The 71423-nt window shown below is 45.2% G+C and overlaps 4 protein-coding genes across 4 annotated transcripts in view; all 4 read right to left on the minus strand.

The window, feature by feature from the left end:
* Positions 1-776: 776 nt before the first annotated feature.
* LOC311203700 (uncharacterized protein) lies at positions 777-24312 on the minus strand (the record flags this gene model as incomplete). Its single annotated transcript, XM_084278456.1, is given in 17 exon segments — positions 777-1010; positions 3077-3283; positions 5855-6008; positions 7307-7434; positions 8434-8498; positions 8500-8665; positions 9392-9520; positions 9620-9748; positions 10176-10304; positions 12364-12492; positions 12860-12994; positions 15385-15487; positions 18408-18571; positions 20194-20314; positions 21126-21300; positions 23071-23283; positions 24302-24312. Coding segments are annotated over 17 exon segments (2319 nt in total). The 3' UTR covers positions 777-849.
* A 2921-nt stretch (positions 24313-27233) lies between these two features.
* Positions 27234-33993, minus strand: LOC311203701 (protein PRRC1-like; the record flags this gene model as incomplete). The annotated part of the gene is made up of 4 exons (XM_084278457.1): positions 27234-27350; positions 29544-29701; positions 30640-31017; positions 33888-33993. 4 exons carry the CDS (start codon positions 33991-33993, stop codon positions 27234-27236), a joined length of 759 nt encoding a protein of 252 aa, XP_084134583.1.
* Positions 33994-46668: 12675 nt separating this feature from the next.
* The window catches only part of LOC311203702 (uncharacterized protein), a gene marked incomplete at its 5' end in the record, with an annotated part of 71391 nt that continues 46636 nt past the window's right edge, over positions 46669-71423 (minus strand). Inside the window, 1 exon segment of the mRNA XM_084278458.1 lies at positions 46669-46902. Within this exon segment, the coding sequence (XP_084134584.1) occupies positions 46742-46902 (161 nt within the window). The 3' untranslated portion in view covers positions 46669-46741.
* LOC311203244 (protein PRRC1-like) overlaps positions 48790-71423 on the minus strand; it is a gene marked incomplete at both ends in the record, with an annotated part of 26275 nt that continues 3641 nt past the window's right edge. Inside the window, 10 exons of the mRNA XM_084277899.1 lie at positions 48790-48800; positions 48963-49169; positions 51768-51891; positions 53164-53291; positions 58907-59027; positions 65242-65344; positions 65694-65797; positions 66705-66868; positions 67991-67997; positions 70934-71085. Of these exons, the coding sequence (XP_084134025.1) occupies positions 48790-48800; positions 48963-49169; positions 51768-51891; positions 53164-53291; positions 58907-59027; positions 65242-65344; positions 65694-65797; positions 66705-66868; positions 67991-67997; positions 70934-71085 (1121 nt within the window). The remainder of the gene's footprint in view (positions 48801-48962; positions 49170-51767; positions 51892-53163; positions 53292-58906; positions 59028-65241; positions 65345-65693; positions 65798-66704; positions 66869-67990; positions 67998-70933; positions 71086-71423) is intronic.

The raw sequence follows: 71423 nt of genomic DNA on the forward strand, positions 1-71423 counted from the left end.
TATTACTACCTGTTTATAAAATGTAAACCTTTCCTCGCAGTTAAGATTTACAGCAGTCATCACCTTTGTCCACTCCTTACATAATCAGTCCCTGGTGACAAAAATAAACTGATGTAGCACACACCTTTTCTGAAGTAATTACTGATATGTGATGGAGCATTAGTTGTGTAGTGGCAGAAGTAGTGGTCAGAACTGCAACGTATGGAGCTGAATGGCAGCAAAAGACTTGTTGAAGGCTGGTGCTGGGTCTGGAATATAAGGAGTTTCTCGAGGCATCCACCGTAGCATACTGAGGTACGCAATGCTTTTAACTCCCAAACTATGCAAGCAAGGTATGCCCACCACCAGTAATGGACAAGAAAAACCTGGTCATGGATTCCCCAAGCTTCCTTATCACCATTAGATCATGTCTTGAGATCAGAATGGAAGGTAAAATTTGGCCAAGCACCTTTTATTCTACAGAACTAGTGAATCAAATCACCTGTATAAAGTGGTATTTGGTAAATGGCACTGTCCTGGGAGGACACGAAGTCTATATTTAAAGTGGCTGAAATGGGATGTTATAAAAACTGATCTGCAAGCTAGTATTTTTAAGCCAGTATATTACAGTATAAATGTGCTGCATACCTGCAAAAGAACAACCAGGATCCCTAGAGTGTGGTGGCATTTGTCCATCTGTCACTTGTAGACACAATACAAACCTCACATTGAGATTCTGTTTCAGGTACAGCAGCTGTCTGCTGGACAGATTTGGAACCAAATCTGATGGGAAGGAAACTAGAGGAAGGAGCACAGTCCTGCCACTTTGCCCCGGGAGAGTCCCACTGTGCTACACATCAGCTTTTGGGGTCATTCACTGCCGACCTCTTTCGGTGAGGATGTGGGGCTGTCTCGAACTGGTAGCAAGTCATAATGACATGGAATGTGGCTGTTTTTTGGCAGATCATACGGATCCTGGCTGAAACGTCCGGTGCTGCTGAGTGCTCCCTGGACAACACTCAACGTAGGTTCTGTGATAAAAGAGAGAAGATGCATTCAACACTAGAAGCAGCAAACAGAAACAAACGCGGGGTTACACTTCAGTTTGCATTACAAAAGATCCTCTCTTCTCTGCTTCAGTATTCCTTGTCACAAGGCAGGTGTGGGAACAAAGAGGGGTATTATGGTGCTTTGGCTTTACACTAAGTTACACCTGTGGGTTTGCAGCAGGGCCCTGCCACAAGTACATTTCCTGACAGAAGCAAGTGTGCTTTGTCTGTGCATAAACAAAACCAACCAAACAAACCCCCCCAACAATAAACACAAAATTAAAAAACCCACCCACCAAACTAATTTGGGGATTTTAATTAGTTTCATAACGAATTTTTAATTAGTTTTTATAAAAATCCTTAGAAATGTGGGGAGGAATGGTGGGTTTTGGAGGAATGTCTAACTGGGGACAGAAAAGGCAAATGGTATCCTATGACAGAAGACATAGACTTTATTCCAGCCTAGAGAGCATTGGGATAAGGAGGATTCTACCAGACCCCCAACTTTTCTGGAACTACACCAGCCACAGTAACGCAGGAACTTGATAGGGCCCCTGTCAGTCAAATACAGCCCCGTTGTGGGGGGGGTGGAAAGATGCTGGTTTTCATGTCAAGAAGAGGAAACAGATTCTTTCTATCCCTCCCATAAATTTACTCCAGCTGTGTTCAGTACTTAACTGCTGCTGTGGGTCTGCATGGCCAAACCAGCTCAAGGACCGATCCGCCGCTGACCAAGGCCAAGCCCGTCAGCACCAGTCACAGCCCCTCTGTGGTCACATATTTAAGAGGAAAAAAACCCACCAGTGGACGCTTTTTGCCACCAGAGGAGGGAGTGAGAAGATGGAAGAAACTTTGCAGACACCAAGGTCAGTGAAGAAGGGGAGGAGGAGGCGCTCCAGGTGCCACAGGAGAGATTCCCCTGCAGCCCGTGGAGAAGAGCATGGGGAACAGGTTGTCCCCTTGCCACCCACTGAAGATGATGGGGAGCAGAGATGCTTCCTGCAGCCCGTGGAGAGGCCCCAGGCTGAAGCGGGGAGACACATGTAGAAGATGTAGTGACCTGTGTTGGAGCAAGCTCCTGGCAGGACCTGCAGCCTATGCAGAGACAGGCCCCAGGCCACAGCATGTTTTCTGGGGGCACTGGGGGGCACCAGGATGGAGCAGTGTGGGCCTGAGAGACTCATAGATGTTCTATGATTTTATGACTGTACTCCATAGCAGTGACCCACGCTGGGACAGCTGGTGAAGAGATGGAGCCCCGTGGGAAAAGACTGACGTTGAAGAAGTTTGTGGAGGACCCCATGCTGGAGGAGGGGAAGAGTGTAAGGAATGCCCACCCCCCCCTTTCCCGCTAAGAAGGAAGATTACTTATGAGGAACTGATGGAAACCCCCATTCCGCCACCCCCCTGTGACACCTCAGCGAGGAGGAAGGGAGAGAAATAATGAATAAAGTTGAGTCTTTGAAGAAGGGAGAGGCAGGGACAGGCTTTTTAAGATTTGGTTGCACTTCTCATTATTCAACCCTGGTTTCTGTGCATGTGAGTGTGGTAAGATGGGTTTTTTCAATTCCCTGTTGAGTCTGTTCTGCCTGTGACGCTGATTGCGGAATGATCTCTCCCTGTCCTTATCTCCACTCCTAAGCCTCTCAAGAGGTATTTTCTCCCCCAGCTGAAAAGGGGAGTGAGAAGAGTGTCTTTGCTGGGAACCCGGCCTCCAGTCAAGGTGCAACCACCACAACAGCCTAAAATAGAGTGCGATCAAATGCTTAGCTTACGCTGTTGTTTAAAGACAGGCCTTCAAACCAGGGAAATTGAGCGCTCTCTCTAGGTTAGAGATCAGAGCTGAAGGTATTTAAAGCTCTGTCCTTGTGATCTCTACCACTTCCCTGGAAAAGACGTTGTTAGATGGGTGGAGCAGAAACCAGAACCCGAACGTATCGCTTTTTTAACTTATTTTTTAATGTGTTTTGATTAACCTGGCTCAAAGGAAAAAGTCCTGTGCTCTTTGTTCTTAACCTTCAACATCGAGAAGTACATTTTGCACTTACCAACTTCATAAACGTTCCTATTGGCTGAAGCAGAGCCAGCGATCTCAGCATACGGGGAGTCCCCGCGTGCCGGGGACTTCATTTCCACATAGCCGCATTCTGAACTTCTGGGGACAAGAGCTGGTGGGTCTTTTATAGTAGCGTAGGGGTTCTCAGAACTACTTAACGAGCAATTACTTAAATTATATTCGGAGTTCTTCACTAGATCTGCAACAAGAAAAACACGTGTTTCTCTCAAGCATGCTAGTAGTATGGACATCAATGCTACACAGGGTGTTGAGTTCTAACAACTCGCTCCCCATCAAATATTTAAATAGAAACCAGTCATAGCACTTCCAAATGGTTAGACAGTCCTTAATGAATCCACTTCTACTGCTATTCTTGTTTATGGCCCTTGGTCTTGTCATCAGCAAATTCCTGTTGCAGTCTGAGAACTGTCAATTCTGGTTAGAATAGTAGCTGGCATTCAATACAGATAATCCCAGAGTGGTTGGGGTTGGAAGGGACCTCAAAGCACATCTAGTTCCAACGCCCTGCCGTGGGCAGAGACACCCTCCACTAGACCAGGTTGCCCAAAGCCCCATCCAGCCTGGCCCTGAACAATGCCAGGGAGGTGGCAGCCACCGCTTCTCTGGGCAGCCTGTGACGGGACCTCACCACCCCAACAGAGAAGAATTCCATCCTAACACCTGATCTAAATCTACCCTCTTTCAGGTTAAGGCCATGACCTTTTGTCCTTTCACTATATGCCCTTGTAAACAGCCCCTCTCCAGATTTCTGGTAGCCCCCTCCCGGTTAGGTAGTGAAAGGCTGCTACAGAATCTCCCCAGAGCCTTCTCTTCCCCAGGTGGAACAAGCACAACTCTCTCAGCCCGTCTTTGTAGGAGAGGTGCTCCAGCCCTGTGGTGACCTTTGTAGCCCTCCCCTGGCCTCACTTCAGCAGCTCAGTGTCTTTTACTGGGGAGCTCAGAGCTGGACACTGTACTTCATGTGCTTTCACTTTCTGTGCCTTGGGCACTGTGGCTTGAGCACTTGCCAGAAAAGACTGAGGCAAAAAGTCATGAAGTACCTCAGCCTTCTCCAGATCCTGGGTAACTGCATCTCCTGTTTCCTTCTGGAGACAAGCCCAATTTTTCTCTCACTCTCATATTGTCACTGATGGAGCTATAGAAGCTTTTGATGTTGCCCTTGATGTCTCAGGCCAGATTTAATTCTGTCAGCACTTTAGCTTTCTTAACCTGGTCCCTGGCTGTTGGAACAGTTTCTCGTTATTCCCCCTAGACTACCTGCCCATGCTTCTACCCTCTGTAGGCTTCCTTTCTCTGTCTGAGTTTGCCCAGGAGCTCCTTGTTAATCCAGGCAGGTCTCCTGGTGCATTTGTTGGGCTGCATCTCTCCAGAGCTTGAAGGAGGCAGTCCTTGAATACTAACCAGCTGTCTTGGGCCCCTGGTCCTTCCAGGGCTTCGTTCCATGGTACTCTACTGAGCAGGTCCCTGAAGAGGCCGAAGTATGTTCTCCTGCAGTCCAGGGTAGTGAGCTTGCTGTGCACCCTCCTTACTTCCCTGAGGATCTAGAACTCCAACATTTCATGGTCACTGCAACCAAGATTGCATCATGGTACTCTGTTACAAGCATTACAGCAGTCTAAAGGAACTTTCTCTAGACAGTCTCTCTCTAAACAAAATACACAGTTTCCAAGAACAAAATTAAGTTATTTGAGAAGACCTAAACCAACTAAATTTATTCCTACTCCATCTTTATTTACTAGGTCTCATGTCAGCTGTCCTGCTGTTTTTGCCAAGCCTGACACTCAGGTCACAAGCCTAGAGCTACCCAAGCAATCCCACTGCACCTTCTAGAAACCAGGCATAACATCAGCATTCCTCCAGTCTTCCAGAATCTCCCCATGCAGTGGGGTAGCCACAGCCGGGATCTCTCAGAAGTCCCAAGTGCTGGTACATCTGCTCTAAGAAAATGTAAAGCTGAACTCTGAGCGTTAAACTGTTTTCTTAAAAACCCCGGGTCTCGGGCGGAGCTGTTGTTAGACCAAGGCTGGGGATGGGCAGGGAAAAATCCTGCTGCAGACTGCTTCTGATGCTGCACCTGATCCCCAGAACCTGACAGTGAGAAGGACTAGAAATGAAGGTAATTAAATCATCTAAAGATTAATGGCACTCAAAGTCCCTTCTAAGGCTTTCACTGGGCAGAGACATGAGGAGTGTGATCCAGCCTTTTTGGGATGCTTGAGATTGGGAAAGGATGAAGCGACAACAGGATACAGAAATTCTCACCCCTTCTCAGGAATTTTCTTTTGACAGACAATGTGCTGTGTTTTAGCAGACAGGAGGCTTAGCTGGGAAGATGCTGCTACAATTTACATCTGCAGCAGCCCAGATGATGAGAAACTACTTCAAAAAGCCTTGATTCTGTGTGGTGGGGATTAGAGAAAAGGATTCACCCAACCCCACACCTATTTAATCAAAGTAATTTTGCCAAAGCAGATCCTTATTTACAACACCCATTGATTTATGAAAGTAATTAGTATGAAAATATTTGTATGACAATATGATGAGAGTTTTGCATATCATGTCTGCACTGGGCATCAGGCGGATTCACCGCTCCTCACAAGGAGTCACTTTTTTGTCTCCTTGAAGAAAGGTCGAACCCATAACCCTGAACCTCACGCACAGCCAGACCACCTTGGCATTACCCTGAGCGGAGAACCAGGAAAAATTCCCTGCTTCCCTCTCTATCCCAAACACAGTAAATACCATTCACCCTCTCCTCCTCCTCCTTCTTCCTTCTTACCAAGCTCGTTGAGGTAGCCACCATGTTTCCAGTCTGCAGGCAATGTTCCCGCGTAGTCCATGACAGTTCCTCGTTTTCCAGGTTCCACGTTTTTAAGGTTCACAAACAGCTGATTGGTTTTGGCCTAATTCAAAGGAAGACAGATAACAGAAACTGAAACTGATGGGAAGTTATAGGATTTCCAGGTGCTAATCAGGGAAAGTAGTTTGGGTTTGCGTGGCCAGGTTTTGGTAGTGGTGGGAGGCCAGGAGTGGCTTCTGCAAGAAGCTCCTAGAAGCTTCCCCTACATCCAACAGAGTAAATACCCGACGGCTCAAGGATGGACCCACCGCTGGCCAGCGATGAGCCCATCAGCGATGGTGGCAGCACCTCTGTGATAGGATGTTTCAGAAGGTAAAAAAACCCACAGGCAGACACTTCTTGCTGCCAGAGAAGGGAGTGAGAAGATGAAGAAACTCTGCAGACACCAAGGCCAGGGAAGAAGGAGGGGGAGGAAGCGCTCCAGGCACCAGAGGGGAGATTCCCGAGCAGCCCATGGAGATGACCAGGGTGAAGCAGGCAGTCCTCCTGCAGCCCAGGAGGAAGATGATGCCGAGTAGAGATCCCAGCTGCAGCTCCATGCTGGAGCGGGTGGACACACCTGAAGGAGGCAGTGACCCCATGGGAAACCTGCATTAGAGCAAGCTCCTGGCAGGACCTGCAGCCCGTGGACAGAGGAGGCCATGCCACAGCAGGTTTCCCTGGGGCAGCCAGTGGCTCTGTGGGGAAGCAGGCTGGAGCAGTCTGTCCCTGGAGGTCTGAGCCCCACGGAAGCCACGCCGGGGCAGTTGGTGAAGAGCTGTAGCCCCCATGGTAAGGATTCATGTTGGAGAAGTTCATGGAGGATTGTCTGATATGGGAAAGACCCCACACTGGAGCAGGGGAAGCATGTGAGGAGTCCTCTGCCCGAACAGGAAGGAGCAGCAAAGACAACGTGTGATTAACTGGCCACAATCCCCATTCTGCCCCCTCCTGTGCCGCTCGGTGGCAGGTGGCAGAGAATTTGTGAATGAAGTTGAGGCCAGGAAGAAGGGAGAGGTGAGGGGAGGTGTTTGAACATTTGGTTTTATATCTCATTATCCCAGTCTCTTTTGATTAGGTAGGAAATTAGATGCATTTTATTCCGCGTTGCGGCTGTTTTGCCCATGATGTTATCTGCGGAATGATCTCTCCCTGCTCTTATCTCAACTCATAAGCTTTTGGTTATATCTTCTCTCCCCTCTCCAGCTGTGGAGGGGAGTTATAGAGCGGCTTTGCTGGGCACCTGGCCTCCAGCCAGGGTCAACCCACCACAAAAAGAAACCAAACGTGAAACATGATGGAACCAAATGAAATAAACTAGAAGCTAATTGACACAGGAGCACTGAGATTTTGATGCTCTACCTTTGCCAGGGGCAGTCTGTCCATGTTGTTGACATGAGGTGGGGTAGCGCACTGAGTCAGAGTATGATAACTGGGGTTAGAGAAATAGTGACTGTTGGAATTTCCACCGGTACTGTGAGGGATGGCTTCTGAAAAGAAAAGAAAATCAACAACTATCAATAACATGGCATTTCTTTCTGAGGAGATGCAACACTCTCTAGTGCCTCAAGAGCACTCTCACCTTTGCTGACAGCTCTTTCTTGGCTCTGAAAACTCTTTCTGCCACCTTCTTCACCTGCTGCCTGCCTTAACAGCTGTGTGCAGAAGACGGCAGTGCCTGAAGTTTCACGTACCCGTTGCGTCACTCCCGGGTTTGCTCTTTGCCTTCACTTGTTTCAGACTTGAGCCTCTCTGCTCCCTGCCTCTCCAGGAAATCTTGCCACAGCTCCTGTGAAATCCTGACTGGCCACAGCTACAGCAGCCGCCTTTGTGCAGTCCAGCTGTTGGCACGGAACTAAAGTCTCAGTAGAAACTGTATTTTGCCCATTTCCAATCCTGTTTTTAAGTAGACACACAGGAATAGAAAAGGCCATGCCTCCAGTGTATAACGCAGAAAACCCTTTGAGAGTGCAAAATATCACACCACAGAGTGAGGTACATGGTCGCTTGTTCGTTACAAGCAGGGGAAGCCACCCGCAGAGGATCAAACGCAGAGACTAACAGAGAACAGGCTGAGCGGCTGGAGGTGCTGGGGCAGCACCCTCTGAACTGGGCTGAACTGTCTCTGACAGCTGAAAGGTAAGCACGTACATCTGCCATCACACCCCACTGGTCCCCTGTGCCAGTTCACCGGCACGGCTGCCAGGGTGGTCTCTCTGCCCCGTGAAAGGCAACTGACAGCAGTGTCTCAGGCTTCCTCTTCCCACAGGTGGAAGCCCTCCCCTGCCTCTCCTTCCAGGAAGCCTCCCATGGCAGTACTGTAGACATCCTCTTCAAAACCACATATGCGCCTGCTCACAGCAACCCTTGCTCATCCCAAATGGTGAAATGGGCACTGTTAGGGGCACGTGAGAACCCTTCAGAGCTCAGCTAAAAAAGTGCAATGTAAAGAGATGGAGAAAAACCCCCACCTTCAAAATGTCACTTACCTGGAATGGTGTAATCTGCATTGATGGCCCTCAGAGCAGGGGTGTAGGTCACTGCAGGCATATTCTTTTCCTTTTTGCTTACGTCTGTAAAGGATGAACAGCACCAGCAGGGAAAGCAGAACCATGACAAGAATGATGATGCCTGCGATAGCCCCTATCTGATAAGAATCAGCAGGGATGGCCGTACTGGTGCGACTTAAACTCTTCATGTTTCCAAGTATTATTACTGCAGCTGAAATTTAAAAAAAAGAAATTAAAAATGTGGCATGAATTCAGAGGCTTCTGTGTCAGGAACTGAAGGCAATTTTTAACTTCTAAACCTTTCTGCTAATTTAACTGTGTTTAATCAGGCAAAACAATTGAATGATGTTTGATACCAATGTGAAGACATTCCTGGCCTTAAGGAGAATCATTCATGTTCTGCCTAGAAAGAGGTGTTTTCATGGACTTGAGAAAGTAACAACATTTTCTAGGCAAAAGCTCAAAGCAGGTCAAGCACTCGCTCCATCAGCAATTCTGCCTTTTTGGAGAGGACAGCGCTGTAAAGGCTGTCCTGTCCTGTTCCAGACTCCCCAGGGAAGTGGTCACAGCACCCAGCTTGACTGAGTTCAAGAAGCGGCTGGACGATGCGCTCGGTCCCATGCTCTGACTTGGCTGGTCCTGTGTGGAGCCAGGAGTTGGACCCTATGATCCTTCTGGGTCCCTGCCAACTCAGAACATTCTAGGAAGGACTCTGTATTTCACACAACTACACTGATTGCTTTGCTCCAGTGAACTATTACTGAGGCATGGAATACGTACAAAATCCACAGAATATACATCACTTAACAGGATGGACTATTTAAACCTACGAGCTTTATCAGACTAATTTAGTGAGCGATACAGAGATGGAATGTAATAGGCTAATCCAAATTTCCTATCAAACAACTAGGAGAATTTACTTGGATGGAGGCTTTACCTTGATCACATCTGGCCCCCTTCCAGCCTGGGCTGCAGTAACATGTTCCCGTGATGTGGTCACACGTTGAGTTGTTCAGACAGTCACAAATCTGCCGAAATCCATACCCGTATGTACCCTGAGGGCATTCTGCACCAAGAGGATGTATCAAAACACTGGCCAAAACTGAGGCTCCCCTGAGGGTTGAGTAATTGCTCTTAGGCACCAACACTTGCCATTCCTACTCACTTTGCTCACAGTGCTTCCCCATGAAGCCCATGCGGCAGGTGCACTGCCCACTGATGTGGTCGCAGTCAGCTCCGTTCTGACACTGGCATAGCAATGCACAGTCCTTCCCATAAAAACCCAGGGGACATCCTGCAATAGAAGGAGCGGGAAGAGAACTGGAGTGAAGCAACTGCTCCAGAACTAAAATGCAAACATCCTGGGTAAGTATATTAATGGACTACAGCCAGTACTGCACATCCGCAGGGGGAGCATCTGAATGTCAGAGTCATTCATTCTGTGTGTGCACATGACAGACTCTTCCACAGGGATGCCCAGCCGCAGCCAAAAGTTGTCTTCCTCTAAAGCAAGGCTAAAGAGGAGTTCAAATGTAGTTGCCAGCACTCTGCCAGTGCTTGTGCAGCTGCCTCCCCTGCTACCGCGGAGGTAACGTGTTACATCTTCTGGGCCAAAAATGCTTAGCAGCGTGGGAAGACATCAACGACTGAAATGTGAAAACACCAAAGGAAAGTTCTGTCACTCGTTTATAGACCAAGAATGGATGACAAAAGTCACTTACTCTGTGTACAGTAAAGGCCAGTCCATCCTGGGGTACATTTGCACTCCCCATCGCAGGCACTGCAGTAAGCTCCATTATGGCAATTGCACGTGTGGATGCAGTTCGGTCCCCAGTGGGAAGGTGGGCAAGCTAAAACAACCCACAGCAATTCATTAATTGATCTCAAATGACAAAGATCAGTGATATCCACAAACAGAGCTGCTTACATTCACATAGAAGCACTGCTTCACTTGGTGTTTGTTGTTTTGCTTTTAAAGCCATTTCTTGGGCTACTCCATTCTGAGCAAATCGCCACAGGTTGGGTTTTCTCTAACTAAGGACTTCTTTTACTCTACATAAAAAGTGTTGAAAAAAATTGGAAGTGTCGAAAAAGCCAGCAATTCAAACTTGATCCTCAGTAACTAGGACACTCATACCAGCTTTCTCCACACAGAAAGCCAAGTAACTTTCCTCTTTTCATTATTTTTTAATCTGCAAGCAGTTATGTTGAACACAGCCAAAGGTATAAGTCTTCTAAGCCTCAAAACTGAAGGAGTACAAATAGAGAAGGTTGAAACACATCTCACAGCCTATAGATTTAGGCTAAATATGAAGCTTAATTCTTTAATTTCTAATGTTAGAGTCTAGGTAATTACCTAAATAGAGTGCAAATGATCAGGACTGTACCTTTATCAAGTGGACTCTTGCTGCTGTGGTTGCATTGATGAATATAGTATTTCTAAAAAATAGAAATTCCTGAATCCTTTAAATGCAAAAGGACTCATCTATGTGTGGGCTGCATTTTTGCAAAGTGGTGGTTTTGCCCAAATTTCACTTCATTAAGAAATATACTACATTGTAGTGACAATAAAAAAAAGCACTAAGTTTGGTTTTTCTTGTTTTTGCTTCAGTTGTGCCTTATGATTCTTTTTGTTATTGTTTTTGTTTGAAAATAGTGGTCAGCTATGAGGGAATGTAAATCCCATACAGATGAAAGGTTAAAAGTTTTAAGAAGGTTACTGGTTCCAGAAGAATTTAATGGAATCGTTATTTTCCATGTGAACAAAAGGCCTGTACACAAAGCAAAGAAACTTGCTCTGTTACAGCCCATGAGCACAGTCTAAATAGATGCTTCCATTCATATTGCTGGCACCATTTTCTTGTTATTGATTTGTGAGTAAGTCTCTCCTCCTCCTAAATACCCCTATTCTTCTACTCTCCAAAATACCTACTTATTTTACCATAAAACCAGACACCTTTCTTGCTACTGGCTTCCACAGGAATCGGCTCAAGATTTATCTTGCTATGATACTTAGTTGTGCATGCCAATCCTTCACAGAATTTAGACAGCAAAGAGTTTTTTTTCCAAAGTCACCAGCTGCTACATTGCACTGGTACAGAGCTAGTTAACCTGGACTAGCCAAGCCATAAATGAGTTACCATAAGTGACGTGAAACCAATGCGGGATGGTATTCGGAAATGCACCTCCATGGAAATCAGCACAGTCTCTTTGGAATGTTGACGTATCAGGCTCTGGTGTGGCTTCTTTTATTCACAGAAATGGGTTAACTGAAACTTTGGAATACAGTGTTTCGGACCGTGTGGATTTTGGTACTTCATGGAATCAATCTATTTCTTGTGAGAATTCTGCCTCAGGTATTTCTCTCCTATTATCAGTATTTTCATAGACCTGACAAGGCATCTGGAGAATGCTGATTTATTTAATAAAAGAACTCCTATGAAACATAATGAAATTAAGACCTCTGAGTGAGTAACAAAGTTTTCACTGGTTTAGCATACCAAGGCAATACTCCCCAAGTGAGGTAGAATGACAGTAAAAACGGGTATCTGCGTTGTGCTTTTATGTGGCAAGGTTCTGGTGGCGAAGCGGGGAAGCAGGGGTGGCTTCTGCAAGAAGCAGCCAGAAGCTCTCTGCAGATCCTCTACAACTCTTCTTGGGCAGTGAAAGACTGAAAATCGGTCTCTTCTCTCATATTCTCCATCCCACTTCTTAGAAAAGCCAGAGTGCAATTATGTTGCTGATAGTGCTGATAAACTGAAGAAGAAAACTTTCGGATTTCTTCCTCCCATACCACACAGTCCTCTTTTCTGACTTGGACAGTGGGGTCTTTTACTACAAACTAGATAATGTAAATAGTCAAACCCAGACTGATTGTTGTTAAAAGAAAGGGGAACATTCCATACTTACGTTGAGAGCAGTCACTACCAATCCAGCCAGGGTAACACTGACAGGATTTATCAATAGGATTGCACGTTCCGTTATTGGTGCACGTGCATATTCCAATGCAGTTCTTGCCAAATCTGCCACTGGGACATACTGGAACAAAACACAATTAGAACTCCTTAGTAATCAGAATGGGATTACCTTTTCTTTATTTCAAGAGGAATCTTGATACTAGGATCAAGACAGGTACTGCTTAGTATAATGTTCAGTAAGGCATTAGAAATTCTGGGAAGCCCTTTATACATGCTCATTATACAAATAATAGAAATAACAATACAGTGGGTTTCATACTGTAGGATCAAATGTTCAAACAGTTTAAACCTGCTTAAGATTCCTAATTTATACGCTGCAAGCACTACAACAGCAACTGCTGTTGGTTTTATGGCTTCCAAGCGACGGAAGGAAAATTGCTGAAGTGCCTGGTCTCTCTGTCCCAGAGAGTCTTTACTACAACTTGTACCTTTGTTACAGAGGGCTCCTGTAAATCCAGGTAAGCAGTCATGTAAGCCAGTAATATGGTGGCAGGGACCACTGCTGTGTACACACTGGGGGCATGTCTGTCTGCAGCGGTGTCCATAAAACCCAGGGGAACAGACTGGAATCGGAAAGAACAAACCGTCATTCCTTCCTACACTTTCTATACAGCCGTGAACTACTCTTCAGAGCACTTCCTGACTCTGAATTAGCGCTGCTTTCTAAATACACAAGGCTGGCAATGGCGTCCTCATTATTCGTGCAGTTCAAGGCTTTACACTCACAAATGGAGATTTGCTCGTCTTCCTCTAGGGTTTGCTATATCCCAGCTCTTAATGACTTAACTGACATTCTGTTACTTGTCAGGCCATGCTGACTTGGGTTGCATGTGAAATGCATCTCTAGTTTTTATGTTATACACATTTGACTACACATAGTATGTCCTCTCCAACACAAACAACTCCTAAGGCATATTTGAAGAAAAGTCATTTAAAAAGATCGACTGGACAGTTTTATCTGTAGAGGAGTATGGTCATCTTAGACCTTGACTTCTTACCTGTTTCCTAACTTGGAAAACAAATAGCCATTACTTCACTGAGAAAAACTTACCAATGTTTTCCAGTGATCCTTTAAGTACTCATGACATGATACAGCCAGCTACACATCACCTAACTTTTAGAGAACCTGAGACCAGAAATAGGAATTCACTTAATACTTACGCAAAAGGCACAAGTTTTTTAAAAGAAAGGAGGAAAAAAAAAAAAAGGAGAGGCTAGGGAGACGGACAGGGAGAGGCTGTTCCATAAAATCTCCTCCTTTGCTGCTCTAATCCCTTCTGGTATTTTTTTCCTGATAAATTAGAATATTAGGTAGCTAAGCTACTCTAACATACTTTGTTGCACTTAGTTCCTTCCTCTATTGTGACAAACCCTTTGCCTGCTACTCCACTTATTATGCATATACATATGTTCCACACCACCTTTCTGACGTGTGAAGTGTGGGAGGAGGATATTTCCAGACACCGAGCAGAAAGCAAACTATGCTCTTTATGTCATACAGTGTGTCCTGACATCACCAACGTGTTGAAACTAGTCCGTTACACACGCTGTTGTGATGACATCATCCCGGGACAGATATTCCATTTTTTCTAGAATCAAGCACAAAGTCTCTTTCCAGCAAAATCTTTTTCCTTTCCAAAGATAAAGATTTCACTGAAGCCAAAAGCAGTGTCTCCTTTCCAATACCTGAGGTCACGCAGTCAAGGTCTGTGCTACGCCTGAAGTCGTCATCTCCACCCAGGATAGTTCTATCACACCGGCCAGCTCATTTTTAGAACCTGTTACAAAAAGATGCTACACTTTTACTACGGACTTTCAAATCATAGAATCTACCTACTTTAACCTGGCTTCATTCGTTACCATACTTTCTGTCTCTGGAGATCTGTCTGCCCTAGTGTCTCACAAACTACTCATCGATGGCACAATGACAATACTACTATTTTCTCATCATTCACTCCAATTACTTTTATTATTTTTGCAGCCTTGCCATTTCCCAGCGGTATCTGAGTGACTGAGGGGAGGTCACACTGTGGCTTTTGGGACGACAATAAGGCCAAGAACACTCTGGGCTCAGTTAGGTGAGTGCTGGCTGTGGGAGCCTCTCTCTCTTTCTGTGAGGACTCCTGTGGAGAGAGTCCACAGAGGCTACTGACCCTTGAATACAAACAGGAAAGCTGAAGCTTGCAACGCTACAGTATCGCACGGAGACACAAAACTCCAGAACCCTCTGAGAGGGGCAAACTTAAGAATGTCAACTCCATCTTGCGGAAGCTGGAAGAGTTTTCCCAACACTTACATAGTCATTTAGGTGAGAACTCAAATCCCTTCCTGGAGATAAAAGGTTTGTGATAGCATGCCTTTCTGCAGAGTTTCATCATGTTTTCAAATTACCTTGCTCTTCATAGACAACAGCGTCAAACACAAATTCTAATGGATAACCAAATACAAATACTTCCTAAAACCACAAGGAAAATGCCAGAGAAACCTTGCAGAAAAGTGCAACAATTTTCATGCAGAACAAAATATGTGCAGAGACACTTGAGTTCTCAAGTTTGAAAAACCTAAGTGGAAGCACAGCTTCTGCACAACTGATCCTCTTTTTGGCTGCCAGAGCCAAGCTTTCTGGGTTCCTGCACGCAAGGCTTTACGTACCAGAGCTGCCAGCACAGCCCTGCATATTTACAGCTCTTCACCACTTCCTGAGGAATGGTTCTGTGAAGGCGCGCAAGGTTTCAGATTGACCCGTCTACTCTCCTACTCCCCGTTTGTCTGTGGATCCCACACTCAACAACATTTCCATACCTGTGAATCACAGATGGAACAAAACAGCCACAGAACTGGCCCTTGTCTCCTTCCAGCCCCACACAGTCCTCTTGTGCACACCAAGTGAAAGGCAAGACCAAGCCCCGCCATAGTGGAAACTCCCATTGTCCTTCAAGAGTCTCTTTTGTACCTGACCATCCCGGCAGACAGCGACAGGAACCCGTGGTGGGATGACAACTGTCTGCATGGCTGCAGTCACAGCGTTCAGCGCAATCCATACCGTACGTGCCATCCTGTGGAAACCAAACAAACAACCCAGAGATGACGACAGCTGGGAGCTAGAAGAGAACAAGTTCTGGTCAGTCCTGCCTCAAAAAACAACCACGCATCTCTCCTGAATCCATAAGCTGCGTTCTTAAGATAAAGCACTTTGGGCTTCTGCAGCAGTTTTTGTGTCCTGCATTTTCATTCCTTCAGTTACGAGGGGAAAATAAAGAATTATATTCTCTGGAAAAATCCCAGAGGAGGGACTTGGAGACGGTGATCCAGAACATGGCAACCTACACTATCAGAGGCTGCAACGAAGCCTTCTTGGACTGTCCCTCTAATTTCCCTAACAGCTGAGGTCCTACTCCAGGACCGGGGAATCCCTTGATGAGAAAGCAGTTCAGACTCCTTTCTGCCTCAGCTCCTGAGTTGTCGACGTACTGGACAAAAAGAAGATACCACAGAATACCACAATTTCTACAACAAAGTACTAAAACGTTAGATTAAAATGTATCTTCAGGGTAAAGCTCATTGCCTAAACAATGCAAAGTGTATCCCTTTGATTAAAAGTCCTTCTCTCTGCACTACAGCATGTGCTGTTAAAAGAGAATTTCTCTGGCCAGGAGACAGGGCACAAAACATTTCTTCTGGCTACGCAACGTTTTTTGAACCATCAAGAGAAATTACAGTTGTAGGTTAAACACCCTTCTTGCTGTGCTGAGCTGTGCCACAAAAGCACAGCTGATTTTCATGGAACTACATCTGAACGTCTGAATTTGCCTTTTCTTCTTCCACAGAAGGTGGCACATACATCTGGGGGCAGTTCCATACAAAATCAATCTGACAAACGGAAAAGAGCAAAAATCTTCACAACTGCATTTGTAAAACAAGGGAAAGTACAGCTGTGAACTGATCTTACACGAGAAGTGTCAAAACTAAATTAGCAACATGGAAAAACCCCACTAGGGTGGGGTGATACTTATGAGGCTGCCCACAGCAAAACAAAAAAGGAAAGAAAATCCATGCCAGGGTTTAAAACGAGCTAAAAAGAGGCTTTGCCTTCTAAATTAAATGAATTTATCAGTCCTTCAAAGTCAGAATAAACCCTATAGGAAAGCTCCTTTGCTGGTTTTGGTGTTCGTGCCTACAATTCTACTAGGTTCCACAGCATTTACCTATTCAATTCCAGCAATTTCGAGTCTGAAGTAGAACAAAATCTAAGAGCACTCAAGTGCTAGGAGCCCTTGCTCATGGCAACAGTACATTTTTATACAGAGAAAAAGAAAAGATTAGGCATTTCCTTTGCGTATAATCAGATTTGCAAAGAAAGGAAATCCTCAAGTACCTAATTGAAAAGTGGTATGTTTAGTCTGCTATTTATTTAGACTTAAGTAACGATCTGGGCAGTGATAGGAATTTTCTGAAGTTACTGAAAGAAATTGAAATACGTTGATTTAAATAAACTCCTCAAACAAGAACAAAACCAAGATAACTCTGGACTCAACTGAATTAGTTTCCCATTCATTCTCCTACTCTGGAATTCGGAGGCAGAATATGCATTGGAATATGTACATGCTTACAGACTTCACTTGACACAGGCAGAGAGAGACAGCAAGACAAGGAGCATGGGCATGCTAAATTATCTGATGGAGAAATGCTTTTAAGCACTATTGTGGCTCTATTTGCAACAGTGAAGCAAATGCTATGAGACACTACCCATCTGTTTTAGTAAGTCCGTTTTGGAAGAGCTATTGGAGCTTGGGAGATCGCATCGTCCTCCAGATCAGACACTAAGTGATAAACAAAGCTGCCCTAGGACAAAGAAACATTAGTCTTCTGATGGAGACGTACTGTTGAAAACGCTGCATGAACGTGCACAGATGGAACTCTAATCCACTTTGCAGAACGTCTTAGAATTTGTCTGTCACTCTACTCAATCCGTCAACGTAAACTGTAGCTCACCTGGAAACTAAAAACAACCACCAAAACCCCAAACAAAAAAAAGCTGAGTATTCTGAGAGAAGTTCAACAGAACAAATTTTCATGCAAAACAAAGTCGTGGCTCCCAGTTTAACACTGTAGTTCAGCTATTCCTACCACATTACTGCTCAGTAGAGCTCCTCCAACCTGAGAGAAGCTTAAAGGTGAATTTCCCAGAAAACCAAACTCTATCACTGGAAAAGATGGACTCTGGAAAACCCAGTTTTTCAGAGAAAGAGTTCATGTTTTGACTACAAAATGTAATAAAAAACAGTTATGGAATAAAACACATCAGGTTTGACTTTTACCATTTTAAAACCTTTGAAATTAGATATTTTGATTGCTCTCCCCAAGCACAAATTGCAAGGTGCAGCAGACCTGATGCAGCAATGTCATGTCAGTGCAATGAATTCTAACTTTGCAGTTCTCAATGTCGGCGTGACGGCGTCAGAGCCCCAAAAGGAAGGCAAAGACCTGTCTGTCACTGCACTCTTCGCAGTGCCTTCTCACAGCTGACTAAGAATAAAGGCAACTTCTCCGTTCATATTGTACCAGAGATAGAAGATAATTTAACTAAAATTATGTTGTTTGATGTTAAGTATCTATTTCTGGCACATTCTTTCCTCTCATAGTTTTTTCTGCTTTAACAGAAGCACTCTGGAGAGCATTTGATGCCAACAGGGAAAAATCTGGGTCTGTGTTTTTCAACAAATTCTAAAGGAGCTGGAGAAAAGTCTGAGGCTCGACTTTAAAGCATGAAAGCAGGAAGAGTTTTTCATCTGTGCATCATAACTGTGTGTTTTGTGCACTTCAGTGTGTTGCACTGGAGAGTTCTTCCCAAAGATTTGTTGGCGCGTGTCCCTAATCTTCAACCCAGTTGTGTATGGGCTACCAGGAGCAGTCCTCCTTGGAGACTTATCCCCCCGACAAAATTCAGTGCAAAATCTGGTGAAATTATGAAACTACCTGGCAAGGGAATTCACATTTTTCTCCTCTCCAGCCTGGAGCACAGGTACAGGTTCCATCCAGAGCACTGCAAGACCCTCTGTTAAGGCACTGGCAAGTTAAGTTACAGCCAAGCCCCCAGGTACCTCTGGGACAATTTATTGAGCAATCTACACCATGCCAACCTGCCAAAAAGAAGAATTTCAAGTGACAAATTAATCCAAGTTTTCCCCCATTCCTCTCTGAGGACGTGTTTCACTCTGCCTATCAGGCAGCATCTTTCGGAGATGTGCAATGCCAGGGTACCACTAGCTACAAGCTAGTAGCAGCAGTTTCAGACGAGGACTTGTCCACGTTGGAACAAGGGTGGTGAAGGGCACCTCCTGACATCTCTGCACAGCACACATTTGCAGATGGGTGCCACCATGCAATAGCAATGCAGGGCAGATCGGCAAGGAAAACACAGACACCTTGAAATTTCACTGCCAAGCACCAGAGGATACTGAAGGTTTAAGGCATGGGTTGAAAAAGCAAGGACTGTATTCCCTACATTCAAGCTGCTGCTTTCATCATTCTTCCGCCAGTACTGAACAGATGGAGTTCTGCAATACAGTTTAGAAACTAAAATCCTAGACACAAAACAGAAGGAAACATAGCAGCAGTGCCTAAGTTGCATTTCTCCAAGGATACATGGAAGACCTCCTAGATCATTGCTGTACTTCCCTCCAGATGCAAAAAAGACTGTAATGGGAAATGGTTCTAAAATGCACCCTTCACTGCTGATTATGCTGGGTAGCAATGATTTGCAGACTGCACGCTGGAGGCAGAGAAATGGAAATAGATTTTTAAAAATGTGACCATCTGATACAATAGAAACGGCAGGAGACAGTCCGACGTGACCATCAGCAGTGACACAAGCCAAGGTTCTAATTTTGTACCTTGTTTACAGCAAGCCAAGGGAAAAGTAATTCTGCACTGAGCCTAATCAATAGACTGTGCAAAACACATGGATTGAAACGAAGCCGCCTCGTGCCCTGGATAGAGAACTTCACATTTAGGGGTCATTTCAGGCAAAAATCAGTCCCTGACAGAGGTGGGCAGGCACGTGCAGTTTCTGAGGGGGTACAATGTCCATCAGAATTACTGCTGGGAGGTGAGAGCCAGGCAGGGAGGTCAAGGAGCGTCAGTCTAGTCGCACGAATACTGGGAGACCTAGAAAGTTTCTCACAGAAGCAGGGAACAGCGCGCAAAGGCTTGGAAGGGTCTTAGGCAAGGTTTTCTCAGAGAGCTGGTGAGGAAAAGAGCATTCAAATAGAATAAATTGCCAGGAGATACTAACATCAGTGCTAAAATGGCAGGAAGAAATCGGTGCCTCTGTGTGGCTGAGAGGGGCAAGGGTTGCAGCCAGAGGTCATGCACACCCAGGCTGAGGGAAACCCGCCTATGCATTTCGACTAGACAGGCTGCTGTCAGACACATGGCAGGCATGCCTGTGGTACATCCAGCAGATGACAGCACTGCCACCAAGAGAGAAGTGGTGGCACACCTCAGGGTAAACACCAGTAATTCACTAAGCCGCAGCAGCCTCCAGCCCACTGAGAACACAAACATGAGGCATGTGCACTCTTCTTGGGGCAGATGGTTTCCTAGTTTTCACCTCCCAGAGCAGCAGATGCATAAATCAGCTGGTGATATGGCCTTCAGGGTGCTCTGCTTTTTATTAAGTTTCTTTCTTCTTCTCTACTTCCAAAACTCAAATTCATTTTATGATTAGGGAAAAAGGAAATTAATCTGAAGGGATGCTTACCTGCTTTGCAGGCACAAGAACCATCTACTGGTGAACAGATGGCTTCGTTTTTGCAGTTGCATACAGATGAACAGTTTATTCCATACGTCCCCAGAAGACAGGCAGTACCACAAGCAGCACCCTGAATGACACAAAAACAGAGTCTAAAAACTATTCAGACAATAGAACCAGTACATTCTGTAGACTGACTCAGGTGCTACAAAAGCCAGAGAACATGCCTGTTCCAGGCTGTCACTAAGGTATCTGAAATTTCATGGCGAGGGACTCCTTCATGCTCTTTAAGTCCACAGTAAGCATTACTTTCCTGTTAGTTGTTGGGAGAGCTCAGGTCACACAGCAAACACCACTTGGTTAGATCAATGGACAGTATCTTAAGTAATAAGGAAGCCCTTCACGAAACCAAATCTCAGTAAGACAGCAGGTTCATGGAACGTGGATGTCTACGGTATTTTTAGGAATTAATTTGACTGAAGTTTTCATAGTTGTTGTTCCTACAACAGTCACCCTGTAAATATCCAAAGCACAGGTAACCGCAAATGCATGTAAAAGCTGCAGAATAATCCATCCTGAACTGCAAAAACAAGTGTCTTGCTCTAGATTTTCTCTGGATGGAACATCAGGAGCTGCTGCAGCAAGATAATGATTGAAACCATCATTCCTCCCTTTATTTACACCTCACAAGCACATCCTCCTACTTATCACTGTCTTACAAAGTCACTATCTTTTCTTTCCTGAAATGCTCTTCAGTGCTGAGAACCAATCCCAGATTTGCCTCAGAATCTTAGACAACGCCCAGTATTATTTATGTACCTAAATACCGTTACCTTTCTTTTCCTGTGGTGGAGAAAGGACACTCGGGCACCATGAAGAACTTGGCAATCAACTAAAGCCAATGGAGTTGAAAATGTACTGTGAAAGAGAGACTTATTTACCTTAAATCCAGGGCCACAGGTGCATTTTCCAGTCACACTATTGCAGTCAGCACCATTTTGGCAGCTGCAGATCTGCTGACATGACTCGCCATAGAATCCTGGAGAACACGTCTCGTTGCAGTAGAGCCCCGACCAGCCAGGCTTGCAGGAGCATTCCCCAGACACAGGGTGACAGCTGCCAGGAGGGGATGGAAGGATAAGTAATTCAGGACTAAATGTGACAATCTACAACTGAACAGTTCTTGAGATCTAAATTAGAACGTATTTATAAAATTAATAGTACTGGCATTTTAAGACAGACATCACTGTCCTGTTTGGAGTGGTTTTTTCGTTTCTGCAGAGGAGGACACAACACACATGAGATAGCACTGGGTATAAAGCAGAGTCATTGAATATTCTTGGCCCCCCAGTGAGTGTTACTAAGGCATACTGACTCATATACTGATTCACACCAAACTTAGGACTCTGTAATTTGTAATTAGATGTAAGAAGCTGCAACACTTCTGAAGGTTTTTGATGGGTTCTCATGCAGTAGCACTGGGTATAAAGCAGAGTCATTGAATATTCTTGGCCCCCCAGTGAGTGTTACTAAGGCATACTGACTCATATACTGATTCACACCAAACTTAGGACTCTGTAATTTGTAATTAGATGTAAAAAGCTGCAACACTTCTGAAGGTTTTTGATGGGTTCTCATGCAGTTAAGCCTAATTGGCAGTAAGATTTATACATTAAAAAAGGGAATTAAAGAGATCTGGAGAGATACTGCCTATTCTGTAGCACCCTATGCAATTTAACATTCCCATGAAAAGCTTTTGACCATGTACACAAAGTCTGTGAGAAAAATGCAAACTTGCAAGATGGCCTATACTTTGGCTTAAAAAATACAAATGTGAAGTAGGGGTGGAAGATCACCAGAAAGAGCTTACAAGACAAAAGAAAAAACCCTTCTAGAAAAGTACGTAGCTACAGTGTGCTCTTTTTACACCAGGTGTCACGTGAGTAAAGACATTCCTGTACAAAACAAGGCGCTAATGTTGACAAAGGCAGACAGAGGCCTTTTTTGCTTCTTCCTGCAAACTGCATCTTTAGAATGACAAGTTTCTGTAAACCCCCCAACCTGTGATGGGAAGTGGCAGGGACGTATGGATCTGCTCATACCAGGTCACAGCGCTGTTGCTGTACCCCACTGAGGAAACGGGGTTTATGTGGCCTTAGTCTCAGCCAGCCAGTGCTCACTCTCCGTTTTCTCTTGACTGTTGAGTACCAAGGGAAAAATGGATACTTTCACCTGGTCACAGAGAACAGAGGGCTGGGTTCAATACACACTCTAGCTCAAATCCTTGCATATCTACCAAAAGAGGCAATCAACAAGAACCATTTGTGAAAAAACTCTTTGCCTAAGAGGCTTGTTACCTGCTGCTGCTCTCTGGACCCCTGGAAAATAGTAGAACCTCCCAGGTATACCTATATCTAACCCTTCACGAAGCATAGAGGCTGCTAAGCACAAGGATGGGCTTGCCCTTCATGCCCTGGAGCTGCCATCAACTGACCACATCTACTGATTTCAGTTATTTCGCACTTACAGCACACCAGAACGTGCAAGGGATGTATGATCTCTCCTGCCTACACACAGTGAGCAATGTAATGATCTACCCACCTGGTAAACAGAGACAAAGGTCCCACTTTGTCATAATATTTATTTGGCGGGTAAGCAACCAAATAAATACAGCAATGAATATTAAGATCACATATAGCTGCAAGCACTGTAATTCAGAAGCTCTTTTGGGCTGAGAGTTTCCTGATCCAGTTAGGGAATACCAGATTCTCTCACAAGTCCTTCGCTGCTTCAGATTGCATGAAAGTACTAGAAAAATCAGGAAATCTTTCTTTTCAGATTTCTATCTTCTCTACAGAAGAACAGGTTCAAGGGTGTAAAGCCTACCTCCAGGTAGTGGGCCTGTGCCAGGGACATCTTTTATCACACTTGAGACCATAAATTCCTTCAGGACAAAGCCTTGTTTCACACTGCTCTCCAGTGTATCCTGCTTCACAGAGACAGGCACCACTAATATGGTAGCATTTCCCACCATTCATACACTTGCAGGGCTCAATACACTGCACCCCGTAAGTCCCCACTGGACACTCCTCTTGGCACCTATGAGAAAAACAAACAAAGAAAAAAGTGGTTTAGTTCCCATCAAATACAGCTTTGGGACATTCCAGGGAAATCGAGTTTATGAGCAATCTCTATACGGCTCTAAAAAGCTTCTGAAGTGGAGCAGTGATTTATAGAAATTCATGTTTCAAGTACTTTATGTCAAAATTTGTAACTTTTAGAAGTAAACTAGATTCTCCACTTAGCAATAGCGTGAACAGCCAGCAGATTCCTGTGCCCCTGTAGATGCTCAGGGCCTGGCAGTCCTCTGGCAATCACGCTCAGCAGTCTCTGATGAGAACCTGTCTGTTTGCTGGTGGTTAACAACATAAATATGAAGGCTCTATGAGCTTTATTAAAGACTGAGTGGCAAGATCTCAAAATAGACACTTGTTCCTAAATGACGTGCCAGATACTTTGCTCAATTGCTAATGTGCTCACACAGACACCTCACTGGTGATGCCATTTTGTTGGCATTAGATTACACTCAAACACATCTGGGAAGTAAGCTAAAGAAAGGAAAATGAGCCTTTGGACGGGTAAGAGTGCTTACTGCACCTCCTAGGTGCACTTGCTTAGTGCATTACTTGAGCTACAAGACCTCCTTCTGCACCTAAGGAAGAGTGAGGATTCTTATCTATCTAAACATTTGTGAGTCATGGAATCAGATTGATGACAACAATTCAATAATTAAAGCTGTACTTCCTTTTCTGAGGGAGTACTTTGAGGTTATTTTTTCCTTGGTTAACTTCTTCTTGGAATATTTCTTCTTCTTTAACAAGAATTAAAATCAGCGGCTCAAGTGCCATGTACTGCAGAATGAAGACTCCCAAGGGAGAACTGCTTTTCTACAAAGGCCTGAAGATTTTTAGGCAATGCATGACTCAAAAATATTTTGATCCTCATTTTATAAACTAAGAAATTCAAGTGTAGCTACTACCAGTAAGGGCTGACATCATAAATTAAATCTTAAATCTGAAGTCTTAATCCAACTTTAATAAGAAAACAGAAAACTCACCTGCTGAACATATTGCAAAGGCACTGGTGTTGCTTGGGTAAAAGCTTCCAGATGAATTCCATGAATTGGATCCTCGATAATCAGACATCCAATGTCAAACCACCTGCAATGACAGCCAAGTTAGAGTCTGTTGAAAAGCAACATGTTAGTTCTTGAATGATGACCGTTTTACAACCTCTAATACAACTGTAGTTAAAAATGTAACAATGACTTACATCAAGGCATCCCAGCATTTTTCAAATCAAATTTGCATGTATCAGTTCATGTATATATGAAAAACTGTAGTGCCTGTGTTCCCATCTAAAGAATTCTATGGTTCCTGTTGTTTCATGTATTTTATATGTGTCTACATATAAATGACATTTTATTCTTTAAAGCACTGGAAGCAAGACCCTTTGAGTCAATGAGAAACAACCCTCTCCCCACCTCAGGGATATATTTCAAGTTCTCACTTGTCAGGAAGCAATTCCTCAATGAAGTTTTCTACCGATACAGCAGGCTGTTTTTCATGGATTACTCCAGTCCGGCGCAAGCTGTCTATTCTTTCTTGGGCTCCCTACATGGGAACATGATCTGTTAGACAACATTCTCTTTCAATCACATCATACAACACTCAGAGATGAGTGCAAAAAACCCCTGTGGAGCAGAATTTTCAAGTTAAACAGAAAACAGCGATTTTAAAAAATTACTCTTTTTATCAACAGTAGAAAAACAAGAAACAAAAGTCATGAAAAAGCACCATAGCCTTTCCCAAACAGGAATCTCAAACAGTAACACAAGCTATGATAAAACTCACTAAAGTATCAGAATATATCCTGTTACTCACATCAACATTTTTGCATCTTAAGATCTGTTGTGCTTTGATCCTTTCAGAGCTTTGGACCAACTCTGTCCAGTGAAGAGACCCTCTCTGTTCTGGTACCTATCCAGCTAAGGAATCATTTACTCCAACCCTGTTCTCACTCTGAGTTGCCATACAAACACTATTACCACTACGCTGCAGTAGCTAATCAGGTAAAGCAACATGTCTATTTTTCTCCTTTACCTCCATATAAAATTGTTTCAGCTAATACATTGCTATGAGGATAAGCTTCACTCTGCTGTGAATGCTGCCACAGCAGTTAGGAGAAAATACCCCCTTTTTATGGAGGAAATGGTTTGCTTACATTGAAGAAACAGAATACAAAATAGTTGGTGTCACTGGGTTTAGGTATTGGCCAAGGAGACGGTTCCACCTAGATACAAGGAACAACTGTGTATTTTTAAAAGGTGGTGAAACAACCCTTGCTAACTCTTCTTCTGGGCCAGCACAGCTGTTTGAAAAGCTGCACAATGAATTCCTACATACTAAATCTAAGAATGGAGCTGTTCAGGAAGATCCTTGGCAAGTGTTGATCAACCTGTCTTTCACCTACAGAATTAGTTGGGAGACAACCCAGTCTCAAAGGCTCTCTTAACTTCTGATTACATTTTTCCTATTCAATTTCTCATGTTTAGTTTTCATCCCAAAGTACTGTGCTAGTGACAGACTAAGAACAAATGCCTGATACACTTTCAAACTACAGTCATATCACAATGCATGCCAGATGTGATGGCAATCAACTGCTTTAGAAGAAAATGGACATAAATGTTCTTCACTGCTGTGACCGCGTTTGCACAAGAACCCCAAAGGCTATTCCAACAAGCAGCTTCAGAATGATCTAACGGAACAGGCGGCAAGTTACACCAAAAACAAGAAAAGGAGAAGTCTCCCAATGCCACAGACTGACATTCCCCTTAGGGAAAATCAGATTTTTCTGGGTCAATGCCCCATCCCTGGAAGTGCTTAAGGTCAGGCTCGATGTGGCTTTGAGCAGTGTGGTCTAGTGCAGAGAGTTTCAGCCCCCTCTGCTGAGGACAATTTGTAAGGTCACTTCCAAACCAAACCACTCTCTCATCCTACGTTTCCATTGCCCTTCTCTGTGCTGGAGGTACTTTACTACTTACTTTTAAACCTGCAGCGTAGCCCACAGGTTGTACTTTAGTAAAACACAAAATTGTGACTACCACAATGCTGCTCCTTCCTATTCATTTTAAAGCTCTAACTGAGATACTATGCTTTTCATTCCAGGCTCAATGCTCAGCAATACTTCACAAAATCACAGAATCATACGACTGGAAGAGACCTTTGTAGATCATCAACCCTTTCAGTAAACATTTCTTTCTAATATCCAATCTAAACCTCTGCTGGCGCAGCTTTGTGCCATTTCCCCTTCTCCTATCTTCTCTCTCCTGGCTGAAGAGACCATTGCCCACCTCCCCACAACCTCCCTTCTGGTAGTTGAGACTTTATTAGACTGTTTTAGCCTTTTCAATGTTCTTCCCAAGTGTTTCAGGAACTGCTTCAAGTTTGCTGAGCTTCCTAAAATAGTATAAATACTGTTGGGCTAGAAAAGCAGAACAGCTGAAAGTCAGAAGAAAGCCTCAAAAGCGATGTAAACACCGTTGTGAGCACGCTTACCTTTCGGCTTGTCGACCCTCAATGCGATACCTTACACACCGGGATTTAATCACCAGATCCAACAGAACACATACAGCATATTTTAAACTCAATTCCATATCACTCCCTCAAACAGAGAAACAGGGAGGGAAAAAAGTATGTGACTTCCAGATTACAGACAAGGACTTGTCACCGTTTTGTTCTCTGTAACTTGCTCATCTCTCACAACCTGAACTGAAGGGTATTACTATGCTACTACCTAAACTACAGCAGAATACACAAGTAAATGAACCTTAAGACGCACATAAAAAAATCAGCCTGCAGAGTGAGAGTCTCACTGGACAACGCACCTGAGAAATCACCACGTAACTGTGACAGAATTAACACACTCTCCAGATAAACTTCAAGTGCTGTTACATTAATCTAACATTCTATGCATTACTTAATGGTTTGTCACAAATACTTACTGATATATGGAACCATGCCAGGGTCCAGCGGTGTAATCATGGTCTCCACTGAATGTTTGGGTTTATCAAGAACAGACTTCACCATGGGATTCTCAGCTACACCCTAAACATAAGCAAACAGACTTCCATATCATTTTCTCGTTTTTCCCCAAGAAACTCACAATAGCACAGTTAAAACCCAACCAAACAAAACCCAAGTATTAAGCTGCTTCGTGGTCTTCTTACCACATTTACACTTTGTAATGCCTGGTGCATCTCACTCGCCAGCACAAATGCTGCAAGACGTGACCAGGAGTGCGTGACTTTTCGGATACAGCAAAGGCCAAATATCATCACCGCCATCCTCTCACGCACCAATGCAGAAACAGGCCTGCCAGTGATGGTGGGCAACACACTTGATTTCCTCCTATTCTGGGACGGGAAGTCTTGAACATTTAACAAATACTAATTACAGCTATCATCAGACTCGGTAGCTAGACTCAAACTGTGACAACTCCAACTGAAGAGCCTCTTTTTTATGACCTTACAGACAAGAGGACCTATTTTTGAATGGCCCATTACTAACAAATATTTTTACAGCTGAAATTGAGCTGAAATTCCTCAATTTATAAGTAGATTCTAAACAACGCTGAAAAAACGCTCTATCTTCTCCAGCCAAATCCCAGGTGGAGCTGCTGACAGACCTAAAAGTTCATTAAATGTAAGCACAAACACTGACAAGGTCTTACTGGCCTATTATCTACCTTGAGGGACATCTGAAAGAATGGTGTTGGATTTCTGAAGAACAGCAGAGCAAAAAGTAGTTCAATCGATTTCAAGAGCAGAAACAGAGATAACTGCAGCACTGCCGTGTATGCACTTCAACAGAGAATCCAGCTTGCATTTCTGCAAAAAATGACAGTTAAGCCTCACAGATTCTGTCTGATGTTTAAAAACCTGACTCTGACGTGTGCTTCCACACATCCAACACTTGACAGCTTCAGTACAACTAATGATTCCTCATTCTTCCACCTAGGAAATTCTCAGAGGTCATGGAAAACACAGAGCACGTACAACATTTAATACTCCAATCAAAGAATCTACATTTGGGTTGAAGTCAATCATACACATTCTCCAGAAACAGACATAGGTCACTTGCTGGAACCTACTGGTATACAGGCAACAATAACGTGGATGAGATTGGCTTCTCAACTAATTCACTACTGCCCTTTCAAACGGGCTACAAAATCATGTCACAAGGAAAACCTTCTCTTCTGGAACATTACCTTCTATCGCAAAAAAGCAAGAGGAATATGGTGACTGGAAGACATTTTCACTTGAAGACCAAAGAAGCTGTCTTTTTATGATTATAAGACACGTGCCCTAGAAAAAAGCAGCACGACAACTCTGCTCTCACCATACTGATGGACGATTAATCTTGCTCTTTAAGACTGTAGCACTGTCAAGATGACTGGAGTAAGGGAGGGCTCCCTCTGCCACGTCACACACAACTCATTCTTCCAGATTTTCTTCTTCAAAAGGCCTTGAAAGCCCCTCCAAAAGTCTCCAGTCCCACTGGGACGTCAATCTTGATTCTTCCTTCCGATTTACTATTGCACAGTACAGATAGTAGTGTTGCTCCTGAAGGCAGCTCAGAGCTCACACACAGTCCCTGCATCTTTCTGCCACAGCCTTCACGACACTACTCAGATGTAGCATGTCACAGCTCCAAAAAGGTTACAGGCTCATGAGATGCTGTCAGTTGTTGCTGCTTATTTCCTCTCTACAATTAGATCGCACCACAAGGATTATCTGTTCTGCATTATACACTCCGTGCCCTCTAGCGGAATAGAAAAATCCTACAAAATACCACAGACACCTCTTAAGAAACCCCTCCTCAGTGGAAGAAACACTTATTTCCCTCTCCCTGAGGAGACTTGTTTGGTTTAGAACAGGCAGGACTTGCATCCCCTAAAAAACCAATTCAGTTCATTAGGAAATGATAAAAAAAACCAGGATGTACAAAGAATCAAAGAGGTTCTGACATTTCCCATGATTTAAGGGCATGTGACAAAACCTCTAAGGTAGAAGGATCTCCCTGTCACGAGCACCTAGACGCCTGCATTTATGTAGTCATTCCTCTTCTGGAAAGGAAAGAAGCACAGTTTCAGCAAACGCGCCTATTAAAAACAGCCACCTGCAACTGAGCACAGAGGAAAGACAGGACCTAGAGCAACATGCCCTTAAAAGTTGTATCTTGTTAGAGACAACAAAAAATGGTAGTTCCTCCTGAAAGGTAACATACAAAACCACAGAGCTTTATAAACCCCCACAGCCCTCCAGCAGGTGTTCCACCTTGGGCAGTAGCTACTCTGGGGTCTTCAAGCTCCTCAGGAAAAGTGATTGCAGAACCAGTTCCAGGAGCCAAAGGGGAAGAGAAAGTTGCTTGCTGAGTAATAGGATCTGCGAAGACACCTAGGAAGAGGGAAAAACAAGACACAAGTACTGCGTTTCATTTCTTATGCCGTAGCAACATGCAATTGTTTTACAGGAAAATGAACAGGAAGAATAGAATAATACTGGGCTGATTCCTTTCATTTCTTGAAGGCCCCAGAACAATCCTGCTTGTTAGAGTTTAGCAGAGGCAACTACTGTGAATGAGTTCAACAATATCTGCTCATAGAACCGAGCCTACCTGCACCTTATGTGTAAAATTAAACAAAGACATGTTAGCTTAAGAGTGGTGCTTTTTATTGTCTTCAAATTTCCATAGGTCTTTCTGGACAGACTGCTTAAAAGACATGTCACAAACAATGGTTAAAGCCTGGCCCAACTGCTGCTGAAGAGCTAAGTTTCCATTAGGCTAGTAGAAAATCACCTCAGTTCAGCAACTACAGCACTCGCTTGCATGGCAGGCAAGTATTTTTCACTGTCCTGATGCAATTTAGTAGCCAGAAGCAAGAAAAGAGAAGCTACTCTCATGTGACAGACGACTTCTTACAGATAGCGAGCTTCTCAGAACAAAAACTTGCCCATTAGGAGATTACAGCCTGAGATACCTTACCATTCCGTGGAAATACAATGGCTGAAATTGCCTCTGAGCTGAACAGCAGCAACACAGAAATAAATGGTCAGCTGGGCTTTCCTGGGCACATTTTAAAATACTGCTCTCAAACACTTTTCTGTGAGCCTGAGTGCTAGCAGAACTCTGTGGAAGAGGACTCTTGTCCTACACCGTGATCGTACTTCAAAGGCCATTCTCCATTCCTCCGAGCGCAGCTACTCAGTAATTAAGTGTCACAAGAATACTAAAGAAGCTGAACTTGTGGGACTCTAGCAGACTGCTGAAGTAGCCACCCAGGAGACCCCTCATCCTGTCTCACAAGCACAAAGGTCTATATACAAAAGGTTACCTGTGACGGGAGGTGCAGAGAATGATGGCATCAGTGGGCTCTGTGGTGCTCGACCAGCGTGGCCTCTGGTGATATCATACGTTGAAGACATGGAAAATCCTGAAATCGGGGGACCAGCAGGAGGTGCAGGAAGACCAGAGCCAGCAGTAGAGCTTAATGAAGGAGCTGTAGAGAACTGCGACACAGAAGACGAAGGGGCAACTGGAGGTCGGGCTGGAGTTAGAGGTGGCGCCATAGTAGAAACTGTTGCAGATGGCACAAGTGGAAAAGAAGATGAAGTCATCATAGGAGGAGGAAGTGGAGATGCTCCAGCTGCCAGAGGTGCTGAGCACTCAGGAGAAGATGACAGGCTTGGTGTAGCAAGGGGACTGGACAAAGCTAGGGGAAAAAAAGACAAATGGAATTTTAGAAACACCGAGCCTTCATCTCAGAGATTCAGGTATGTAATTGTTCAGCTAGTTTACAAGTAAGTTTTGACCAAGTCTGCTTTTCTCCTTTCAAAGGAAAAAAGTTTAGTTCTGCTTGAGTTTGCAACCACCACCAATTGCCCTCAATTTCTGGAGATAGTAGCCTGGAATCTCTTTTCTTCTCTGACCCTATTTATCACAGCTAAAAAGACGAGTCAACATTTGACTACCCATTTTGTAGCAGATGAAGTGGGCCTCAGAAATTTCCAGCTAGCACGCTTCTTCCTGCTTCATCCACAGGAATAACAAAGATGCAGGAAGTGTCCCTCTTTAGATTAAGAAATGCACTCAGGGGACCTGTGAGGCTGGGACTTACTGCAGAGGTACAGGTCTATGAGATGGGCTGAGCACCAGGCAGCCCTCTCTTCCCTGGCACCCAGCTACCCAGGCTCCTAAACCCTCTGCTTTCTGTGTTTCAGTCTGGCCCCCAGCTGATCCTTGGATAAGCCAATTTTGTTCTCTAAACCAAATTTAGACAGAAAATTAAGCCAGAGAAACAGAAAACACTGGTTTTTACAGCACTAAGCTGTTGGATCAGCTCAGATGTGAAACTGCACTCAGCCTAAACATTGATGACAGTCAAGTGACGTGCCAAGTTACCGTAAGGAGGTCGTTTCCAAACTTTATCACGCACACCAGTCAATAAAAAATGGAACATGCACACCCCCAACATAGCTACAAAATACTTACATGGGCCACTGTCCTAGTATATTCCATAGATTTTAAAACATACAGAACAGAAATATTAAAAGGATGAGATAAAGATCAAGAAACTCTTCTGCTCCCACTGAAAATTAGTATTTTAATAGTATATTCATAAAACAATATGTTATGTTATTAACGGTTAGCACAATATAGAATACCATTAATAATATTGTAGTGTGAGCAATGTCACTACAGAAGCCTCATCATTTTTATAATCTTGGGTTATCATCAGCAATTTGAAGGTCTGGTTCTATATTCCAATCATGGCTTTAATGGTTGTCACACCTGGAAAAGATGCCTTACAAAGACACACAGACCCAAATGAAAAGGTGTTGCTGGATGTGCTTACAAAACCATGCTATTTGTTTTCGTCTCCCAGCCATCAAGTATATGAAGGCTTATCTTGAAATTCAGCTAGCAAATGTTCATCTTCCTTGATGTCATTCAATTCTTCTGGAAAAATCATCAGGTGGTGTTGCACCTTGGTATTCTTAACAAATGGGCTCAAAATCCACCAAAGCTAATTCATCTGGAAGATTTTTACATAGCTCAGGAAATTCCACTTTTCAAAACACCTTCTCAAACGCATGACTTTCTTACAAAGAAGTAGATCACTCCTCCTTAAAACACCACCTTTATATTGAAGGGACAAACTGTAAGTGTGTTTTGGGGTTTTTTTAAATAACTACTGGGTAGCACACTGCTGATGGCCACTTGTCATCACAGAAAATGTCAGCGAGTCTGCAAGTCTGTTTTGGTACAAGAAGAAAGCTGAAGCCATATTTAAATCCCTTGCCACAAGACAACCAGCAAACCTCTGTGCGATGCACAAAAGTTTCACGGTCACTTCCTCTACCATTACAAGGTGCAGCTAAAAACAACCCCTACTATTTAAAGAGAACTTCTATAAAGTTAACCACACTGCTGGCATCCTGTAGCCCTTTGTGCACCAGCTCCACTTTCACTGCTGCAGTAACTTGCCTATGAATGAGGCGGTCAATAAATGTCATGGGTGGAAATAGATCGGTAACCTTATTCGAGAATCCATTTTTAGCCTAGTCAAAGCAATCACTCCATCAATGGTTACTCTGAGGCAGTCTTAATAAAAACATGGCTTTTATTAAAGAAATCATTCACTGTTGAGGATGCAGCTTCTCCAGCACAGCCCTCCTTCAGCATTTGACAATAAAGTTGTTCTTTCTGTATTTCATTACTGAAACAGAATTTAGCAAAAACCATAAGCAGAAACACGTTAGGAACATCTGTACAGCAAACCTTCCATACTGTGATCTGTTCTCATGCTTGTTTCTTATAATCATCAGCAATGTTTTCTATGTCTCCTTCCAACAGAATTTCCTGACAAATCCATTTGTCAACATATTGTTTGCATTTAATATTACAGACATTTTTACCACGTCTCTGGTGGTTTCTGAAATATATGCCAAGAAGTATCTTCAATATGAGTAAAGCTTGATTTTTCTTCTTTTTTTAGATAAAACTATTATAAAGGAATGCTCTGGTATTTTCTTCCTGCACCCAATGGATCGCCCAGCACATCCTCCTGGGGCTAAGAGCGCTCCACTCGGGAGTCCACGGCACTAGTGTGACTCAAGGTAATGTTACCAGATGTGTCAGAAAACTGAGCATTCGGTAGTCAAGCACATGGGGTTCAGACTCTGGAAAAATCAGATTCAGTGCTCTGATTACCACCCACAATAGTAAAATCCAAGTGATCGTCCACGTTTCTCACTATCCCCCACAAGACTGTAGACTTGTTTGAACTCCCTTCTGTGCTGCTCATCTCACTGTGCACTGTACTGGCCAGTATTCCCTGTCCCCACGTCCTTAAAAACCCTAAGTGCATCCACATGACTTCATCAAAAAGTTTCAAGAATAATAAAAACATTTACACTACTCTCTGTCAGATGTATGCCATACTGCCATGAGAAAGAAACAAATTCTTCCCATCAGCCTGGAGAAGAGCTCTCTAGGTTGATCCCAACACCTCTGGATGAACTGCTGTGCTTTAAAAAGACATGAATAAATATCACTGAGTTTCTGAGGAAGTTTCTGTACCTAATGACCTACCTGTAGCAGCAGTGGTAGCAGCTGTAGTCTCCCCTGCTGTGTTTGGTGGGGGCGTACCGGGTGGAGTTGTCTCTATTCCACTCTCTTCCACCATTTTCCTTCAGCTACAGAAAGCTGTAAGACAAAAAGAAAGGAAAATAAAGAAAAAGCTTATCTTGAGAAATAGGGATAGTCTTTGCTGCAATACTGAGCTGTAGTAACTCCAAGAAGGACCTGTTCTTTTCAGAGCTGATGCATGACAGGATGCAAAAGGTGGCAAGAAGCAAGACAGAGAACGAAGTCTCCCCCTTCTGCCCGTAAAGAACCACAACTACCCCTGAAGTTGGAGCCCTCTCCAGCTTAAGCACTGCCCCAGATGCTCCTGACCCACCATCAAACTGACTGCAAGCACTTTCTCCAACACCAGGCATAGTGGCAGAGCTTGCAAGGGCCTAGGGCTCCAGACTCCGTGACCTGAACTCTATGACCCTGTCTGCTTAAAGGAGAAGCTAAAGAAACCTCCAGACACGCCACAAGAAACCAGGGAAATTTACTTCCAACCTACCTAGAAGTACAATGACATTCATTTACACTGAACAAGTTCTCCACTGCACACAATTCCTGTAAAATCCAGGTCTCGTACTGCTCTGGTGAGTATCAGAAGTGACAGTAATTGAAAACTTTGGCTTTTCTTTTGAAGGCCACATTACATTGAAAGTATCTTTCAGCATCTTTGACTACACCTGCACAGTGCACTACTTGTGGAAAAGTAAAGCTATGTGCTTATTTAAAACCCCCTAAATTAAGAGAAAGGCCTCAGGAGATGAAAAGGAGAGGATGAAAGACTAAGATTAACACCTGGAGATTTTTGGTCTTCAGTGCAGAGGAAGTCACCTAAAACCCCCTGCTTCCTCCCAAGTCTGGTAAACCAGACCGAGATTGTTTGTACCACTCCCTGAGGTAGCAATTCCATAAGGACATTTTAATAACATAAAAACCCTACAGAAAGGAATTTATGTCTGAAAAATTGGCAGGAAAATATTTTCCATCATATCCATTACCTCAGTAGCTACTGAGGACTGACAGCTTACTACATTTAACAAGTATCAGAGGAAAAGCCTTAGGTAATGTGTTGAGTAAAAGTACTCACAGGTATTTATAAAGAACTCCACTTACAAAAATACAGGGGGGGTTCCTCTAAAAAAAAGAAAAAACCCTCACTGATGTTTAAAATGTGTATACAGCTATGTTTAATGTAGAGGGAAAATTACTGTTATGACCAAACTGAAAAATACAAAAAGTAGGATGCCAGTGTTAGTCTGGACAGGCTAAGGAGCATCAAAAGCAAATGAAAGCATTGAAATCACAAAGGAGAAAGTGTATTTCCTCTTACAACCAGTATGTGTTGTAAGAGGAAATAAAGTAACTCAAGATTCAGCATTTGAGCCCAGACTCGGAAAGCAAGTATGGTTCCTGTGCAGCACACCTCCTAAAACCTCTGATGACCCAGGGACTGTGGGTTCTGAGTACCTTTTCAATTAACTTGAAAGCTTCTCTGCAGACAGGATGAAAGGGTCAGTAACTGCCTGGTGGGGAACAGACTGACCTTGACGAATGAGCACATCTCAGCATCCCTCAGAAAGGAGCTACACAGCCCTCCCCTAAAGTTCACTAAGCAGAAGAATTTGCAGTAAGATTTTGTCTTTTCACTCACCTACGGGAGTTCACGTTCCTCCTCGCAGAAGTATTTCTAAAGTCATTCTTCTTCCAATTATACACTGCAAACAAAGAGAGAATTTCCCACTGTGCAACATCTGTAATCACTGACCAAACCCTCCCAGAAACACTTTCTTTCATCAAGGCTCCTTTCAGCTGCTGCTTGATTTCACCTCTGTCGTGGTTTCACCCCGGCTGAGAGCCGAGATCCACGCAGCTGCCTGCTCCTTAAAGGAAAAGAGCAGGGAAAAGGGAAGGGGGGGAGGGGAGGGTAAGAGGTAAGGGAAGGGAAAAGGAAGGGGCAAATAACCCCAAAACCAAGAAATAAGAGGCCCGTGGGTTGGGATAAGGAGAGTTTACTAAGATAACAGAAAGATACCGTCTAACAATGCTGACAGGACTTTAGAGCAAAAATATATGAAGCTGTTGATACACAGTGCAGTTTCTCACCAAACCCACAACTCAGGCCGTGCCACCCAGAGCCGTCCCAGAACCCGACCGTCCCCCAAGAACCGCGCGTCCCGGAGCCGCCCTCGGCCTTCCTCCCGTCAGCCCCCCGATATCCTGGGCAGGACGTAACTGGCGTGGAATACTCTCTTTGGTCAGTTAGGTCACCTGTCCTGGCCTCGCCCCTCCTTTCTCATGAAGAGCTGAGAAAGTCCTTGACTGTCTGACAGCAATTAACAACATCAGCATTCCATCTGCTGCTACAAATGAATTTAACTCCATCCTGACCAAAACCAGGACAAGAGGGAAAATTACTGTTATTACCAAACTGAAAAGTGAAGCAAGCATTGAACAGCAATAGCAAGCCCAAACCTGCAAAAATTAGAGAAGCCTGAAGCCTAAATGCTCCCTATCATCCTTCTCCCTTTAGCTTACCCAACTCTTCACACAATCAACAATCTCCTTGTGAACTCCTGACTTGGCAGGGATGAACAAGAAGTTTGCCCAGGTAACACTTTGCTATACACCGAATTCTCAACAAAAGCCAGGTGTAGTTTGCAAATGCTGCATGAAAAAGCATAAAAATAATAAGGTGAAGGAAAAAGATGAGAGATGGAAAGAGAAAATTCACAAGAGAAAAGCAAAACTATGATAGGTGGAATTGGAAGCAAATAGCTCATCATCTTGAAAGAATCTAGAACTGCTGACAATTAAAATTGATCCTACAGGACATGTGGTTAAATACTTTCATCTGAACCGCCTATCTGAAACCACTTACACGGAAGAAACCAGAAAGCACTGGGCTGAAAGAACATGGAAGGCAAAGAACCCAACCAACCCACGGACTTTTAAACAATGTTCAGGCCTCAGCAAAGTTTCCAGTGAACGTTTCTACCCTCCCCTACGGGAGATCCAGGGAAAAAGCTCCCCAGTAAGATCAGCCTGCAAATCCTCAATGCCAGATGGGTAGGGAAGTGGCTGCTCTTTTCAGTGACTTAAAAAAAACAGTAATAGATAATTCTCCACTGTCCAAGCCACAAACACAACATTTGCAGCAACTCCTGCTGAAATCCAGCCTAATTTCATAAGGAAGTGACTTCTATGTCCTCCTGCCAAGTAGAACGCTTTGTATTACTGCACTGAAAACACAAAGGAAACTCAGACAGCCCAGTGCAAACAGGCACTTTCGGTGACAGCAACTGCGGCACTGCCATCTAGCGATTTGTGAGCATCAGCTGATCTCACAAATTTCATCCCCCTGCCACATTTAGCTAGAAGGCAATCTCGGTTTAGGCTTACATGGAAGTAAAAAAGAAGGGATATGGAAAAAAGAAATACAGAAAACCACAAGGGGTGAGGGGGAAGGGAGGGGAGCGGGGGACACGGACGGGACGGGACACACACCACATTCCCAACACATCACGCTTAAATTTATTATCAAGTCGTTACGTTTCCGCTAATATTTTGCAATAATCTGGACAACATGACCATACTTCAAAAGCATTTTTCAGGTTGTGACTCCAAAATATAGAAATTCACAGCCAACTATAACCTACAAATGCAGATGACCAAATTCCACATGGAAAAACACATTATCTAGAACGTGGTGGTATGTCAGAGTTTAGAAAAAGGAACTCTTTTCAGTCACCCTTAAATAACTGCTGCTTGTAGTGCAGTAGATGCTCCTGCTAATAAAGTCCTGTCCCCCCAATATACTTCATAACCCCAGGAGGAAAAACTGGTCTCTAAGCAGAGCCTCAAACAAAACAAACAGTTGGAATACTAAATTCAAATGCCATTAAAATGCTATTCTTGCCTGTAAGCGTAATATTGACTATTCTAATTGTGTGGAACAATACTGATTACATACATTGTTAATATCTAAGCACAAGTCAACAACTGTCCAGAAGAGTGAGCTGTCATTTATTTATTTATTTAACTAAACAAATCGATTGCTTTGAGCCATTCCCAGCGCAAAAACCTCTCTAAATAAGATATTGCATCCCAGGTTGCATTACCTGATAGAGAGATTCCTAGGCACATACTTGGAGTCAACAGGAGAGAAGACAAAAGGAAAACCTTCAGTTGTTAAAGACAGAGTGAAGCTGACACAAAATAAAAAGACAACACTTCAGAAAACACCCCAAAACAACAGAGCTGAGCTGTTCCTATATCAAAGTTTCATCTGAAAAGTCCCTCACCCTACTTTATTCCATTTCAGACAGGCAGGGACAAAACTTCCTTCAGACTGGGGCCTGGTCAATACAGCCAGATCCCAGGGGACACGCAAAGCCTCGCTCTAGCCAAAGCAAGGGCACGGAGGGATCTCCAATGTAATCACCTTGGGTCAAACGACTTGTTCTAACACCTGCTGAATAGTCACAGCATAATGTTAATCACAACTCCCACATTAAAAAAGAAAAAAAAAAGGAAATGTTTACCAAGCAGAAACCACTTTGCCTCAGACCTAATGCTGTACCAATAGCTTGAAACACCAGGCATGACAGAATGGTTTAGCCTCATCCTACGACTTCTGCAGACAGTTACTGTAGTGCACAGATAGCACAAAACCCAGGCAGTTTTTCTAAGAGTTTCCTAGTGCCTGAGAATTGTTTCCCACATTCTTAGTGCCATTGTCAACCTTTGGGATTCGTTGCACACCCTTACTGTTGTTATTTTGAAATCATAGAGGGCTTACATAGCTCCACAAGCCACTGATGACCACAGAGAACTGTTGGTCTAGTATACAGTGTTATCTACATGGGACTACGTAAACCCAAAGACACAGCTACACAGAACCACATGCATTCAACCAGTTTGTACCAACTGACGTAGGGTAAATGTCATGATGCAACAGCTCCAGCACTTGCAGACGATTTTGCCCAAAAGAAACGTTTGTTTTTCACGGCACTATAAACGAACTAGAAAGGGCAAAGCACTGCAACAAGGTATCCTCCAGAAACAGACTTCCTGAAGCATCACTTCTATCCTATGCTAAGAGATCCCCAAGGGTAAGGATTTCTACTGCCAATCATGCTAATTCCAGCTAAAACCACAAGGGATCTAGCACTTCCAGCCTGAGCTGCAACGCTGGAGCACAGGGCCCTGAGAGCAGGCATCTGAACACTACCCAGTGCCGGGAGAAAGCCTGGTCACCAGGAGGGTGACTCGCAGGAGCAGATCACTATACAGGACCTAGCAAGCTATCAGGAGCTGGAAGTTCCGTGAAGTGCTGGTGGTTTCCAATACCACTGCCAGTCATCACTGAGGCCGCAAGGGGTCTTGCTCTGTAGCTTCATCTGCCTCACAACCCACAACCGTAACGCTGCAAGAAGCCCCAGAGCCTGCCAGCAAGGAGCACTGGGGCCAGTGCAGCCTTTCTTTAGGACAAGACGGTTCAGAGTAAGGGCAACAAGACAGACTGCCTACACCAGAATCAGTCTGGTGAGGGGCAGACACCGTGCAGTCGCAGGTGTGCTGCCCAAGGGGGGAAAGTCGCCCCGACGGGACGGCTGCCGGAGCTCGTCCCGGGGCGGACCCCGCCGACATTCCTCACACACACAGCCCGGCAAAGACCTCAGCGACCCTCCGCCCCACCTGGCACAACCTCCCGCGCTGCCCCCAGGCCCGCGTCTTAACATCCGGACCTGCCTACAGGGCCCCAACGGCCCCAGACGGCACCCGGGACCGGGGGACACCCACCGCTCGCTCCGGGATGCCGCCCACCGCCCAGCCTCACCCGCCCCAAGCCTTCCAGACGCTCCCTCCCCGCCGCCGCCGCGGACGACGGGTGCCAAGGCGTGCCCTCCTCCCGCCGCGACACGGGGCCTCACCGAGCCCATCCTCCAGAGCCCACCGCCTCCTCCCGCTGCGCACCGCCCAGACATTCTGGCCCAGCCAGAAGGCCGCGGCCCCGAGCACCTCCGGGTGGCCCCGCCTCCCAGGAAAAGGCTCCTTCGGGCTCGGCCGCAGGAGCAGCACAGCTCCCCCGCCACGCTCGCAGCGGACCTCGCGTCACGTGGGGGTGCCGGTCCCGCAACCTGCCCCCCACCCCCCTCCCGGCCCGCTGCGTGCCGCCTCAGGCTGCGCAAGTCGGCAGCTGCCCAGCTACCCGTAACCCTCGTGCCTTCATCCTCTGCCAGCCGGAGAGAAAACAGTTACTTCAGTTTTACAGCCTTTACAAAGCACCAGGCAACCCTCCCAGCTGCCCAGGGTTTCCCCCACAACTCACCTCTGCTGCTGCCAGTGCACTTCCTGGGTCCAGTGAAGGTGGTGGACAGCGCTGGGGTGGCGAGTGATGGGGGTGTGCCCCAGCTGCTGGACCGGCTCTGGTGTTGGCAGCTCCTGGGCCCAGGTCTAGTTTTCCTGGGAGGGTGGCCTCTTGGGGGGCTGGGAAGAGTCCTGGGAGCCGCTGGCCCTCCTCTTTGCTGCTCGTCTTGGTCTCCCAGGGGCACGGTCCCTGCCCTGGCTGGCACTGGAGGGACCTGCCACAGCCTGCCCCAGACCCGCCGCCGGCTCTTCACGCTCCCCGTGGATGGGAGAGGGGGCGTGGTGTGGGCTGGTGGGATGCCCAGCAAGAGCAGCGGCCGAGGTGCTGGGGCGCTCCTCTTCCCGAGCCCCTGCTGGGCTGCTGGAGGGGGCTGGTCCAGGGGCAGGAGAGCCGGCTCTGGAGGCAGCAGGATGGGGGGCAGAGGTGGGCCTGCCCTCCCGCGCCTCGGCTGCAGGGCCATCCTCCAGGCCCAGGAGACGTCGGGCCTCCCTGCGGCAGCGCCGCACGGCGACACTGATGAGCCGGCGCACGAACGACACTGCGCGCTCCTGCAGGCTGGGCTGCAGCAGCCGGACCAGCACGTCTTCATCCAGCCCGTATAAGCCCAGGACGGCCCGGATGAGGTCCTCCAACACATCTGCTGTGGAAGGCTGCCGTTGAAATGTGGCCCTCAGGTGTTGTTGTAGCCACGGCAGAAAGCGTTGGAGGAGGGCTGGGTGCTCATCAAAGAGAGATGCCCAGGTGTCTGGCTGCAGGCCACCCACTGTAGCCCTGGGCACCGTCTCCACCGCCGGCGGCTGGGCAGCTAGCGGCCGAGGGGGGCTGTCGGTCCCCGGGTGTGCGGGCGCTCCTCCAGCTGCAGGTATGGCAGGCCATGTTGAGTCCTCTTGTGGTGGTCTGATGTGGACCTCTTCAAATTCATGGTCTGCCCGCACCGAGTGCAAGATGGATTGTACTCCCCTCTTGCAGAGGGGGCACTCAGGTTTGCTGTTAGCCCACCGCAGGATGCAGGCGTAGCAGAACTGGTGGAGGCATGGCATCACGAAGGCGGCGTTGTCAATGCTGTCCAGGCAGACTGGACAGCGGTGTTCCACCTCCGTGGCCATGCTGTTCTGGCTGCGGTGGGCTGGGAGGAGCTGCGGGTGGTGAACTGCTTCCTCCAAATGGCGCTGCAGCAGCTGGAAGCTGCGCTCGAAGATGCGCCGCGTGTGCCCTGGACACACCCTTCAGTATCTCTGGGATACCGCACTGGAAAACCGTCCTGAGTAAGGCACCAGCACCAAGCCTTCGCTCAGCACTCCAGCCTCGCTGGCTGCTCAGCTGGAGTCTGCGCTTGAGGCCGTTGGGCACCCCTGTGTGCTGGGTTACAGGGCTGGGTGACGTCACGCTTGTCCGTTGGTGACCAGTAAACATGGCACTCAGGCAGCTTCCAGAAGCTGCCATGTCAGATGACTACTTTTTGGTGGTCTTCTGGCTTTCACAAACCTTGACGGACAATAAAACACAACAGAACAGAACTGTCCCTGGTGGAAGGAACTCCAACAATCTTCTAGTCCGACTGCCCGACCACTCCAGGGCTGACCAAAAGTTCAAGCCTGTTGTTAAGGGCATTGTCCAAATGCCTCTGAAACGGATGGGCACGGGGCATGGGCCATCCCTTGAGGAAGGCTGTTGCAGTGTTTGATCACCCTCTTGGTACAGAAATTGATCCTGAGCTCAAGTCTGAACCTGCCTTGACACAGCTTTGAGCGCTCAGTCACATGCTCTGGCTTGGCCGGCCCTGTGTGGAGCCAAGAGTTGCACTTGATGATCCTTGTGCATCTCTTCCCACTCAGGATATTCTGTTATTCTGTGAATTTATACTTGTGCCTGGCACCCACCCACCCAAGGTGCAGAAGCCAATAGTTTGTCTTGTTAAATTTCATGCCCTTGATGACTGCCCCATGCTCCAGTGTATCTACAGCCCACTGCAAGGCCTGTTCTTGCTCAAGAGACTTAACAGCGGCTGCCGGTTTAGTAGCATCAGTAAACTTGCTAACGGTGCATCCAACCCCTGCCCCCGGATCACTGATAAAAGGATTGACTGGAACTGGCCCTAGAACTGAGCCCTGAGGAACAAGCCCTAAGCACTTGGCTCACTCTTGTGGGTTTTCTCCTGCCTTTCTCTCCTTCCATTATGCCAAATCTCATCCTTGATCAAACTCTAACTAAATTGGAAAAATAGTTAAAGCAATAAATAAGTAGAACTAAAATAAATAACAATTTCCCTCACATCTGCCTGTAACCAGTGTTTGAAATGAATCGTTGGCGGTCAGAGTTACAAAGGGGAAACTGCCATATGCTCTGCCCCTTTATGCTGCATTTGTACGTTGTTACTGGCTCCTTAGTCATTATTCCAAGGCGTTCATTGTTATTATTATTATTAATTTATTAAAGGGAAAATATCTTGCTTTTGTGAAGTCAACTTCCCATCTTTCTCAAGGGTAAAGGGATAAATTGAAGAGACTGGCTTGGAAGAATTTCCCTACTTCTGGACGTGGCTCCTCCAGGAACAGGCAGAACATCACAGAAGTTCAGGAGCTCAAAATCAGCCTTGATTTCTGTCACAGTTTTGCGTGGCTGGGTCCTGGTGGAAAAGGGGGCGGGGGGCTGCATAAAATGGCTGCTGCAAGAAGCAGCCAGAAGCTCTCTGCAGGCCCGAGAGAGTAAACATGGGCTAATTCAAGGCCAGAGTTGCTGCTGAACAAGGCCGAGCCAATCGTCCAATGTCACAGCGCCTCAGGGAATCACATTTAGGAGAATAAAAACGCAGGCAGGTGCATTTTCCCACCAAAGAGGGGAGTGAGAAGATGTAAGGAGCTGTGCAGGCAGCAAGGCCGGGGAGGGCGGGAGAGGAGGCCTCGCCCTGCTGCTGGAGAGAATGATGCCCCTGCAGCCTGTGGAGAAAGCCATGGTGGAGCGGGTGTCCCCCCAGAGCCCATGGAAAAGGCTGAGACCCCACCTGCAGCCCCTGGAGAGGCTCCACGCTAGATGAAGCAGGTGGAGACATAGAGGAGATGCTGTGACCCACGTTAGAGCAAGCCCCTCCCTGTGCCACAATGCAGGGGAAGAAGGGAGTGAAATCATGACCAAAGTGAAGTCTGAAGTGATAGAGCGGCTTTGGTGGGCGTCTGGCCTCCAGCCAGGACCAAACCACCACAATTTATGACAAAGCATCTCAGGAATTACTTGCTGTCTCTAAGAGAGAGACTTGTATGCCATCAAATACATGACTTGGTTGTCCAGCATGGGTAAGTGTAACATGTTTTATAGTTCCTGCGCTATTTCTAGACCCACCCTCAGCAAAAGAAAGGGAAAGGAAAAAACGTCACAGCATTTCACATCTTTCATTAGAAACTTTATTCCATCAGCCTCCAGGTACATGAAGTGAAATAAATGGTAGTGAAGGGCAGAAGGACCAACAGCAGTCATCTTTGGAAAACAGAAACATTTTCACAACAAAACACCTTTTTGTTACAGCTAAGAAAAAAAGCCAGGCACACTTGATAGCTTTTCTTTAAAGATGTATTACAGTTCAGTCACACCAAAGTGAAACGTTGTGGGCTAAAACTGGGAAGTTCTGTGCTTTAGCACTAGTACAAGCCTACCAAACCACACGATTTGCATCTTTCTGTCAAAATTTCTGTCCAAATGAGCTGTGTATTCTTCAGTCTGGACTTCAGAGCTTCAGTATAAGGATCATTAGTTGGATACCTACGTAAAGAAACAAATTCAATCATGGTCACGGTACTTGGAAAATCCAACAGATCTTAACTGACACCTTGGCCACTTTGGAGTTTGTTTTATTCTGTATTCCCTTCAATATGAACTCAGCTTTGCAGATTGTCTCAGCAGAAAGTATGAATGCACTGAAATCTTCTTTCCCCTAATCTGCATGCGCATCTCCAATTAAAATTTATGTGACTTCTCTGGGTACATCAAAATAAGGACAAACTTCATGTGTGACTGTGTTGTGATTAAAATCTTTGCTTAAAAGCCTTTAAGCGTTTTAAAAAGCCTTGAGGTTCATGGTGTTTCTCCATGACCACCATTAGTACGCCTACATTATGGAAAACCTTAGGTTTCTACTTACTACCTCAATTAAAGTCAGCTACACACTTTGTGCATCGTTTTGCACTTCAGTAAACTGGTACTAAGTTGCTCCCTTTTCAGTGTGACATTTCTCACTCTTGTAATGTGACTGTTTAGCAGCAAAGCTTCTCTTGCCGTCCCTGTCCCTGGTGAAGGCCTTTCTCTTAGTAGACAGTACTTGCTGAAATTACTCGTCAGCTTACTCGTTAAATTCCCACCACAATATAGTATCTCTGTTTGGATTTAAATTCTCTAAAGAGCATACTGGGATCTACAGAAAGGGCTAGATGACAAGCATGAAGATTAAGTTGGGGGGGTGGTCTCTCAAATTGACAGATGAGTGTCCTTCAGTGGAAGCCTCCTGGGGCACAGAGGGGACAGTGGGATTGCCAACGCCAGTCCCACGGGCTTTTGTCCTGTGGCTGTCATTTGACAAAACTATGTGAGCCCTGCAGGTAATCTGTTCAGAGTGTCTACCAGCGATCCTTCGCTGAAATAAATTCAGGGAGGACTCGTGCTTCCCGCTGTATGCCATACGATGCAACTGCCTACCCCTTTTACCTGGGCACAGAGCAAATGTTGGGACACGCTGCTCCCAAGAAGCTGGAGAGCTACTGCCAGAAGAGGGTGGAGGAGCCTGCTGGGGCTCTGTTACAAGCATGTTTTCCGGCACCATCACCAGCAGCAGCAGCTAGAAACAGTCCTGCCACACCTGATGCAGGGTTCTAGAGGTAACTTGGCACTGACACAGAATGTCCGGTCTGGATCAACCATTTTATTTCCAGCTGAGATGTTTGGGGAACAATTCTGCTCCAATGCATCGCTACCTTGGCAGATTTCACAGTTCCCAACAGGCTGTTCTGGAGGGAGAGAAAGGAGCCTGTTGGAAAGGTGCTCTCCATGCAGAGCCAACAGAATGAGCTAAACTTTAAGGAGGGACTGGTTTGGACTTTCCTTCTGCTTCCTCGTTACTAGCCTTGACAACACCACCTTGATGTTTTTTCCCAATGAAGTAGGTTAAAGTGTTATGTATTAGGTAACCACCTCTGACAGACATGGGGACGACACGAATTCTGCCTTCAATCCTCTCCCTCTGCCCAGAGGTTCCTTCAGCCGGACAAAATAAAGGCCAGTTGGCCAAAATGCCAAAGAAACGCACACACGGTAGAATATTTTTGCAATTACAACTAGATGGCTAGAACACAGACACACAGCATAGAAATGGAGACAGGAGTTAATAAAGAATGGGGGGTACATGTGTCACATTATCAGCGATGCAAAAGACCAGCTTAAGCACGTGTTTCTCTACGTCAGCTATAAAAAAGAAAAGGTGCCTTTTTAGCAAGTATGCACAGAGATTGCTCAGTTATTTCTAAGAAAAAAAAAAACCACAGAATACTTGACAATTTTTATCCTCTATTACAGACATTATTACTACCTGTTTATAAAATGTAAACCTTTCCTCGCAGTTAAGATTTACAGCAGTCATCACCTTTGTCCACTCCTTACATAATCAGTCCCTGGTGACAAAAATAAACTGATGTAGCACACACCTTTTCTGAAGTAATTACTGATATGTGATGGAGCATTAGTTGTGTAGTGGCAGAAGTAGTGGTCAGAACTGCAACGTATGGAGCTGAATGGCAGCAAAAGACTTGTTGAAGGCTGGTGCTGGGTCTGGAATACCAGGAGTTTCTCGAGGCATCCATCGTAGCATACTGAGGTACGCAATGCTTTTAACTCCCAAACTATGCAAGCAAGGTATGCCCACCACCAGTAATGGACAAGAAAAACCTGGTCATGGATTCCCCAAGCTTCCTTATCACCATCAGATCATGTCTTGAGATCAGAATGGAAGGTAAAATTTGGCCAAGCGCCTTTTCTTCTACAGAACTAGTGAATCAAATCACCTGTACAAAGTGGTATTTGGTAAACTGCACTGTCCTGGGAGGACACGAAGTCTATATTTAAAGTGTCTGAAATGGGATGTTATAAAAACTGATCTGCAAGCTAGTATTTTTAAGCCAGTATATTACAGTATAAATGTGCTGCATACCTGCGTCTATAAAATTAACTGCCATGAAAAAAGAACAACCAGGATCCCCAGAGTGTGGCATTTGTCCATCTGTCACTTGTAGACACAATACAAACCTCACATTGAGATTCTGTTTCAGGTACAGCAGCTGTCTGCTGGACAGATTTGGAACCAAATCTGATGGAAAGGAAACTAGAGGAAGGAGCACAGTCCTGCCACTTTGCCCCGGGAGAGTCCCACTGTGCTACACATCAGCTTTTGGGGTCATTCACTGCCGACCTCTTTCGGTGAGGATGTGGGGCTGTCTCGAACTGGTAGCAAGTCATAATGACATGGAATGTGGCTGTTTTTTGGCAGATCATACGGATCCTGGCTGAAACGTCCGGTGCTGCTGAGTGCTCCCTGGACAACACTCAACGTAGGTTCTGTGATAAAAGAGAGAAGATGCATTCAACACTAGAAGCAGCAAACAGAAACAAACGCGGGGTTACACTTCAGTTTGCATTACAAAAGATCCTCTCTTCTCTGCTTCAGTATTCCTTGTCACAAGGCAGGTGTGGGAACAAAGAGGGATATTATGGTGCTTTGGCTTTACACTAAGTTACACCTGTGGGTTTGCAGCAGGGCCCTGCCACAAGTACATTTCCTGACAGAAGCAAGTGTGCTTTGTCTGTGCATAAACAAAACCAACCAAACAAACCCCCCCAACAATAAACACAAAATTAAAAAACCCACCCACCAAACTAATTTGGGGATTTTAATTAGTTTCATAACGAATTTTTAATTAGTTTTTATAAAAATCCTTAGAAATGTGGGGAGAACTGGTGGGTTTTGGAGGAATGTCTAACTGGGGACAGAAAAGGCAAATGGTATCCTATGACAGAAGACATAGACTTTATTCCAGCCTAGAGAGCATTGGGATAAGGAGGATTCTACCAGACCCCCAAGTTTTCTGGAACTACACCAGCCACAGTAGCGCAGGAACTCGATAGGGCCCCTGTCAGTGAAATACAGCCTCTGGGAGGGAAGATGCTGGTTTTCATGTCAAGAAGAGGAAAGATTCTTTCTATCCCTCCCATAAACTTACTCCAGCTGTGTTCAGTACTTAACTGCTGCTGTGGGTCTGCATGGCCAAACCAGCTCAAGGACCGATCCGCCGCTGACCAAGGCCGAGCCCATCAGCACCGGTCACAGCCCCTCTGTGGTCACATATTTAAGAGGAAAAAACCCACCAGTGGAAGCTTTTGCCACCAGAGGAGGGAGTGAGAAAATGGAAGAAACTTTGCAGACACCAAGGTCAGTGAAGAAGGGGAGGAGGAGGCGCTCCGGGCACCACAGGAGAGATTCCCCTGCAGCCTGTGAAGAGCATGGGGAACAGGTTGTCCCCTTGCCACCCACTGAAGATGATGGGGAGCAGAGATGCTTCCTGCAGCCCGTGGAGAGGCCCCCAGGCTGGAGTGGGGAGACACACGTTGAAGATGTAGTGACCTGTGTTGGAGCAAGCTCCTGGCAGGACCTGCAGCCTATGCAGAGACAGGCCCCAGGCCACAGCATGTTTTCTGGGGGGACTTGTGACTCTGTGGGGGACCAGGATGGAGCAGTGTGGGCCTGAGAGACTCAGAGACATTCTATGATTTTATGACTGTACTCCATAGCAGTGACCCACACTGGGACAGCTGGTGAAGAGATGGAGCCCCGTGGGAAAAGACTGATGTTGAAGAAGTTTGTGGAGGACCCCATGCTGGAGCAGGGGAAGAGTGTAAGGAATGCCCACCCCCCCCTTTCCCGCTAAGAAGGAAGATTACTTATGAGGAACTGATGGAAACCCCCATTCCGCCACCCCCCTGTGACACCTCAGCAAGGAGGAAGGGAGAGAAATAATGAATAAAGTTGAGTCTTTGAAGAAGGGAGAGGCAGGGACAGGCCTTTTAGGATTTGGTTGCACTTCTCATTATTCTACCCTGGTTTCTGTGCATGTGAGTGTGGTAAGATGGGTTTTTTCAATTCCCTGTTGAGTCTGTTCTGCCTGTGACGCTGATTGCGGAATGATCTCTCCCTGTCCTTATCTCCACTCCTAAGCCTCTCAAGAGGTATTTTCTCCCCCAGCTGAAAAGGGGAGTGAGAAGAGTGTCTTTGCTAGGAACCCGGCCTCCAGTCAAGGTGCAACCACCACAACAGCCTAAAATAGAGTGCGATCAAATGCTTAGCTTACGCTGTTGTTTAAAGACAGGCCTTCAAACCAGGGAAATTGAGCGCTCTCTCTAGGTTAGAGATCAGAGCTGAAGGTATTTAAAGCTCTGTCCTTGTGATCTCTACCACTTCCCTGGAAAAGACGTTGTGAGATGGGTGGAGCAGAAAACAGAACCTGAACGTATCGCTTTTTTAACTGATTTTTTAATGTGTTTTGATTAACCTGGCTCAAAGGAAAAAGTCCTGTGCTCTTTGTTCTTAACCTTCAACATCGAGAAGTACATTTTGCACTTACCAACTTCATAAACGTTCCTATTGGCTGAAGCAGAGCCAGCGATCTCAGCATACGGGGAGTCCCCGCGTGCCGGGGACTTCATTTCCACATAGCCGCATTCTGAACTTCTGGGGACAAGAGCTGGTGGGTCTTTTATAGTAGCGTAGGGGTTCTCAGAACTACTTAACGAGCAATTACTTAAATTATATTGGGAGTTCTTCACTAGATCTGCAACAAGAAAAACACGTGTTTCTCTCAAGCATGCTAGTAGTATGGACATCAATGCTACACAGGGTGTTGAGTTCTAACAACTCGCTCCCCATCAAATATTTAAATAGAAACCAGTCATAGCACTTCCAAATGGTTAGACAGTCCTTAATGAATCCACTTCTACTGCTATTCTTGTTTATGGCCCTTGGTCTTGTCATCAGCAAATTCCTGTTGCAGTCTGAGAACTGTCAATTCTGGTTAGAATAGTAGCTGGCATTCAATACAGATAATCCCAGAGTGGTTGGGGTTGGAAGGGACCTCAAAGCACATCTAGTTCCAGCGCCCTGCCGTGGGCAGAGACACCCTCCACTAGACCAGGTTGCCCAAAGCCCCATCCAGCCTGGCCCTGAACAATGCCAGGGAGGGGGCAGCCACCGCTTCTCTGGGCAGCCTGTGACGGGGCCTCACCACCCCAACAGAGAAAAATTCCATCCTAACACCTGATCTAAATCTAACCTCTTTCAGGTTAAGGCCATTACATTTTGTCCTTTCACTATATGCCCTTGTAAACAGCCCCTCTCCAGATTTCTGGTAGCCCCCTCCCTGTTAGGTAGTGAAAGGCTGCTACAGAATATCCAGAGCCTTCTCTTCTCAAGGCGGAACAAGCACAACTCTCTCAGCCTGTCTTTGTAGGAGAGGTGCTCCAGCCCTGCGGTGACCTTTGTAGCCCTCCCCTGGCCTCACTTCAGCAGCTCAGTGTCTTTTACTGGGGAGCTCAGAGCTGGACACTGTACTTCACGTGCTTTCACTTTCTGTGCCTTGGGCACTGTGGCTTGAGCACTTGCCAGAAAAGACTGAGGCAAAAAGTCATGAAGTACCTCAGCCTTCTCCAGATCCTGGGTAACTGCATCTCCTGTTTCCTTCTGGAGACAAGGCCAATTTTTCCTCTCACCCTCATTTTGTCACTGACGGAGCTATAGAAGCTTTTGATGTTGCCCTTGATGTCTCAGGCCAGATTTAATTCTGTCAGCACTTTAGCTTTCTTAACCTGGTCCCTGGCTGTTGGAACAGTTTCTCGTTATTCCCCCTAGACTACCTGCCCATGCTTCTACCCTCTGTAGGCTTCCTTTCCCTGTCTGAGTTTGCCCAGGAGCGCCTTGTTCATCCAGGCAGGTCTCCTGGTGCATTTGTTGGGCTGCATCTCTCCAGAGCTTGAAAGAGGCAGTCCTTGAATACTAACCAGCTGTCCTGGGCCCCTGGTCCTTCCAGGGCTTCGTTCCATGGTACTCTACTGAGCAGGTCCCTGAAGAGGCCGAAGTATGCTCTGCTGCAGTCCAGGGTAGTGAGCTTGCTGTGCACCCTCCTTACTTCCCTGAGGATCTAGAACTCCAACATTTCATGGTCACTGCAACCAAGATTGCATCATGGTACTCTGTTACAAGCATTACAGAAGTCTAAAGGAACTTTCTCTAGACAGTCTCTCTCTAAACAAAATACACAGTTTCCAAGAACAAAATTAGGTTATTTGAGAAGACCTAAACCAACTAAATTTATTCCTACTCCATCTTTATTTACTAGGTCTCATGTCAGCTGTCCTGCTGTTTTTGCCAAGCCTGACACCCAGGTCACAAGCCTAGAACTACCCAAGCAATCCCACTGCACCTTCTAGAAACCAGGCATAACATCAGCATTCCTCCAGTCTTCCAGAATCTCCCCATGCAGTGGGGTAGCCACAGCCGGGATCTCTCAGAAGTCCCAAGTGCTGGTACGTCTGCTCTAAGAAAATGTAAAGCTGAACTCTGAGCGTTAAACTGTTTTCTTAAAAACCCCGGGTCTCGGGCGGAGCTGTTGTTAGACCAAGGCTGGGGATGGGCAGGGAAAAATCCTGCTGCAGACTGCTTCTGGTGCTGCACCTGATCCCCAGAACCTGACAGTGAGAAGGACTAGAAATGAAGGTAATTAAATCATCTAAAGATTAATGGCACTCAGAGTCCCTTCTAAGGCTTTCACTGGGCAGAGACATGAGGAGTGTGATCCAGCCTTTGGGATGCTTGAGATTGGGAAAGGATGAAGTGTCAATAGGATACAGAAATTCTCACCCCTTCTCAGGAATTTTCTTTTGACGGACAATGTGCTGCGTTTTAGCAGACAGGAGGCTTAGCTGGGAAGATGCTGCTACAATTTACATCTGCAGCAGCCCAGATGATGAGAAACTACTTCAAAAAGCCTTGATTCTGTGTGGTGGGGATTAGAGAAAAGGATTCACCCAACCCCACACCTATTTAATCAAAGTAATTTTGCCAAAGCAGATCCTTATTTACAACACCCATTGATTTATGAAAGTAATTAGTATGAAAATAGTTGTATGACAATATGATGAGAGATTTGCATATCATGTCTGCACTGGGCATCAGGTGGATTCACCGCTCCTCACAAGGAGTCACTTTTTTGTCTCCTTGAAGAAAGGTCGAACCCATAACCCTGAACCTCACGCACAGCCAGACCACCTTGGCATTACCCTGAGCGGAGAACCAGGAAAAATTCCCTGCTTCCCTCTCTATCCCAAACACAGTAAATACCATTCACCCTCTCCTCCTCCTCCTTCTTCCTTCTTACCAAGCTCGTTGAGGTAGCCACCATGTTTCCAGTCTGCAGGCAATGTTCCCGCGTAGTCCATGACAGTTCCTCGTTTTCCAGGTTCCACGTTTTTAAGGTTCACAAACAGCTGATTGGTTTTGGCCTAATTCAAAGGAAGACAGATAACAGAAACTGAAACTGATGGGAAGTTACAGGATTTCCAGGTGCTAATCAGGCAAAGTGGTTTGGGTTTGCGTGGCCAGGTTTTGGTAGCGGTGGGGGGCCAGGGGTGGCTTCTGCAAGAAGCTCCTAGAAGCTTCCCCTACGTCTGACAGAGTAAATACCCGACGGCTCAAGGATGGACCCACCGCTGGCCAGTGACGAGCCCATCAGCGATGGTGGCAGCACCTCTGTGATAGGATGTTTCAGAAGGAAAAAAACCCACAGGCAGACACTTCTTGCTGCCAGAGAAGGGAGTGAGAAGATGAAGAAACTCTGCAGACACCAAGGCCAGGGAAGAAGGAGGGGGAGGAAGCGCTCCAGGCACCAGAGGGGAGACTCCCCAGCAGCCCATGGAGAAGACCATGGTGAAGCAGGCAGTCCTGCTGCAGCCCAGGAGGAAGATGCCGAGTAGAGATCCCAGCTGCAGCTCCATGCTGGAGCGGGTGGACACACCTGAAGGAGGCAGTGACCTCATGGGAAGCCTGCATTAGAGCAAGCTCCTGGCAGGACCTGCAGCCCGTGGACAGAGGAGCCCACACCGCAGCAGGTTTGCCTGGGGCAAGCTGTGGCTCTGTGGGGAAGCAGGCTGGAGCAGTCTGTCCCTGGAGGTCTGAGCCACATGTAAGCCACACCGGGGCAGTTGGTGAAGAGCTGTAGCCCCCATGGTAAGGATTCATGTTGGAGAAGTTCATGGAGGATTGTCTGATGTGGGAAAGACCCCACACTGGAGCGGGGGAAGCATGTGAGGAGTCCTCTGCCTGAAGAGGAAGGAGCGGCAAAGACAATGTGTGATTAACTGGCCACAATCCCCATTCTGCCCCCGTCCTGTGCCGTTCGGGGGTAGGTGGCAGAGAATTTGTGAATAAAGTTGAGGCCAGGAAGAAGGGAGGGGTGAGGGGAGGTGTTTGAAGATTTGGTTTTATACCTCATTATCTCACTCTCTTTTGATTTGGTAGGAAATTAGATGCTTTGCCCATGATGTTACCTGCGGAATGATCTCTCCCTGCTCTTATCTCAACTCATAAGCTTTTGGTTATATCTTCTCTCCCCTGTCCAGCTGTGGAGGGGAGTTATAGAGCGGCTTTGCTGGGCACCAGACCTCCAGCCAGGGTCAACCCACCACAAAAAGAAACCAAACCTGAAACATGATGGAACCAAATGAAATAAACTAGAAGCTAATTGACAGAGGAGCACTGAGATTTTGATGCTCTACCTTTGCCAGGGTCAGTCTGTCCATGTTGTTGACATGAGGTGCGGTAGCGCACTGAGTCAGAGTATGATAACTGGGGTTAGAGAAATAGCGACTGTTGGAATTTCCACCGGTACTGTGAGGGATGGCTTCTGAAAAGAAAATAAAATCAACAACTATCAATAGCATGGCATTTCTTTCTGAGGAGAAGTTTTTGACAGCTCTGCACTCATTCCAAAACCTAATGGGAGAGTTTCTGGAAAGAGCTACCTAGGAAATTGCCATTCATTTGACGGATTTAGGGACACAGAGCAGGAACTGACAGGTCACTTGAAGCAAGAGCATGTTACTTGCTAACTTACTTCTCTCCTGAGGTTCCTTGCTCTCTTTTGCCTCTGCAGTCACTGTCCCAATTACAGAGAATTTTAACCACCAAGTTCATAGCAACACTCTCTAGTGCCTCAAGAGCACCCCCACCTTTGCTGACAGCTCTTTCTTGGCTCTGAAAACTCTTTCTGCCACCTTCTTCACCTGCTGCCTGCCTTAACAGCTGTGGGCAGAAGACAGCAGTGCCTGAAGTTTCACGTACCCGTTGCGTCACTCCCAGGTTTGCTCTTTGCCTTCACTTGTTTCAGACTCGAGCCTTCAGATGGAGCTTCTTAACTGTATCGGGATTACAGATCTGCAGCACCACGGACGCTACCCTTTGTTCCTAGCCCTAAACTCTGTCTGTCCATGGCCAGCAGATGGCAATGTGTCACCAGTGGCAGACCCCTACGGACAAGATTTGCTTCGAGAGGATCTCTGTGTATCTGGGGGACTATGAGAAGGGAAGAGGGAAAAGGAGAAGGGAATTGTCTCTACTTGGGATTTGGCTTTACTTGTACTGGGCCTGCCACTGAGGCCGTGAAATTAGGAAGGAACGAAAACCGAAAAAGAAGAAAAGGGTAAAAGACAATGAAGAAACAGGCAAAACAGCAACCAATTGTCCTTCTCCACCAGACTGTCAGGTCTCCCAGGCTACTCAGAGCCCCGTGCTTCAAAACCCATGCAGTCGTATGAGCGGAGCCAGACATCTGGCTGGTGTCACGTCATATGACGCGAAAGGCACAAGTTTCTTTTAAAAAAGGAGGAAAAAAAAAGGGGGGGGCGAGGAGGACAGACAGGGAGAGGCCGTTCCATAAAATCTCCTCCTTTGCTGCTCTAATCCCTTCTGGTATTTTTTTCCTGATAAATTAGAATATTAGGTAACACATCAAGAGAAATAGCTGTTGCACAGCAGCACAATTAGCACAATGCACAATTAGCACTCACAGAACTTAACTTGGAACCTTTCCCGTATTTTAATTTCATTCAAGATTCAGTCTTTTAATTATACACTCGATACGAGTTACATGGCTCGATCTCCCTAGAGATCCTCGCTGTTTTGGTAGGTAATACTAAACACCAAAAAATACCAAGTCTGATGGTTACTTTAACAAACCTAAAAGAAAAAAAACCCAAGCTATTCTAACATACTTTGTTGAATTTAGTTCCTTCCTCTATTGTCACAAACCCTTTGCCTGCTGCTCCACTTATTATGCATATACATATGTTCCACAACACCTTTCTTAATCCTACCTTCTGATGCTATCTCTGCAGTGTAACTTTATAGAGCAGCTATTTGAGACCGTGTTATGAAAGTATTGCTCAGGAGTATTGCTCTGACGTGTGAAGCGTGGGAGGAGGATATTTCCAGACACCGAACAGAAAGCAAACTATGCTCTTTATGTCATACAGTGTGTCCTGACATCACCAACGTGTTGAAACTAGTCCGTTACACACGCTGCTGTGATGACATCATCCCGGGACAGATATTCCATTTTTTCTAGAATCAAGCACAAAGTCTCTTTCCAGCAAAATCTTTTTCTTTTCCAAAGATAAAGATTTCACTGAAGCTAAAAGCAGTGTCTCCTTTCCAATACCTGAGGTCACGCAGTCAAGGTCTGTGCTACGCCTGAAGTCGTCATCTCCACCCAGGATAGTTCTATCACACCGGCCAGCTCATTTTTAGAACCTGTTACAAAAAGATGCTACACTTTTACTACGGACTTTCAAATCATAGAATCTACCTACTTTAACCTGGCTTCATTCGTTACCATACTTTTGGTCTCTGGTGATTTGTCTGCCCTAGTGTCTCACAAACTACTCATCGATGGCACAATGACAATACTACTATTTTCTCATCATTCACTCCAATTACTTTTATTATTTTTGCAGCCTTGCCATTTCCCAGCGGTATCTGAGTGACTGAGGGGAGGTCGCACTGCGGCTTTTGGGACGACAATAAGGCCAAGAACACTCTGGGCTCAGTTAGGTGAGTGCTGGCTGTGGCAGCCTCCCTCTCTTTCTGTGAGGACTCCTGTGGAGAGAGTCCACAGAGACTACTGACCCTTGAATACAAACAGGAAAGCTGAAGCTTGCAACGCTACAGTATCGCACGGAGACACAAAACTCCAGAACCCTCTGAGAGGGGCATACTTAAGAGTGTCAACTCCATCTTATGGAAGCTGGAAGAGTTTTCCCAACACTTACATAGACATTTAGGTGAGAACTCAAATCCCTTCCTGGAGATAAAAGGTTTGTGATAGCATGCCTTTCTGCAGAGTTTCATCATGTTTTCAAATTACCTTGCTCTCCATAGACAACAGTGCCAAACACAAATTCTAATGGATAACCAAATACAAATACTTCCTAAAACCACAAGGAAAATGCCAGAGAAACCTTGCAGAAAAGTGCAACAATTTTCATGCAGAACAAAATATGTGCAGAGACACTTGAGTTCTCAAGTTTGAAAAACCTAAGTGGAAGCACAGCTTCTGCACAACTGATCCTCTTTTTGGCTGCCAGAGCCAAGCTTTCTGGGTTCCTGCACGCAAGGCTTTACGTACCAGAGCTGCCAGCACAGCCCTGCATATTTACAGCTCTTCACCACTTCCTGAGGAATGGTTCTGTGAAGGCGCGCAAGGTTTCAGATTGACCCATCTACTCTCCTACTCCCAGTTTGCCTGTGGATCCCACACTCAACAACATTTCCATACCTGTGAATCACAGATGGAACAAAACAGCCACAGAACTGGCCCCTGTCTCCTTCCAGCCCCACACAGTCCTCCTGTAGAGCAGAGAATTTATTTAAAAACTGGAGTTTCTAAGAATTTCCCAGAAAACCAAACACTATCACTGGAAAAGATGGAGCCAGTTTTTCAGAGAAAGAGTTCATGTTTTGACTACAAAATGTAATAAAAAACAGTTATGGAATAAAACAAATCAGTTTTGACTTTTACCATTTTAAAACCTTTGAAATTAGATATTTTGATTGCTCTCCCCAAGCACAAATTGCAAGGTGCAGCAGACCTGATGAGGCAATGTTATGGCAGTGCAATGATTTCTAACTTTGCACTTCTCAATGTCGGGGTGACAGCATCAGAGCCCCAAGAGGAAGGCAAAGACCTGTCTGTCACTGCACTCTTCGCAGTGCCTTCTCACAGCTGACTAAGAATGAAGGCAACTTCTCCGTTCATATTGTACCAGAGATAGAAGATAATGTAATCAAAACTAGGTTGTTTGATGTTAAGTATCTATTTCTGGCACATTCTTTCCTCTCACAGTTTTTTCTGCTTTAACAGAAGCACTCTGGAGAGCATTTGATGCCAACGGGGAAAAATTTGGGTCTGTGTTTTTCAACAAATTCTAAAGGAGCTGGAGAAAAGTCTGAGGCTCAACTTTAAAGCATGGAAGCAGGAAGAGTTTTTCATCTGTGCATCTTAACTGTGTGTTTTCTGCACTTCAGTGTGTTGCACTGCAGAGTTCTTCCCAAAGATTTGTCGTCATGTGTCACCAATCTTCAACCCAGTTGTGTATGGGCTACCAGGAGCAGTCCTCCTTGGAGACTTATCCCCCCGACAAAATTCAGTGCAAAATCTGGTGAAATTATGAAACTACCTGGCAAGGGAATTCACATTTTTCTCCTCTCCAGCCTGGAGCACAGGTACAGGTTCCATCCAGAGCTTTGCAAGCCCCTCCGTTAAGGCACTGGCAAGTTAAGTTACAGCCAAGCCCCCAGGTACTTCTGGGACAATTTATTGAGCAATCTACACCATGCCAACCTGCCAAAAAGAAGAATTTCAAGTGACAAATTAATCCAAGTTTTCCCCCATTCCTCTCTGCGGACGTGTTTCACTCTGCCTATCAGGCAGCATCTTTCGGAGATGTGCAATCCCAGGGTACCACTAGCTACAAGCTAGTAGCAGCAGTTTCAGACGAGGACTCGTCCACGTTGGAACAAGGGTGGTGAAGGGCACCTCCTGACATCTCTGCACAGCACACATTTGCAGATGGGTGCCACCGTGCAATAGCAATTCAGGGCAGATTGGCAAGGAAAACACAGACACCTTGAAATTACACTACCAAGCACCAGAGGATACTGAAGGTTTAAGGCATGGGTTGAAAAAGCAAGGACTGTATTCCCTACATTCAAGCTGCTGCTTTCATCACTCTTCCGCCAGTACTGAACAGATGGAGTTCTGCAATACAGTTTAGAAACTAAAATCCTAGACACAAAACAGAAGGAAACATAGCAGCAGTGCCTAAGTTGCATTTCTCCAAGGATACATGGAAGACCTTCTAGATCATTGCTGTACTTCCCTCCAGATGCAAAAAAGACTGTAATGGGAAATGGGTCTAAAATGCACCCTTCACTGCTGATTATGCTGGGTAGCAATGATTTGCAGACTGCACGCTGGAGGCAGAGAAATGGAAATAGATTTTTAAAAATGTGACCATCTGATACAATAGAAACGGCAGGAGACAGTCTGACGTGACCATCAGCAGTGACACAAGCCAAGGTTCTAATTTTGTACCTTGTTTACAGCAAGCCAAGGGAAAAGTAATTCTACACTGAGCCTAATCAATAGACTGTGCAAAACACATGGATTGAAACGAAGCCGCCTCGTGCCCTGGATAGAGAACTTCACATTTAGGGGTCATTTCAGGCAAAAATCAGTCCCTGACAGTGGTGGGCAGGCACGTGCAGTTTCTGAGGGGGTACAATGTCCATCAGAATTACTGCTGGGAGGTGAGAGCCAGGCAGGGAGGTCAAGGAGCGTCAGTCTAGTCACACGAATACTGGGAGACCTAGAAAGTTTCTCACAGAAGCAGGGAACAGCGCGCAAAGGCTTGGAAGGGTCTTAGGCAAGGTTTTCTCAGAGAGCTGGTGAGGAAAAGAGCATTCAAATAGAATAAATTGCCAGTAGATACTAACATCAGTGCTAAAATGACAGGAAGAAATCGGTGCCTCTGTGTGGCTGAGAGGGGCAAGGGTTGCAGCCAGAGGTCATGCACACCCAGGCTGAGGGAAACCCGCCTATGCATTTCGACTAGGCAGGCTGCTGTCAGACACATGGCAGGCATGCCTGTGGTACATCCAGCAGATGACAGCACTGCCACCAAGAGAGAAGTGGTGGCACACCTCAGGGTAAACACCAGTAATTCACTAAGCCGCAGCAGCCTCCAGCCCACTGAGAACACAAACATGAGGCATGTGCACTCTTCTTGGGGCAGATGGTTTCCTAGTTTTCACCTCCCAGAGCAGCAGAAGCATAAATCAGCTGGTGATATGGCCTTCAGCGTGGTCTGCTTTTTATTAAGTTTCTTTCTTCTTCTCTACTTCCAAAACTCAAATTCATTTTATGATTAGGGAAAAAGGAAATTAATCTGAAGGGATGCTTACCTGCTTTGCAGGCACAAGAAACATCTACTGGTGAACAGATGGCTTCGTTTTTGCAGTTGCATACAGATGAACAGTTTATTCCATACGTCCCCAGAAGACAGGCAGTACCACAAGCAGCACCCTGAATGACACAAAAACAGAGTCTAAAAACTATTCAGACAATAGAACCAGTACATTCTGTAGACTGACTCAGGTGCTACAAAAGCCAGAGAACATGCCTGTTCCAGGCTGTCACTAAGGTATCTGAAATTTCATGGCGAGGGACTCCTTCATGCTCTTTAAGTCCACAGTAAGCATTACTTTCCTGTTAGTTGTTGGGAGAGCTCAGGTCACACAGCAAACACCACTTGGTTAGATCAATGGACAGTATCTTAAGTAATAAGGAAGCCCTTCACGAAACCAAATCTCGGTAAGACAGCAGGTTCATGGAACGTGGATGTCTACAGTATTTTTAGGAATTAATTTGACTGAAGTTTTCACAGTTGTTGTTCCTACAACAGTCACCCTGTAAATATCCAAAGCACAGGTAACCGCAAATGCATGTAAAAGCTGCAGAATAATCCATCCTGAACCGCAAAAACAAGTGTCTTGCTCTAGATTTTCTCTGAATGGAACATCAGGAGCTTCTGCAGCAAGATAATGATTGAAACCATCATTCCTCCCTTTATTTACACCTCACAAGCACATCCTCCTACTTATCACTGTCTTACAAAGTCACTATCTTTTCTTTCCTGAAATGCCTTCACTTCAGTGCTGAGAACCAATCCCAGATTTGCCTCAGAATCTTAGACAACGCCCAGTATTATTTATGTACCTAAATACCGTTACCTTTCTTTTCCTGTGGTGGAGAAAGGACACTCGGGCACCATGAAGAACTTGGCACTCAACTAAAGCCAATGGAGTTGAAAATGTACTGCGAAAGAGAGACTTATTTACCTCAAATCCAGGGCCACAGGTGCATTTTCCAGTCACACTATTGCAGTCAGCACCATTTTGGCAGCTGCGGATCTGCTGACATGACTCGCCATAGAATCCTGGAGAACACGTCTCGTTGCAGTAGAGCCCCGACCAGCCAGGCTTGCAGGAGCATTCCCCAGACACAGGGTGACAGCTGCCAGGAGGGGATGGAAGGATAAGTAATTCAGGACTAAAAATGACAATCTACAACTGAACAGTTCTTGAGATCTAAATTAGAACGTATTTATAAAACTACTAGTACTGGCATTTTAAGACAGTCATCACTGTCCTGTAAATAGGTGTAGGAAGCTGTAATACTTTTGAAGGATTTTGATGGGTTTTCATGAAGTCAGACTAATTGGCAGTAAGATTTATACATTAAGAATGGGAGCCGATATATATATGTATGCACATATCCCTCAGAGAAAGCAAGAGACAAAAGAAATGCCACCAGAACGTGTCCTGAAAAAACCCTAATCCCAGCCTAACTATACCATATTAGTTGGTGATGCAGAATGACCTCCCACAGTCTTATTTACAAATGTGAAGCAGGGGTGGAAGATCACCAGAAAGAGCTTACAAGACAAAAGAAAAACCCTTCTAGAAAAGTACGTAGCTACAGTGTGCTCTTTTTACACCAGGTGTCACGTGAGTAAAGACATGCCAAAACCAGCCTGAAATGCTGCAATTCCTACATTTTGTACATTCCTGTACAAAACAAGGCGCTAATGTTGACAAAGGCAGACAGAGGCCTTTTTCGCTTCTTCCTGCAAACTGCATCTTCAGAATGACAAGTTTCTGTAAACCCCCCAACCTGTGATGGGAAGTGGCAGGGACGTATGGATCTGCTCATACCAGGTCACAGCGCTGTTGCTGTACCCCACTGAGGAAACGGGGTTTATATGGCCTTAGTCTCAGCCAGCCAGTGCTCACTCTCTGTTTTCTCTTGACTGTTGAGTACCAAGGGAAAAATGGATACTTTCACCTGGTCACAGAGAACAGAGGGCTGGGTTCAATACACACTCCAGCTCAAATCCTTGCATATCTACCAAAAGAGGCAATGGACAAGAACCATTTCTGAAAAAACTCTTTGCATAAGAGGCTTGTTACCTGCTGGTGCTCTCTGGACCCCTGGAAAATAATAGAACCTCCCAGGTATACCTATATCTAACCCTTCACAAAGCATAGAGGCTGACAAGCATGAGGATTGGCTGGAGCTGCCATCAACTGACCACATCTATTGATTTCAGTTATTTTGCACTTACAGCACACCAGAACGTGCAAGGGATATATGATCTATCCTGCCTACACACAGTGAGCAATGTAATGATCTACCCACCTGGTAAACAGAGACAAAGGTCCCACTTTGTCATAATATTTATTTGGCGGGTAAGCAACCAAATAAATACAGCAATGAATATTAAGATCACATATAGCTGCAAGCACTGTAATTCAGAAGCTCTTTTGGGCTGAGAGTTTCCTGATCCAGTTAGGGAATACCAGATTCTCTCACAAGTCCTTCGCTGCTTCAGATTGCATGAAAGTACTAGAAAAATCAGGAAATCTTTCTTTTCAGATTTCTATCTTCTCTACAGAAGAACAGGTTCAAGGGTGTAAAGCCTACCTCCAGGTAGTGGGCCTGTGCCAGGGACATCTTTTATCACACTTGAGACCATAAATTCCTTCAGGACAAAGCCTTGTTTCACACTGCTCTCCAGTGTATCCTGCTTCACAGAGACAGGCACCACCAATATGGTAGCATTTCCCACCATTCATACACTTGCAGGGCTCAGCACATTGCACCCCGTACGTCCCCACTGGACACTCCTCTTGGCACATATGAGAAAAACAAAGAAAAAAGTGGGTTAGTTCCCATCAAATACAGCTTTGGGACATTCCAGGGAAATCGAGTTTATGAGCAATCTCTATACGGCTCTAAAAAGCCTCTGAAGTGGAGCAGTGATTTATAGAAATTCATGTTTCAAGTACTTTATGTCAGAATTTGTAACTTTTAGAAGTAAACTGGATTCTCCACTTAGCAATAGCGTGAACAGCCAGCAGATTTCTGTGCCCCTGTAGATGCTCAGGGCCTGGCAGTCCTCTGGCAATCACGCTCAGCAGTCTCTGATGAGAACCTTTTCTAACTGTGTTTTCCAAACACACTATGTTTGACACAAGGCACGGCAAAATGTAATAGAAGTCACAAGAGCCTTCTGACTGAGGTCAAAGGGGTATATGTGTTCATATCATGCCTCCGCAGTACTGGCCTCAATCCCTTACTCGTATCCAAGTGTCGAGGTATTTGCAACTCTGCCCTGAGGGGAGCAATAAAATCCCCATTACTTCAAAGGTGCAGCGTAATAATAGAGCTAATAACCCCCTACAAATGTTTCCCAGTGAAGTTATACAAATCAGCTGTGAATGGATTGTCTCCAAATGACCATCTGGAATTCCAGCACTGCAACTCCACTTACTTTTTAAACATCACCTTCATGACCTTCTGAAACACTGTCTTCCTGGTGAGGACAGTGTTGTCTCAGCCAAAAGGTTTTAGGCAAAACGGGAATTTAAAGTCGATTCTCCCAAGTTAACTCCGATCATGTAGAAATTGTTACCGATGTAGGAAAAGTTAAGGGTTCAGAGTGCAAAGTACATGACACTTCACGTACCCTTCACGGTACCTTCTGAGATTACAGTAACCAGGATGGCATCTCTTCATGGACCAAGAATTTAGAAGAAGAGGACCCTGCAAAGTATTCTGCCCCTTTTGTAAGTGCATATAACACAAATCTAGCCTTGCAATAGCATCAAGAAACGACGTCTCCTTAACTCCCCTGTACTGATTTTAATGCCGAGTTGTACCCCGCTTTGTGAATCATGCGGGTGCTAATTACAAGGCCTCACCAAGTCTCTGAACCATGAGGAAAAACACGTCTTTATGGTGATGGTGAATGAAAGGTGGGTGAGGAAGTTTCACACCACCGATCGGCTACATCTGACTGTAATAAAAAAGGCACGCTTGATGTACTGGGTGTACGTGCTGGTGTTTTAGGCCTGGCACCCTGTTCTGACCAGAACTGAAATGAACACCTCGACTCTGCGTGTGATTAGCTCTTTTCACACCAGGGGGTTTTTGATCATGGGATGGTTTATTTGGCACTGGGATTCCTGGCGGCAGATGGGGTCCACCTGTCCCAAAGGGGAACAAGGATCCTAGCCCAGCAGTTGGCAGGGCTTGTGGAGTGGGCTTTAAACTAGGTCTGAAGGGGGAAGGGAATAAAACCAGGCTAGCGGGAAAAGCGTGTCAGAGTCAGGGGTGGGAGTCTACTGTGGACTGCCCAGCCAGAACAACAACAACATTGATGAGTTATTCTTCAAGGGACTAAGAGCCACCTCTAGATCCCCTGTCCGTGTCCTTACGGGGGTTTCAACTGGCCAGATGTTAGCTGGGAACACCACCACAGCTAATACAAACAGGTCCAGGAGAGTCCGAAAGCAACTGGATGGTAACTTCCTTGTTCAGGTATTGAGGGAGCCAACGAAGAAAGGTGCCCTCCTAGATCTCTTGCTCATCCACAAAGAAGGACTTGGGGGGAAGTAGAAGTAGGTGGACTTCTTGGCCACAGAGTAGTGGAATTCAAAATCTTTGTTGAAAGAAGGGAAACTGCCTCCAAAACTTCAACACTAGATACAGGGAGAGCAGATTTTGGACTGCTCAGGAAAGTAGCTGGTAAGGTCCCCTGGGAAACTGCTTTTGAAAGTCCATCAATGCTGGCCACTTTTTAAGTACCACCTCCTAAAAGCACAGGAATAGGCAACTCCAAAACATTAGAAATCAAGCAGGTGGGGCAGGAGGCTGAGCAGGGACGTTCCTCTAGAGCTCAGCAGAAAAAGAAAGTGGAAGCAAGATCAGGAAATGTGCGGGGATTACGGGGACACTCTTCACCTTTGCAGGGAGAAAATGTGTGTGGCCAAAGCTTAGAGAGAGCCGAGGCTGGACAATACTGTGGTAGACAGTCTGGGGTCTTCAAATACAGTAACAACAAGAGGAGGACCAGAGAGAACATTGGTCTGTTGCTAGATGAGAACGGTCACATTACTAACAGGGACACAGAGAAAGAAAAGGAGTTTAACACCTTCACTGCCTCTGTCTTCAACAGAGTCGATGGGCTTTGGGACTCCAGATGCCTCAAGTTGGAGGCCCATGACTGCAGTAAACTCCTAGCGAATTCTGACCATTCAGTGACGTGCTCTGACCTGGCTGGCCCTGTGTGGAGCCAGGACTTGGAGTTGATGATCTTCATGGGTCCCTTCCAACTCAGGATATTGTATGATTCTGTGAGTAGTTTTTGCATAAGAACTTGGTTTTGGACTGGTTTTATAGAAGCCTAAATATCTTGCATTCAAGAAAAACCCACTCTGATTCTGGAAGAGACAGGCATAATGGGAATAAGGGTAACAACTGCTGCCCAATGACTCACTGCCACACCATGCACAACTCAACTGAAAAATGTACCAGCAACACCAGGAAAATTTAACTCTGAAAAGTATGAAAGCAAGCAGTGTTTTTCTGTTGAAGTATATACAAGCACAGTTCTCTTTCTACAGGAGAGTAGAATTTGATCTAATGCAAGTTAAAAGGCTTGCAGTTGTACTGCATGCTGTCTGTTTGCTGGTGGTTAACAACATAAATATGAAGGCTCTATGAGCTTTATTAAAGACTGAGTGGCAAGATCTCAAAATAGACACTTGTTCCTAAATGACGTGCCAGATACTTTGCTCAATTGCTAACGTGCTCACACAGACACCTCACTGGTGATGCCATTTTGTTGGCATTAGATGACATTCAAACACATCTGGGAAGTAAGCTAAAGAAAGGAAAATGAGCCTTTGGACGGGTAAGAGTGCTTACTGCACCTCCTAGGTGCACTTGCTTAGTGCATTACTTGAGCTACAAGACCTCCTTCTGCACCTAAGGAAGAGTGAGGATTCTTATCTATCTAAACATTTGTGAGTCATGGAATCAGATTGATGACAACAATTCAATAATTAAAGCTGTACTTCCTTTTCTGAGGGAGTACTTTGAGGTTATTTTTTCCTTGGTTAACTTCTTCTTGGAATATTTCTTCTTCTTTAACAAGAATTAAAATCAGCGGCTCAAGTGCCATGTACTGCAGAATGAAGACTCCCAAGGGAGAACTGCTTTTCTACAAAGGCCTGAAGATTTTTAGGCAATGCATGACTCAAAAATATTTTTGATCCTCATTTTATAAACTAAGAAATTCAAGTGTAGCTACTACCAGTAAGAGCTGACATCATAAATTAAATCTTAAATCCTAAGTCTTAATCCAACTTTAATAAGAAAACAGAAAACTCGCCTGCTGAACATATTGCAAAGGCACTGGTGTTGCTTGGGTAAAAGCTTCCAGATGAATTCCATGAATTGGATCCTCGATAATCAGACATCCAATGTCAAACCACCTGCAATGACAGCCAAGTTAGAGTCTGTTGAAAAGCAACATGTTAGCCCTTGAATGATGACCGTTTTACAACCTCTAATACAACTGTAGTTAAAAATTTAACAATGACTTACATCAAGGCATCCCAGCATTTTTCAAATCAAATTTGCATGTATCAGTTCATGTATATATAAAAAACTGAAGTGCCTGTGTTCCCTTGTAAAAAATTCTACGGCTCCGGTTGTTTCATGTATTTTATATGTGTCTACATATAAATGACATTTTATTCTTTAAAGCACTGGAAGCAAGACCCTTTGAGTCAATGAGAAACAACCCTCTCCCCACCTCAGGGATATATTTCAAGTTCTCACTTGTCAGGAAGCAATTCCTCAATGAAGTTTTCTACCGATACAGCAGGCTGTTTTTCATGGATTACTCCAGTCCGGCGCAAGCTGTCTATTCTTTCTTGGGCTCCCTACATGGGAACATGATCTGTTAGACAACATTCTCTTTCAATCACATCATACAACACTCAGAGATGAGTGCAAAAACCCCTCTGGAGCAGAATTTTCAAGTTAAACAGAAAACAGCGATTTAAAAAAATTACTCTTTTTATTCAACAGTAGAAAAACCAAAAAAGTCATGAAAAAGCACCATAGCCTTTCCCAAACAGGAATCTCAAACAGTAACACAAGCTATGATAAAACTCATGTTTGAAAAGCTGCACAATGAATTCCTACATACTAAATGTAAGAATGGAGCTGTTCAGGAAGATCCTTGGCAAGTGTTGATCAACCTGTCTTTCACCTACAGAATTAGTTGGGAGACAACCCAGTCTCAAAGGCTCTCTTAACTTCTGATTACATTTTTCCTATTCAATTTCTCATGTTTAGTTTTCATCCCAAAGTACTGTGCTAGTGACAGACTAAGAACAAATGCCTGATACACTTTCAAACTACAGTCATATCACAATGCATGCCAGATGTGATGGCAATCAACTGCTTTAGAAGAAAACGGACATAAATGTTCTTCACTGCTGTGACCGCGTTTGCACAAGAACCCCAAAAGCTATTCCAACAAGCAGCTTCAGAATGATCTAACGGAACAGGCGGCAAGTTACACCAAAAACAAGAAAAGGAGAAGTCTCCCAATGCCACAGACTGACATTCCCCTTAGGGAAAATCAGATTTTTCTGGGTCAATGCCCCATCCCTGGAAGTGCTTAAGGTCAGGCTCGATGTGGCTTTGAGCAGTGTGGTCTAGTGCAGAGAGTTTCAGCCCCCTCTGCTGAGGACAATTTGTAAGGTCATTTCCAAACCCAACCACTCTCTCATCCTACGTTTCCATTGCCCTTCTCTGTGCTGGAGGTACTTTAGTACTTACTTTTAAACCTGCAGCGTAGCCCACAGGTTGGGGTGCGATGTTAGACTGCGCAGCCTCTCCAGTAACAACGGCCATTCCAAAGACTTCTTGAAAGGCATCTCGAATGGCTGCAACTTTCACCTCTTTGGTAGAAGTAACCACTATGTCCAGTTCTCTCCCAGTTTCTGTAAAACACAGGTGTGTGTATATATAGAGAGAGAGATGTATATCTATGAGCGTGTACTATTCTTCATTCCCATTACAAGCCAGTTTAAATACATTCTACATCTTAAGACTATGCTTCAGTTGGTCTTCTCTTTCTCACACGTTGCACAAAAGTTCTTTCCTGAAGCAGAAGTCACTTAATTTAGCTAGTCACCTAACTTTTACTTCCTAAGTGATTCATCAATGAAAAAAGGACAACAGGAACTGAGGCGTATTCTGCACCTGAAACAAAGCATAGTGCTCATTTAAGATGACAACTCATGGATTTAGAAGAATAATCCTGACATTCACCTCCTGCTGCTTCTGCTGAAGACAGAATATTGAACTAGATGAACCACTGGGCTAGAATCTCTCTTTTAGGGGGAAAGACTGACAGAGATAGGCACGTTCAGCCTGCAGAAGATAAAGCCAGAGGGATCTCACTGATTTGTACACATATCTGAAGGGAGCCTGCAAAGAGGAAGAAGCCAGACTCTTTTTGGTGGTGCCCATGGACAGGAGCAGAAGCAATGGGCACAAACTGAAACAAAGGAGGTTCCATACAAACATCTGAAGGATCTTTTTAACCATGAAGGTAACCAAGCATTGGCACAGGTTGTCCAGAACCACGAGGAAGTCTCCATCCTCAAACATACTCAGAAGCTGCCTGGATGCACTCAAGAGAATCAAAGAATGGTAGGGAATGGAAGAGAACCTTCTGCGTTCCAGTTTGTGCCCATTACCCCGTGTCCTGTCACTGGGCACCACTGAAAAGAGTCTGGCCCCATTCTCCCTTCAGATATTTAGGAGTATTGACCAGATCCCCCCTTAAGTCTTCCCCAGACTACCGAGACCAAGCTGATTCACCCTTTCCCCCTATGAGAGATGATCCCGTTTTATTCCACATATTGCCCACTGCTTTAGTACAATGGTGCAGCAATGTGGTCAGCTGGATCACACCACAGGTCCAATTGAGTGACAGCTCAGAAAAACAAAGCGCACAAAGGTGTTAATGCTTTCTTCTCTGCCTCATCAGTTTCCTGACCAGCTTCACCTACATGCAAAGAGCAGCACTAGCACAACTAAGAAGGAGGACTGCTCACCAGACTGCTGCAACAAAAGCAAAAAGCAAAACAAAACAAACAAACAAAACACAGCAAGGAAAAAACACCTAAACCAGCCAAACAAAAACCCAACCCATAAAACCTGTCCAGTACTCTGACAAATTGTAGAAATCTCAGCTCAGTTAGACGTGACATGAATGTACTTTAGTAAAACACAAAATTGTGACTACCACAATGCTGCTCCTTCCTATTCATTTTAAAGCTCTAACTGAGATACTATGCTTTTCATTCCAGGCTCAATGCTCAGCAATACTTCACAGAATCACAGAATCATACGACTGGAAGAGACCTTTGTAGATCATCAACCCTTTCAGTAAACATTTCTTTCTAATATCCAATCTAAACCTCTGCTGGCGCAGCTTTGTGCCATTTCCCCTTCTCCTATCTCCTCTCACCTGGCTGAAGAGACCATTGCCCACCTCCCCACAACCTCCCCTCTGGTAGTTGAGACTTTATTAGACTGTTTTAGCCTTTTCAATGTTCTTCCCAAGTGTTTCAGGAACTGCTTCAAGTTTGCTGAGCTTCCTAAAATAGTATAAATACTGTTGGGCTAGAAAAGCAGAACAGCTGAAAGTCAGAAGAAAGCCTCAAAAGCGATGTAAACACCGTTGTGAGCACGCTTACCTTTTGGCTTGTCGACCCTCAGTGCGATACCTTACACACCGGGATTTAATCACCAGATCCAACAGAACACATACAGCATATTTTAAACTCAATTCCATATCACTCCCTCAAACAGAGAAACAGGGAGGTGGAAGAATGAGGAATCATTAGTTGTACTGAAGCTGTCAAGTGTTGGATGTGTGGAAGCACACGTCAGAGTCAGGTTTTTAAACATCAGACAGAATCTGTGAGGCTTAACTGTCAGTTGTTGCAGAAATGCAAGCTGGATTCTCTGTTGAAGTGCATACACGGCAGTGCTGCAGTTATCTCTGTTTCTGCTCTTGAAATCGATTGAACTACCTTTTTTGCTCTGCTGTTCTTCAGAAATCCAACACCATTCTTTTAGATGTCCCTCAAGGTAGATAATAGGCCAGTAAGACCCTGTCAGTGTTTGTGCTTACATTTAATGAACTTTTAGGTCTGTCAGCAGCTCCACCTGGGATTTGGCTGGAGAAGATAGAGCGTTTTTTCAGCGTTGTTTAGAATCTACTTATAAATTGAGGAATTTCAGCTCAATTTCAGCTGTAAAAATATTTGTTAGTAATGGGCCATTCAAAAATAGGTCCTCTTGTCTGTAAGGTCATAAAAAAGAGGCTCTTCAGTTGGAGTTGTCACAGTTTGAGTCTAGCTACCGAGTCTGATGATAGCTGTAATTAGTATTTGTTAAATGTTCAAGACTTCCCGTCCCAGAATAGGAGGAAATCAAGTGTGTTGCCCACCATCACTGGCAGGCCTGTTTCTGCATTGGTGCGTGAGAGGATGGCGGTGATGATATTTGGCCTTTGCTGTATCCGAAAAGTCACGCACTCCTGGTCACGTCTTGCAGCATTTGTGCTGGCGAGTGAGATGCACCAGGCATTACAAAGTGTAAATGTGGTAAGAAGACCACGAAGCAGCTTAATACTTGGGTTTTGTTTGGTTGGGTTTTAACTGTGCTATTGTGAGTTTCTTGGGGAAAAACGAGAAAATGATATGGAAGTCTGTTTGCTTATGTTTAGGGTGTAGCTGAGAATCCCATGGTGAAGTCTGTTCTTGATAAACCCAAACATTCAGTGGAGACCATGATTACACCGCTGGACCCTGGCATGGTTCCATATATCAGTAAGTATTTGTGACAAACCATTAAGTAATGCATAGAATGTTAGATTAATGTAACAGCACTTGAAGTTTATCTGGAGAGTGTGTTAATTCTGTCACAGTTACGTGGTGATTTCTCAGGTGCGTTGTCCAGTGAGACTCTCACTCTGCAGGCTGATTTTTTTATGTGCGTCTTAAGGTTCATTTACTTGTGTATTCTGCTGTAGTTTAGGTAGTAGCATAGTAATACCCTTCAGTTCAGGTTGTGAGAGATGAGCAAGTTACAGAGAACAAAACGGTGACAAGTCCTTGTCTGTAATCTGGAAGTCACTGGAGTAAAGGGGGGCTCACTATGCCACATCACACACAACTCATTCTTCCAGATTTTCTTTTTCAAAAGGCTTTGAAAGCCCCTCCAAAAGTCTCCAGTCCCACTGGGACGTCAATCTTGATTCTTCCTTCCGATTTACAATTGCACAGTACAGATAGTAGTGTTGCTCCTGAAGGCAGCTCAGAGCTCACACACAGTCCCTGCATCTTTCTGCCACAGCCTTCACGACGCTACTCAGATGTAGCATGTCACAGCTCCAAAAAGGTTACAGGCTCATGAGATGCTGTCAGTTGTTGCTGCTTATTTCCTCTCTACGATTAGATCGCACCACAAGGATTATCTGTTCTGCATTATACACTCCGTGCCCTCTAGCAGAATAGAAAAATCCTACAAAATACCACAGACACCTCTTAAGAAACCCCTCCTCAGTGGAAGAAACACTTATTTGCCTCTCCCTGAGGAGACTTGTTTGGTTTAGAACAGGCAGGACTTGCATCCCCTAAAAAACCAATTCAGTTCATTAGGAAATGATAAAAAAACCCAGGATGTACAAAGAATCAAAGAGGTTCTGACATTTCCCATGATTTAAGGGCATGTGACAAAACCTCTAAGGTAGAAGGATCTCCCTGTCACGAGCACCTAGACGCCTGCATTTATGTAGTCATTCCTCTTCTGGAAAGGAAAGAAGCACAGTTTCAGCAAACGCGCCTATTAAAAACAGCCACCTGCAACTGAGCACAGAGGAAAGACAGGACCTAGAGCAACATGCCCTTAAAAGTTGTATCTTGTTAGAGACAACAAAAAATGGTAGTTCCTTCTGAAAGGTAACATACAAAACCACAGAGCTTTATAAACCCCCACAGCCCTCCAGCAGGTGTTCCACCTTGGGCAGTAGCTACTCTGGGGTCTTCAAGCTCCTCAGGAAAAGTGATTGCAGAACCAGTTCCAGGAGCCAAAGGGGAAGAGAAAGTTGCTTGCTGAGTAATAGGATCTGCGAAGACACCTAGGAAGAGGGAAAAACAAGACACAAGTACTGCGTTTCATTTCTTATGCCGTAGCAACATGCAATTGTTTTACAGGAAAATGAACAGGAAGAATAGAATAATACTGGGCTGATTCCTTTCATTTCTTGAAGGCCCCAGAACAATCCTGCTTGTTAGAGTTTAGCAGAGGCAACTACTGTGAATGAGTTCAACAATATCTGCTCATAGAACCGAGCCTACCTGCACCTGATGTGTAAAATTAAACAAAGACATGTTAGCTTAAGAGTGGTGCTTTTTATTGTCTTCAAATTTCCATAGGTCTTTCTGGACAGACTGCTTATAAGACATGTCACAAACA

The sequence above is a fragment of the Gallinula chloropus genome (genome assembly GCF_964237585.1).
Source record: "Gallinula chloropus genome assembly, chromosome: Z".
NCBI classification, from domain to species: domain Eukaryota; kingdom Metazoa; phylum Chordata; class Aves; order Gruiformes; family Rallidae; genus Gallinula; species Gallinula chloropus.